This window comes from Megascapheus bottae, chromosome 18, assembly GCF_031878675.1.
Source record: "Megascapheus bottae isolate mThoBot1 chromosome 18, mThoBot2.hap1, whole genome shotgun sequence".
NCBI lineage: Eukaryota > Metazoa > Chordata > Mammalia > Rodentia > Geomyidae > Megascapheus > Megascapheus bottae.
Window position 1 is genome coordinate 25,717,836 of NC_143526.1, and position 70,477 is coordinate 25,788,312.

The 70,477-nt window shown below is 47.2% G+C and overlaps 2 protein-coding genes across 3 annotated transcripts; one reads left to right on the forward strand and one right to left on the reverse strand.

Moving 5' to 3' along the window:
* The first annotated feature begins 2,169 nt into the window (after positions 1-2,169).
* On the forward strand, positions 2,170-39,998 carry Rassf2 (Ras association domain family member 2). Of its 2 annotated transcripts, none has more exons than XM_090352037.1 (12): positions 2,170-2,216; positions 3,243-3,300; positions 21,325-21,415; positions 23,797-23,872; positions 26,817-26,968; positions 31,080-31,165; positions 32,503-32,663; positions 33,711-33,812; positions 34,749-34,800; positions 36,393-36,514; positions 38,025-38,122; positions 39,192-39,998. In XM_090352037.1, exons 3-12 carry the CDS (start codon positions 21,357-21,359, stop codon positions 39,259-39,261), a joined length of 978 nt encoding a protein of 325 aa, XP_090208163.1. In that variant the 5' UTR covers positions 2,170-2,216; positions 3,243-3,300; positions 21,325-21,356; the 3' UTR covers positions 39,262-39,998. The 2 variants fall into 2 exon arrangements, with proteins under 2 accessions (XP_090208163.1, XP_090208164.1); XM_090352038.1 differs by lacking the exon at positions 2,170-2,216 and adding an exon at positions 2,414-2,500.
* A 19,466-nt stretch (positions 39,999-59,464) lies between these two features.
* On the reverse strand, positions 59,465-63,576 carry Prnd (prion like protein doppel). Its single transcript, XM_090352792.1, has 2 exons — positions 63,516-63,576; positions 59,465-61,187 (listed from the first exon to the last, which is right to left on the reverse strand). Exon 2 carries the CDS (start codon positions 61,174-61,176, stop codon positions 60,640-60,642), a length of 537 nt encoding a protein of 178 aa, XP_090208918.1. The 5' UTR covers positions 61,177-61,187; positions 63,516-63,576; the 3' UTR covers positions 59,465-60,639.
* Positions 63,577-70,477: the final 6,901 nt, after the last annotated feature.

Here is a 70,477-nt window from a genome sequence, read left to right on the forward strand (position 1 = left end):
TGTCTGGAACACCTTGGGTATATGAATCTTCTTCAGCCAGGAACTTTAAAAAGTCTTAACTACAGTGGGAATACATTAAGTGATGATTAAACATGAGTTGAGCCATAATATAGATCTCGGCCATAATACAGGAACAGAATGTGAAACATCTCATTAATAATTCCTTTATGTTGATTACATGCTAAAATGATAATATTTTGGCACTACTGGGTTAAATAAAAATATTGAATTTAATTTCTGCTCTTTACTTTTTAACTGTTTTTTAATGATTCCTAGAAAGTTAAAAATTATATAGTGGTTCTTGCCTCCTCCTCCTCCTCCTCCTCCTCCTCCTCCTCCTCCTTCTCATCCTTCTCCTCCTCCTCCTCCTCCTTTTTCTGTGTATGTGGTTCTGAGGAATCAAACCCATGGCTTTGTGCATGCTAAGCAAGCACTTTACCAGTAGGCCATACTCCTAGCTTCCTGTGGTTTCTATATATGGAAATGGGTGAATAGAAATCCCAATATATTCAAGAGGCACAGCATTCAGAGGCAGGATTCTGAATCTTAGACCACAGTTACATAGCAACTTCCAAATCAGCTTGAGCTACACAGGAGACTCTGCCTCAAAAACAAAATCACCAAAAATGAATTTTTTTTCAGTGTCTTGAGTCAATCAGTCAAGACATTAATACCATCCATCCATGTATTCACCAGGATGTTGAAATATAAGAGACATGGGTTTGGTTTTAAACAGGGTCTAGGGTCAATGTTTCTGGGCATTCTAATGGACAATGGAGTCCATCCGTAGCTCCAATCTAGATGATTGGTCATAAGATGGTCATTTGACAAAAGATAAGCCAATGAACTGCTCTCCTGGAAGACTAGATAGAGACTGGGGGCCTCTTAGCAGTACCTTAGCACAATGGAGCATTGGGGATCAGAGTTGGGGGTCCTGGCCTCCTATTGTTGTGTGCCTGAAATGTGTGGAGAGTCAATGAGGCAGAGAAGAAACCCTTACGGAAAGCCTTTGGGAGTTGCCCAAACAAAGCCCTGTAGGCCCTAGATTTGCTTCTTACTGCGCTCTCCGTGCAGTACTGAGAGAGCCAGCACTAGATCTTCAGAATACGCTCACTCCTCTGAAGCTCCTCTAGTTTGCTACCTAAGGAGGAAAAACGTGTAATTGATACAGAACCGTGGCTAAGAAAGCAGAGATTGAGGAGAGAGGCCTGTGTTCCCCGCTCAAGGAGAAAGAAGCAGGCTTATTTATGTCCACGGAGGAGGCCACCACGGAGGAGGCCATCAGTGGCCTCCTTGTTCAGAGGGTGGCGGACAGCTCCCAGCACCACCCTGCAGCTGCAGTGTGCGTCCTGCAGACTTCTGTGGCCAGCCTGGGAAGCAGATCACCATGTATAACGTGGTTTCTAAGGGAGACGCATTCCAAGATCCAAACAATGGATTCAGGGAGGAATGCTTGGCGGATGGGATGAGCTGGTCTGGTGGTGTGTGTGTGTGGGGGGGGGGGGGTTGTATCTTCTCTTCAGCGTGGGGATCCGGTGCAGGGGGTGGGCGAGGGTGTCAGCGGATAAGTGTGCAGCAGCCAGGGTGCTCAAAGACCTCTCGTGCACAGGGGATGGGACGCGGTGGCGGGGGGGGGGGGGGTGAGATATGGACAAAGAAGCTTGGCCTCCTTCACATTGCCGTCACGTCTGGCAGCCCCAGGCCGCGCGCGAAGTCCAAGGGGCCGGCTTCGCCCCTGCCCAGCTCAAACCCATTTTAGGGAAGGAGCGAGGATGTTTCAAAACAAACCGCGCGAACCCCTGCGCTTTCTCCGCGCGGGGGGATCGGGGGCGCTCGAGGCGGGGCCCGTGGGGCCGTCGGGACGGCTCCCTGGGGGCGGCGGTCACTGAGCCTGGACAGCCCGGAGCTGGCCCCGGGTCTCCATCCCGGCCTGGGGCGAGGGGGAGCGAGCTCATCCTCCCCGCCCCGCACCCCGCGCCCGAGCCGAGCGCGGACGACGACGGCCTGGCGCACGCCGGGGACCCGCAGGCGGGGAAGGGGACGCGAGACCCAGCTTTGTCTAGGAGGGAGGGGAGAAGCTCCACCCCGTGGAGGGGAGGGGAGAGGGAGGGAGGGGGAGGAGGCGGGGGAGGAAGAAAGGCCAGGGAGAGGGCGGGGGCGGGTGGGTGTGAGATGGAGAGCGAGAGAAAGAGGAGGAGAGAGGACGGCCAGACTCGGTAGGGCTGATAAAGGCAGAGGGGCGGGAAGGAGGGCGAGGAGGGGCGGAGGGGGAAACCAGGAAGGCGGGGCGCCCGACCCCCCAGTCACGCCGCCGCTGGCCCTCCCAGCCAGGCGGGGTTGAACCCCAGTTGCGGAGAGCTGGCCCAGGCACCGGTGGAGCAGACTCCCCCCTCCACCCCGACCCCCACCCCCGCTCCATGAATCCCCGCAGCGGTGCCCCCCACTTCCAAACTACACAGTCCCTGTGGCGCACGCGGGATGCAGCCGGGCTCGGACGCAGGCAAGGCGCGGGGCGCGGGGCTCTAGGAGCCAGGCACTGGCGCCCGGTGCTGGGGGCGCAAGGTGCGGGGCGCGGGGCGGTCCCCCACCATCTCGTCTAAAGTTTCCCCGCGGCGGCCCTTGTCTGGTCCAGCTCAAGCTCTCAGGCTTCCCCGGCCACTGGGTGCCTTCCCCTCTGCCCGGCCACAGGGGCTCCTCCACGGGCTGCCTCCGCCCGCGGGCCTGCGGGCCCCAGAAAGTTGTGGCTCCGGGCAGACCCTCCGCTTCTGACCCCTCCCCTCCCCCTCCGGGGGTCCCCGCCTCGGGAGGGTGTCCCCAATCTAGACCGAGGGTCTCCGGGACTCCCTACCCAAGTGAGGCCGCGCGACAGGTGCGGGGATGGCAGGCCCGGACAGCCCCGGGGAGGGTCCGATTCCACTGCACCCCTTCCTCCCCGTGCGTGGACCGTCCCCGGGCCCTGTCTCCTTGGCGGGCTCTCGGTCGGTCTCCGGGGGACCTAGCAGTGAGTTCTGGGGCGCCCTGAGCAGGCGAGGCAGGTGCCTAGCGCTGCAGGGGCCACTTCTGCATTTCAAGGGCTTAGTTTGCATTCAGCTCGCAGGGAGGGGAGCCGCGTGGCTGTGGCCTGGCACGGATACCGGGGTTCTGTTTCACTTTGGGGGGTGTGTGTGTGTGCTACGTGGGCTCTGAGCCTCCGTGACAAGCGGAGCGCCAGGCCTCTCAACGCGTTGTGCACTTTCTCCCAGGTGTCTGCAATCCAGGGGTGTAGATCGCATTCTCCGGGAAGCAGAGGACCCGGCAATAGTAAGTATCTTCCTTGAGACGAGTGCATGTGTGAAGGAACGCTCTGGGAAATAGCAATTTGTCATGGGCCCCACTCGGTTCCTGCCACAGTTGGTGTCGGTACAATGGGAGGAAAGAATTTAAAAACAACAAAACGAAACACCAAAAACTATAGCGGGAGTCTGAGGCAGGAACCTTCCTTCAGAGGCATGTGAGGAGGAACTGAGGTTCACCCATCTTACTTTTCTGTTCACACTGGTTAAGTGAAACTTTTGCTGCAAGTGGGCTAACGGCTAAAGAAATCTCTTGTGGCTGAGATACGTTGGGTTTGAGAAGGGAGGCAGAGGAGGCATCAAATCATGGCTGAGCTGGCTGAGCTTGGAGAGTCTGTTTTTGCTTTTGCTGTTTGTTTGCTTTTGTGTGAATACTTGAGCTTGAACTCAGGGCCACCTGTTCTCACTTGGTTTCACTCAAGGCTAGTGTTCTACCACTTGAGCCTCAGCTATTTCCATTTCCTCCCTTTCTTCTTCCTCTTTCTTCCTCCTCTTCCTCCTCCTCCTCCTCCTCCTCCTCCTCCTCCTCCTCCTCCTTCTCCTCTGATTAGAGATAAGAATTTCATAACTTTTCTGCCCAGCTGACTCAAACCTTGAGCTGAGATCTGAAGTTCTCAGTCTCTTGAATGGCTGGGATTACAAGTTTGAGGCACCAGTACCAGGGATGGATAGTTTTGGAAGACAGGTGGAGACCCTTTCTGGGTCCCTAGGGGTATGGATTGATATTGGGTTTCCTGTGTTAAGGAACCTAGAAGACTATATACTCCCCCTTGCTTTAGCAAATGGGGGGGGGGCAGAGAAAGAATGTTAGGATGACACAGGATGAAGTCCTTTATGCTGTTGAAATCCCATGAGAATGATGAGGGAGAGACTTGGAGGAGCCTGTATGTTAAAAGGCAGAGGAATCTGGGGCTCCCAGCTGAGATCACTTGCAGAGAGGTTTTGGGGTGTGCAGGGTGGGCCAGCACATGTGCTGCATAGTGCATCCCCTATCTCCAGCCAATATTGTCCCCACGTTCCTGAGGATGGTCTCTCTTCGACAATGGGACTTTACAGTTCTCCTGAGCATTACTTTTGGGAAGCCCAGGCCTTCTTTCTAATTCTTGTTATTGAACCACGTGCCAGTGTCTCATGTCTATAATCCTAGCTATTCAAGAAGCTGATTTCTGAGGATTGCTGTTTGAAGCCAGCCAGTCTCTATGAAATTCTTACCTTGAATTAACCCCTCAAAAACCAGAAGTGGTGCTGCGGCTTAATTGGTAAAGAGCTAGCCTTGAGCACAGAGAGGCTCAGGGGCAGTACCCAGGCCTTGAGTTCAAGCCCCAACAATTGACAAAAAAGTGTTATTTTAAGAGTCAGTGGGGAATGAATCTTACCCCTTGTTGACTCTACCTTTACTTTTGGTCTCTTCTTTTTCCTGTCTGCCTGGGACATCTCACTAACCCCTGCGTTTCACTTGTACTTCTTGGACTACTTGGCATCCCAGCGGCAGGCTTCTTGTCTGCATTCTGTATGAGCTTCCTGAGACTGTCTGGGGAAGCTGGCTGGAGAGGCGCCCAGGGCCATGCATCTTGCCTCAAAGGGCTGGACGGTTGGGCTTGTTGGAAAGGCCTGATAACTTCTTTCAGTCTCTTTGGGTTATTTTGGCAAGAAGTGTCCTTACTGCCTGGGAAATAGTGGTGTAGAACTTGCCCCAGTCCTAAGGAGAGGCTGGGAGATGGACTGGGGAGACCCCAAGAACTGGTCCAAGGATTGGCTCTGCTCCCAGTCAAAACAAACAAACCTGGGCAGCTCTCAGTAGTGTCAGTAGTATGCTTGGAATGGAAGATTTGGGGTTTTGGGTGGTTGATTGTGGGGCTTGAACTCAGGTCCCGGGTATTGTCCCTGAGATTTCTTTGCTCAAGGCTACTTCTCTGCCATTCGGAGCCACAGATCCACTTCTACCTTTTTTGGGGGGGGAGGGGCAGTTTGGTCATGGGGCTTGGACTCTGGGCCTGGGTGCTGTTCCTGAGCGCTTCAGCTCAAGGCTACTGCCCTAGCCTTGAGCCACAGCACCACTTTCTGTTTTCTAGTGGTTAATTGGAGATAAGAGTCTCACGTTCTTTAGTGCCCAGGCTGACTTTGAACTGTGATCCTCAGATCTCAGCCTCCTGAGTAGCTAGGATTACTGGTGTGAACCACTTCACTACTTCCAGCTTTTAGGTGGTTAATAGGTGATAAGAGTCTCACGGACTTTTCTTCTCAGTCTGGCTTTGAACCATGATGCTCACATCTCAGCCTCCTTGGTATGAACTACTGATACCTGGCTTTAAGTAGAGCTGCTGAGAACTGTCCTAGCTGGGTTTCATCAAGCTGGGATGTAGGTAGCAGTCTCTTTTGTCATGTCCCATCCCTTCTGCCCATCTTCACAATCTTTTTTAAAACCCAATAATATAGTGTCCCATTTAAACATCCCTTTTAGGTGTGGTAAGCATTCACAGGCCCATGATTGCTGGTTTCATTTATTTGTCCTGCTTGTGGGTTCCTTGAGAGGAGGTAGCCTTGGAAAGTTGGGGGCTGGGCCGGAGATGCAGTAAACAGGGCATCCTGGCTGCCAGTGGGTCATTGATGACTATCTAGGGAGGATAAACTTCAGCCTTAATCACAGGTTGGTGAGCTATATGGATAATAGCTAGGGGCTAAAGAATTCCTGCCTGAGGCAGTGGTGGTCAAACCGCTGGAGAGGGAAAAAAATCTCTTGGAGAAGAGAGATGGGAAGAGCAAGTGGTTCATTCCAGTGAGCCAGACAAAGTGATGTGGAAAGGCTTTTGCTTACCATTTGTAATGGGAAGAGTTTGACTTGCATTCCATCATTTTCTAGCTGTAGACTATGGGGGTCTGCTTATATTCCCATGGCCTCAACCAGTGGTAGAGAAGGTATATGAATACCCCAACTTCCTCATCTCTGTTGGGATTACTTTAGGACATGCGTTCTGCTGGCTGAAGTTCTTTGCAGGACCAACTCCTCCTCCTGTGCACAGTAGTTGCTCCCTCCCTTCCCGGACCATCTTCTTTCCTGTCTCATTTCCCTGCTCCCCTTGTATCTGCCCTCCAATCTTTGTCACAGTGTCTACTTCTGGAGAAGCCAAACTAAGACAGGCTTTATTCTGTAGTTGAAAGCTGAAAGCTATAATAACTTTCTCACAGGATCCTATAAAGATCAAATGAACTATCTTCTGTAGTCAGGGGTGGAGCCTGGCACTCATGCATGCTGGAAAAATACTTGCTGGCTCCCTGGTTAATACAGAAGTGGGCTATGCTGAATTTGAGAGTGTAGGGTTGTAGAATCCTACATGAAGCCTTATAGTACATTGGAAAAATGAGGTTGTCTTTAGATTAAGTGAGGAAAGTGAGGTGATCTGCCAGGGATGGTCACACCCAGGCTGTATTCAGTTGTCCATGGGTGGAGGTTTAGCTACTGACTGACTCTCAGGAGGGGCGGGCTGGAGAACTTCATGGGGTTTGCCAATTTCTGTGGTATAAATATTCCCATCATGGCCAATTTCAAACTACCAACACAGAATCACTAAACAGGGAGTTGGCAAGAGTTGTTAAGCATGAGACCTTGAGAGCCAGCAGGAACTGGCTCCAGCACACAGCTGACTGTGACTGAATTGGAATGCAACCCCAGTGACCTCAATTGCCAATTGTATACACAAAGAAAGGGATGCTAAGAATTGTACCAGGTGTGCAAAACCTGGGGTGCATTTAAGGTCTGCCCTGAATCACTGTGGGAGACAGTTCTGGGGTTCATATAATGATTATTGAGATATTTGTGCTGTTTTTCTGGACCTAAGTTGGGGAAACTTAGCAATGGGGATTGCTAAGGTAAGGGCTTACATGGTCCTATACATCTGTGCTACCCCTAGAAAGAGCCCTTTGCATTTCCTTTTTGTGCAGCAAGGAACGAAATTCTTTCATATGTCCATATTTGTGGTGTGAACCATCAGTCACCCAATCTTGGTGCTCCTAGATTCTCCTGCTGGGCAAAGGAATTCTGTATACCAGGTTCTCTTCCTGGCATAGGCAAGATGCTGCCACCACTCAACATTCCCCAGAAGCCCTGAGAAGGAGTTAGGAAGATTTTGGTTTCTCCTGGAAAGGATGATCTCTCACGTTCTGACATGCTAGGCAACACCATAGAAATCCAAATGGAACCCAAGAAAGGATTATAATATAATATATTGTAAAGACTTACAATAAGGCAGAATCCAACATTCTGGAGTTGTTTCTCTCTTCCTGTTCTGTGGACACCCTTCCCCCACCCCCAGGGAGTTCCTGACTCAGCAATTCCACTAAGGACATAAATGGATGGGTGTATTGGGAGGTTCCTTGCACAATTATTTATAACAATCAACAACAACATTAAAAAAAGCGAAATACTCTGCCATTATAAATGAGTTAATTATGGTTGACCTGTATATTAGGATACCACATGGCTTCAAAAAAAGTTATAGATGTATAGTGATAAACACAGAGAAGTACAATATATTTCTATGAAGCAGGTAATAACAATGTGCCATTTTTTAAAATCTGTCATCTTTGGGATTTGTGTTTGGGATAATGGTGATGGGTTGGGTGGTGGAATTTTGGGAGATCTTAATTTTGATCTGTTTTCATAGGCAATAGTTTTATGTTTTATTATAGTAAAATGCATATCATAAAATTTACCCTTTTGCCAGGCACCAGTGGCTCATGCCTGTCATCCTAACTACTGGATCTGAGAATCAAGGTTCAAAGCTAGCCCAGGCACAAAAGTCCCTATGAGACTCTTATCTCCAATTAACCACCAGAAAACTGGAAGTGGTGCTGTGGCTCAAGAGGTAGGGTGGTAGCCTTGAGCTGAAAAGCTCAGAGATATAGCCCAGGCCCAAAGTTCAAGTCCCACGACCGATAAAAAAAAAATTATCCTTTTAACTTGTGTGTGTGTATCTCCCTGCTGAGTCTCAGTTTTTCTGTTTCAAGAGTATATTCTTTTTGTGATGGTACTGGGCCTTGAACTTAGGGTTTCAGCACTGTCCCTGAGGTTTCACATTCAAGGTTCTAGTACTTCAGTCCCATGCTATCTCTGACTTTTTGGTAGTTAAATGGAGATGAGTCTCATGGACTTTCTTGGGCTGTCTCAATCCTCATATCTCAGCCTCCTGAGTAGCTAGGATTATGGGCATGAACCACTGGCATCTGGCTTCAAGAATCTTTTGTGTGTCCTAAACCTGGTGGCTAAGCTAGAGTTGCTGAGAAGCCATCCTGACAGCTTTGGGGATGGCTGCTGGAGGACTTTGTTATAGCACAAGGTGTAGTGGCAGGGGGCACCTTTTAGTTGGTGGAGTCCTGAGGGGACTCCAGGGAGATGAGCAGTTGTAGTTGAGTAGTCTCAGATAATCAGCCCCTTCTTCCCAAAGCTCCATGTAGGATAAGATGTTTGGGGTGAGGTTTACTGTGCGTGGGAGCAGGTAATTGGGGCTCTGGTGCAGCGAGACAGGATTCAGTAAGATACATGAGCACTTTAGGCCATGTCTGAAGTCAAAGGAGGTCAGGAAACCATGGGACTCAGAACTAGGAAACCAGGTATTGTGGCTTTAAGCAAGGGTCACAAGAGTCAAGCAGCTTTTCTCTGGCCTTGTTTTCTAACTAAGTCTTTAAGTTCTTTAAGTGAGCTTAGGTTGGGCCGGCCAGCTCTCCAGCCTGCTGATCCCAGGGTGCAGGGCTGGGAGGAGGTCTCTAATCTGGCTGTCTTTTCTTTCTTTCTTTTCTTTCTTTTTGGTCAGTGGTGGGGCTTGGATTCTGGGCCTGGGTGCTGTCCTTGAACTCTTCAGCTCAAGGATACCACCCTACCCCTTGAGCCACAGCGCCACTTTCAGTTTTCTAGTGGTTAACTAGAGATAAGAGTCTCATGCACTTTAGTCCCAGGCTGGCTTTGAACTGCGTTCCTCAGATCTCAGCCTCCTGAGTAGCTAGAATGACAGGCATGAGCCACTGTGCCGGCTTTGGATGTCTTTTCATCCGTCCAGCTACCATTTTGATTTCAGGCAGTTAGGGAAGTATAAATAAGATTCTGTACAGTCACTGAGGACCTGTAGGAGAAGTACTGTCTTTCATAGTTTTGTTCTTCCTGTAGGGTTAATCAGCTAATCTCGGTCAGGCAGAGGATGAAGTTTATGTTGTAGAAGACTTCACTTTGGCCCAGGGTGAATGTTCTAGACACACCTAATATACTGAGTGTTTCTGGTACTTGGACCCAGCTGAGATCTGCTGGGTAACACATATCTCATTAGATATATTAATAATGTTAAAAAAAAAAGTAAGAAAACCACCCATAGTAGTTGGCACAGTGTATGTGAAATCCTTCCCTCTAAGTCAAGAACTGTGCTCATCTTTGGGGATGGAAGAGGCCAGCTCTGTGTGTGTGTGTGTGTGTGTGTGTGTGTGTGTGTACATGTGTGCACATGCCAATACTGGGACTTAGAGAGTGGGCACTGCCCCTTAGCTTTTTCTGTTTACCTCTATGTTATACTGCTTGAGCCATACTTCTACTTCCTGCTTTTTGGTGGTTAATTGGAGATAAGAGTCTTAGAGACTTTCCTGCTCCAATTGGCTTCAATCTATGATTCTCAGTCTTCTGAGTACCTAGGATTTTACAGGGGTAAGCTACTGGCATTGGACAAGACCAGTCATTCTTGCTTTTCATTTCCAACCTGACCTACAGTAACAACAAGAGGGAAAACCCAAGATCTCTGTACGCAAAGCTCAGTCTCAGCCAATAACACCAAAAAAGGAAGAAGTGCTGGGGTTCCCCTCAGGAAAGGGATGTGAGGTCAGAGGTGAGTCTCAGAGTGGTCTGTGACTTGGCAACCACTCAGTAAACAGGACATGGGCCCCTCACACAAAGTTATGCTTAGAGGAAACTAGGGATAGGAGCCAGCCCTCTCACCTGCTGGGATCAATCAGCATGTCTGCAGAGCTAGGAGACCCAGTTCACAGTGGAGTAGTAAGAGCTTGAGGGCTATGGGCCTTAGGCTCTGCTGTGGTTTGTCCTTCCTGGGAACCAGGGCTCCACTTGTTCTTTATTTTTCAATTTAATTTTTTTGTTAGCTGCAGGTCTTGAACTCAGGAACTGGGTGCTGCCCCTGAGCTCTTTTGCTCAAGTCTAGCACTCTACCACTTTGAACCACAGCGCCACTTCTAGTTTTCTGGTGGTTAATTGGAGATAAGAATCTTACAGGGACTTCTCTGCCCAGACTGGCTTTGAACTGTGATCTTCCAATCTCAGCCTCCTGAATGGCTAGCATTACAGGCATGAGAAACTGGTGCCAGGGCTTCATTTAAGTCGCCAATGACTAGACTGGAAGGAAGCTTAACTTGCCCTTTCCAGCTCAGATGTTAAAACTACCCTAATAAAATCATCCTTGATTTTGAGAAATGCAGGTCAGGAAGTTCTTCCTTGTATTGGCTTTACTGGATCATGGTCCCTTCTCCTCCGGGGCCAAGCCCTGGAGGATGAGGATGAGGATGGTTTATGGGGCCTATAACGGGGACAGGGCTATTTTACTACGGGTTTGGCTCTATAACTACCAGTGTCCAGATAGAGATCTAACCCTGGACCTTGGGGTCTGCCTTTTCTATAGTCTGTCCACTCAGCCAATCATGTCATCCCTCCTTTATCCTCCTGCAGCCCTAGGGCTCTGTGCCATTTGACTGGTAACTGCAGCTAGAGCCAACACTCAGCTGGGCTCTGTAGAAAGAGCACTGGGCTTCATGCCAGCTGTGTAACCTGGAACTGGTCACCTACCTTTTGGGACTTCTGTTTACTCATCAGTAAAATGATGAACATAAAGCTTTCTCTGGGGCTCCTGGAAGGATGAAGATGACACATCAGGAGCCTGTGAATGGCAGCACCAGCATCTCTAGAGCTTGTAAGGCCTCGATTCCCCACTCTACCTGTCACTGAATCAAAGCTGAGGACAGGCTTCTGGATTTCACACAGCCATCTCTGTAAGGGATTCTGAAACCCATCGTACCTGGAGGCCTGCTCCTCTAGGTGAGTGCTGGGTCAGCTGATTTTACATGGCAGCTCCCTCCCTGTCACCCCAAGGGAAGCTGTGCTGTACAGGAATTCTACTTTGTAGGTTGAGTGTGAGCCTCAGTTCTTTCCTGAATGCATTTTAGGGCCAGGTTTGTGGTTTCTTTGAAACCCAGTTTTTCTGCAAAATAAAAATAATAACCTCTCTTCTCTCCAGTCTTCTCTTCACCCCTCTTCTCTTGCTCTCCCTCCCCTCTTCTCTTTTTTCTCCTCTCCTTTCCCTTTTTCCCTCTCCTCCCCTTTTTCCTTATATTTTCTCCAGTTCTCCCCCATCTTTACCCTACCCTACCCTTCCTTTATCTTGTCTTAGGTTTGCTTTGCTTTCAGTCACCTGGGTTGGAGCCCAGGGACTCCTAAAGCTTGACCAACACAAGCACTGTTCCACTGAACTAGGCTTTACATTCCTCCTCCTCCTCCTCCTCCTCCTCCTCCTCCTCCTCCTTCTTCTCCTCCTCCTCTTCCTCTTCCTCCTTCTCCTCCTCCTCTTCCTCTTCCTCCTTCTCCTCTTTCTCCTCCTCCTTCTCCTCTTCCTCCTCCTCCTTCTCCTCCTCTTCCTCTTCCTCCTCCTCCTCCTCCTCTTCCTCTTCCTCCTTCTCCTCTTCCTCCTCCTCCTTCTCCTCTTCCTCCTCCTCCTCTTCCTCCTCCTCCTCTTCCTCCTCCTCCTTCTCCTCCTCCTCTTCCTCTTTCTCCTTCTCCTCTTCCTCCTCCTCCTTCTCCTCTTCCTCCTCCTTTTCCTCATCCTCCTCATCCTTCTTCTACTTCTTCTTCCTCTTCCTCTTCTTCTCTTGTGCCTGATCTGGGGCTTGAACTTAGGGTACTGTCCTTGAGCTTCTTTTGCTCAAGGCTAGTGTTTTATCACTTGAGCTACAGAGCCATTTGGGGGCTTTCTTTGGGAGTAGTTTATTGGGGATGAGTTTCATGGACTTTTCAGCCTGGGCTGGCTTCAAACTGTGATCCTCAGGTCTCAACCTCTTGAATAAATAGGATGGCAGGTGCCACTGGCACTGGGCTCCTACGTTTCTTTTTTAGAGGGGTTGTTGTGAGGGTTAAATGGTTTGGAGCAGGTCTTTGAGAACTCACAGTAAGATGGTAAACTGTTGTGTGTGGGGGTGTTGTCTGTTGGTCACATACACAGCTAATGTCTTATCAGCACATTAGCAAAGGCTCTCTAATCGTTCTGTTCCCTATTTATGGGAAACTAGATTTTGGGAACCTCTGAAACCATCGTAGTTCTTCTCGGCTGAGCTCTTTCAATGGGTTTCCTTAGTGCTCTTGCTTCTGGGGCCAGGCCAGGCAACCTCTTCTTTGATGATGCTTAACATTCTTTTGGTGCAGGGGAGGAGAGGGGCAAAAGCTTTTGTTCGCAGTCTGAAGCTGGTGAGCAGATTAAACCTCGTGCTTGACACCTGAGCTCCCTGTGATGGAGTGTGGAACTGGAAGCCTTTCCCAGCCAAGAGTGGGGGTATGGGGAGGAGGGGTGTGAGGAGGTCCTGGGGGCCTGGATAGGGAATGGAAGAGATTATGCCTAGAGGCTCCTGGGTGAACAGAACTGGGAGGAAGACGCAGCCTGGCCAGGAAGGGCCCTTCTCTTGACAGACATAGGCAGGTGGAAGACAGATTATTGGGCACCATGCCTAGGGCAGAACTCTTGCTATCTCTCCATCTCAGCAGGGCCTCAGCCCACTGCTCAAATCTCCTTCCTTGTGTTGCAATGGGGCTAGGGTTTCCTGTTTGCCAGGGGCACTTCCTGCCCTGATCTGAGGAGGCTGAAAGAAGGGCAGAGAGCTGAGCCCTGTTACAGAGCAAGTCTCTTAAGACCCCTAACCAACTCAGTCCTTAACACAATATTAGGAACCACTAGGTTATTTAACTTTGTCTTCCAACCTAGGGGATATAGATTGTTCCCAGAAGGAGAGTCAGGCTCAGAGAAGAGTTAGAGACAGGCCCCCAAAGGGGAAGTTGTGGGTTTCCAGCAAACATTTCCTGTGCATCAAGTCTAGAGTCCCAACTAACTTCCTGGCATTTGTGACTTGGTACCTTGGTGCACAGAGGCTCTTTGCACTCTGTCTGCATCTGCTGATCCTTGGCAAAACTCCACACTGTCTCTCCTTAGAAATATTGACAATGGGAGTGGGTGCTTAAGCCAACTCAGTTTGCTTCTACATGATCCTATTCCTTCCTTTCTTCCATGGCTGCCTTGAAGTACATTTGCTAGTGTTGTCTAGATCTACTCCCCTTGGACTTCAGGTGCTTCTGGCTACTGGCTGTACTGGGGCGTGATCTGGGAAGGCACTTGGTCTGAGTTGCAGCCTGGACCTCAAGATGTTAGACACAAACTCTCTCCCCACCCACTTCTCTGCCTCAACTGTGGACGGGAAAGGTCATGTGTCTTAAGGCCAGCTGTTTCCTCCTCCCATCCCCTATTCTTGGTTTAAGCCGGGCCTTTCCAATAGCCTGACCACCCTGGGAATTCCCTGTGGAAGCCATCCCTGCCCTAAGCCCATCTGTCCCTCCTCCTAGGTGTATGTTCTCTGAGAGCAGGGCTGCCTTGGTCCTCAACATTCATTATTGACCTTCCCCCACTGGTCAATGAGAGTTGAGGTTGAGGTGGGGGTAGAGGTAGGATTTGCTTCTGTTGTACAACCAGGAAAACAGCTTAAGATACAAGAAACAAAAGCATGACCAGACACTGATAGCTCATGCCTATAACTCTTAGCTATCCAGGAGGCTAAAATCTGAGGATCGTGGTTCAAAGCCAACCCAGGCACTAAAGTCCATGAGACTCTTTTTTTTTTTTTTTTGCCAGTCCTGGGCTTGAGCTCAGGGCCTGAGCACTGTCCTTGGACTTTCTCAAGGCTAGAGCTCTACCACTTGAGCCTCAGCACCACTTCTGGCTTTTTTTCTATGTATGTGGTACTGCGGAATTGAACCCGGGTCTTCGTGCATGCTAGGCAAGCACGCTACCACTAGGCCAAACTCCCGGCCCCTCCATGAGACTCTTATCTCCAAGTAACCACCAGAAAATCAAAAGTGGCACTGTGGCTCAAAGTGGTAGGGTGCTAGCTTTGAGCAAAAGAACTCAAGGACAGTGCCCAGGCCCTGAGTTCAAGTCCTGAAACGGACAAAAAACAAAACAACAAACAACAAAAACAACAACATAAAAAAAGAAAGAAAGAAGAAAAAGAAAAGAAAAGCAGTCAGGGAAGGAGGCTCCCCATCTGCCTCACTTTGGACTTTCCCATCATGGCCTGGGGCTTTCTGTTCTGCTTTTGCCCTCTTTCCTCTGGGACTTCTCAGACAGCAAGTAAGCTGAGAGAATCTTGAACTACAGTTTCTATCACAGTTGCAATGCCCTCTCTGACTACAGGGGGTGAGGGCATTAGCATTTGAAGCAACCAAGTTGCTAAACCCAAAGGGATTCTACTGCCTGTGGCAAGAACTCCAGGGTCTTCCCCACATCCTTGGGCTTTTTGAAGCTTGGCATTTGCTTTCCTCGCAGGAAGTTGAGCCTATGAATTTCTGAGGGTTGGACCCCAGTGGGAAGCCTCCAGGGGGGAAGTTCCACACACTCAAGGCTCCTTGGACTGATGGTGACACAGCGGCCCAGAGCTTGCCTGCCATCTCTACTGCCTGACTATGCCTAGGGCCAGGTGGGTCCTGAGTGGGTAGCTCCTTCGTCAACTTGGCCTGGGCAGGCTGTGCTCCACTTCCTGCATGGGGCTGCTGTGGTGGACGCTGCTGGTACACAACAGGTTCTCTTGTGGACTGTGTGCTGTGAGTGTTGGCTACCCTTTTTTCTTCGCTGCCTTTGTATCCTGAGACTAGCTCTTATAGGGACTGCCTGTGAGGTTCCCCCTCCTCCCAGGGGTGGCTCTCTACTCGTGATCCACTGGCACAGATACAGTGCCCCACAGCTGGACAATCCTGTGCCACTCTCTGCAACTCAGGGCAGGCTGTGGCTGGGCTCCAGCGGGACCCGTGCCCCTCTGAGCTCTGTTGCTTCTAGGCCCTGCTTTTCTCACTTCTAGGCTTCTCCTAAAGACACTTCAAGAGTGTCAGCTGCCGGTGGCTCACGCCTGTAATCCAAGCTACTCAGGAAGCTGAGATCTAAGGATGGCTGTTCCAAGCCAGCCCTGGCAGGATGATACTCTTTATTTCACAGGTTAGGAGTTGGGAGGCTCAGGAAAGAAGCTCCAGGCCCAGGTAAGTGCTGTGAGGAAAGGCCAGCTGAGCACTCACAAACACTGGCCAGGTCCCACAAACAGAAAGGGATGGGCAGGTGTAGTTAAAGTGATAGATAGAGCATCTTCTAAGAACGTACAAGGCCTGAGTTCCATCTGCAGTACTACTGAAATAATTTGTCAGCATAAATCTACTGTCTTTCTTGTTCCCTTCCTTGCAGTCTCCCTTCTGGACATAAGCTATACGAGGTGTTTAAGTCCTGTGCCTGAGGTCTGGTTGATGTGTTCTCTCTCCTCCCATTCTTTCCCATCACATTGTGGGACATGATGCTTGTAAATGATTCTTACAAGCATTTTTGATTACAAGCTCCATTGGTTCTAGATAATCACAGGGAGCATAGAAGAGCTATCATCATCTGCTGGCTGAGCGAGGCCCTCTCTCCAAGGCCACGGATGTTGGCAGCCACCCTTGGAGGAAGTCTCCAATTGAATCCACATTCCAACCCCATAAGCAATCTTCCTCTGACCCTTCCTTGTGTGAGGAACAATAAATCTGTTTAGGATATAACTCTAAGTTTCCGGCCCTTTGTTGCTACTGCTGCTGTTTGCCTTATAGTGTATATAAGTTTAGCTTTTTTTCTTTCCCTCTATATGGCCGAGAGTAGTCAGAGATTTATGGTGCTGGTTGGGAAGTTCACAAAGAGGTACAGATGTCCTTGGGACAGAGGTTGAGTTGGTTCTAGATTCATTTACTTCGCATTTCAGTCCAATATGACAGATGCATTTACATAATCTCCTAATACTCCTTTCCTAAGAAAATATAAAAGTGAGAGAAAAGGCATGGGGGTAGAGTCAGTCAGGCCAAGATCACATGATGGGGCAACATGAATTTGTTGGCTGGATTTATTGCTATCACTTTGGTAAGATCACCCAATAGCTAGAGGGTGATAGGGCTGTGATAGGTGATGGTTCGAGGCCAGCCCAGGCAGGAAAATCCATGAGATTCATATATCTTGGTAACAATCAAAAAGATGGAAGTGGGGCCAGGGGTGTGGCCTACTCATAGAGTGCTTGCCTAGCATGCATGAAGCTCTGGGTTCTATTCCTTGGTACCACATACCCAGAAAAGGCTGGAAGTAGTGTTTTGACTCAAGTGGTAAAGCCATAGGCTTGAGAAAGCTCAAGGATGCTGCCCAGGCCCTGATTTCAATCACAAGGACTGGCAAAAAGAAAAGTTGGAAGTAGAACTGTGATTCAAGTGGTAGAGCTGTAGACTTGAGCACAAAACCTCAGGGACGGTGCACAGGCCCTGAGTTCAAGTCTCAGGACTGTCACACACACACAGTCATGGAAGTAGAGCATATCTTCACAGATTTATTCAAAATTACTAGTGTGCTTTTGCTCATTTTTTTTCAAAATGGTATTCTTCATTCGTTCGTTTACTTAATTTATTGTGCAGATACTGGGGCTTTTGTTGCTCAAGGCTAGCTTCACTTCTGGTGTTTTGTGGTTAATTGGAGCTAAATGTCTCATGGATTTTCCTGCCTGGGCTTACTTAGAACTGAAATCCTCAGATCTCAGCTTCCTGAATAATAGGATTGCACGCACACACACACACACACACACACACACACACACACATTTATTTTTTTGTCCAGTCCAGTCCTGGGCTTGAGCTCAGGGCCTAAGCACTGTCCTTGGACTTTCTCAAGGTTAGAGCTCTACCATTTGAACCTCAGCACCAATTCCGGCTTTTTTCTATGTATGTGGTACCAAGGAATTGAATCTGGGTCTTTGTGCATGCTAGGCAAGCACTCTACCACTAGGCCAAACTCCCGGCCCTAGGATTATATTTATAAGCTACTAGCACTCAGTTCAACATTTAAAATGTTGATGCATGCATTATTTATTTTGCTGGAAGGAGTAGAGCGATTTCATGTCCCTCTCTTCCCCTTTCCAAAGGCCTGCCCATTTTCTAATGACTTTTATTTATTTATTTTTTGGTTACTGTATCTTTCCCTTACTAGTTAGAACTGTGGCTTACATTCTCTGTTCCCAGATATATTTGGGTCTGATCCCATATGCTGATATTGTTTCATTGATGTGTCTATTCTTTCTTCTAGTACCAAGTAGATTTAATAACTGTAGAGATGGCTTACATTCTCTAATTGGCATTCTCAGTAGACTTGAGAGGATATGATACCAAAAGGGTATTATCTTCAGAAAAGTGCAGATGTAAAGCAAAATTACCAAATTGTAGATTTTGGTGGAGGCAGTAAAGAAAGAGTCCTGTAAGAAGTTTAGCCAGTGACTGAATTAGAAGATTAGATGGAGGATTCTGGGAAAATAAGAGATGGAGAATACAAGTGAAAATGGTATGAGCCTTGGAAAGATAGCTGAGGGATAGATGAATGAATGAAGGTGTAGGTGGAGGATGTGTGAGTGGATGCATGTGTGGGTGAGTGGATGGATAGGATTAGACAAAAGGAATAGATGTTTCTGAAAGAAGAACGAAGAGTACAAGAGGAGATTCATAACCAAAACTTAAAAAGAACTAGAATAACCCGTTTCCTGGCTGAAGACAATCTCTTGTGGTCAGGGAGAGGAGGGTATCATTGGCCAGGTAAATTCATCAGAATTCATCTGATCCCATCTGAAGCCAGACCGTGGAATTGCCGGGCCGAGGTCCCATAATCTCCATGTGGTTGAAATCAGGCTCCAGGCTTCCCATCCTTGAGCTCCCACCACCAGCTCCTGGCTCCATTGACTGCAGCTTCCTCCAAGCATTCTGAGCTTCCAGAGATCATAGAACAAGGCTGTGCCTCTTATTTTCCTTCCTCCTACCAGATCTCCTCTTCTTCAACCCGTTGGGCTCCTCAGAGCCCTAACTTAGTTCCCTTTATTCTGTCCCTGGTGACCTTATCAAAACTCCTGACTTCCTAGGCTTGTTCACAGCTCCTTGTCTTGCACAAGTTGGGGTGTGTGTTTCTTGTGCTTAGACACATGACCCCTCACTTTAGCTAATGCCTCCTTATCTCTTGACTCTCACCTGGAAGGTCAGTTCTTCTAGAAAGCCTCGAGGACCCCTCTACCCAAGTCCAGAGTAGGAATTCTCCCCGTGTGCTGCCCTGAGAATTGTTCATTGAAACTTCAGAGAGACCCTCTGTGTGGGACTCCATGGGGTATGCATTTTCTCCACCCCCTCCCCTGGACACCCCTTCCTTAGGAGGCCTCTGTATTGTTTCCTGTGGTTGTCATAACAAATCACCAAAACCCAGGGGCTTAAAACAACATGGATTTATTGTCTTACAGTTCTGCAGGTTAGAGGTCTAATGTGGTTCCCATGGGGCTAAAATCAAGGTGTCAGAGAGGGCAGGTTCCTTCTGTTTCCAGGGCCACATGTTGAGCTCATTGCAGTGGTATCCATGTTGAAGTGTTTAGGGAAAGTGCCTTATGTTTGCTATTTAGTTTGAAATACTTCCAAAACAATATGGACTGGTAGCTGTAAAAAAGAATGGGTGGAAGGATAGACATGTGATAAAGTACGATATTAAAATATTAAGAATCGTATAGTCAGACTGGGAATGTGGTTTAGTGGTGGAGTGCTTGTCCAGCATGCATGGAGCCCTAGGTTTGATTCCTCAGCATCGCATAAGCAGAAAAAGCCAGAAGTAGTGCTATGGCTCAAGTGGTAGAGTGCTATCTTTAAGCAAAAGAAGCTCGGAGACAGTGAGTGCCCAGGCCCTGAGTTCAAGCCCCAGGACTGACAAAAAAAAAAAAGTAGTCGTGATATCAAGGCTATTCATGTCATGTTTCATTTTTATCTCCTCTTTTTCATCTATCTACTTATCTATCTGTGTCTATCAATTATCTATCTCTTTTCCATTCCAAAGAAAGAAATTGGGCCTTGTGTTTGCTAGGCAAACTCTTTACCACTTGATCTATTTTTTGTTGGTACTGGAGCTTGAACTCAGGACCTGGACACTGTTCCTTAGCTTTTCGCCACTTGAGTGAAATTCTGCTTTTGCCTGATTAATTGGAGATAAGAATCTCATGCTCTCTCTGTCCTGAATAACCAGGATTACTGGTGTGAGCCACTGGGGTCTGGCATGATCCTTTCTTTTCTTCTCTACCTCCCTCCCTCCCTTGCTTGCTTGCTTTCATTGTGGGGCATGAATTCTGGGCCTGGGCAATGTCCCTGAGCTCTTCAGCTCAAGGCTGCTACCCTACCCCTTGAGCTACAGCACTACTTCTGTTTTCTAGTAGTTCATTAGAGATAAGAGTCTCACCTTCGTTTTAGTGCCCGGGCTGGCTTTGAAACGTGATCCTCAGATCTCAGCCTCCTCAGTAACTAGGATTACAGGTGTGAGCCACTGCTCCCGGCTATGATTCTTTATATTTATGTTTGAAAATTCTCTCAACAAAATGAAAAAAATCCAATAATATCATTACCTTGATAAAGCCAGGTTTTTATTCATTGGTATGTATCTATGTAGGTGCTAGTGATACCCAACTGGAGGGGACATTTATAATTAACTGAAGGTGTTTTTGATTGTTCTAACTAGGGTGATAGTACTGGCATCTAATGGGTAGTGGCCAGAGAAGTTGCTAAACACCTTTCAATGCCCAGGACAGTGCCAAGGTTGAGAACCCTGGACACATACATATCTGAATGTGTATATTCATGCACATGAATATGCATATATGCATCTTTTACTTTTACATATTATTTATGCCAGTCCTAGGCTTGAGCTCAAGGCCTGAGCACTGTCCTTGGACTTTCTCAAGGCTAGAACTCTACTACTTGAGCCTCAGCACCATTTCTGGCTTTTTTCTATGTATGTGGTACCGAGTAATCGAACCCAGGCCTTTGTACATGCTAGGCAAGCACTCTACCACACTAGGCCAAACTCCCAGGTCAGTTTACATATATTTTAATAAGCTAAGACTCATAGTTTCTTATCTGCATTTTCCAGAATGCATTGTTATGTTCCTAAATAATACAATTCATAGTGTCCCCTTTTTTTTCCTGTGCTGGTCCTGGGCTTGAATTCAGGGCTTTGGCTCTGTCCCTGAGCTTTTGTCCTCAAGGCTAGCACTCTACCACTGGAGCCACAGCTCTACTTCTGGATTTCTGGTGATTAATTATAAATAAGAGTCTCATGAACTTTTCTTCCCAGGCTGGCTTTGAACGATGATCCTCGGATCTCAGCTTCCTGCATAGCTAGGATTAAAGGTGTGAGTCCCTAGTGCTGGGCTACAGGGTTCTAGCTGTGGTGTACTGTGCCAGCTCAGTGTGGGTGTGCTGGGTGGTTCCCCAATCCTTGTAGAGTCTGAGTGTTCTTACCAGCTGAGTTTCTGTTTTGTGATGTGAAGTTCCCCCTGGAAGGAGACTCACAGATTTCCCTTGGGGAAAACTTGGGTGTCAGCATTCTCTGGGGCTGAGACATTTGTTCTCGGAATGGCCAAGGGTTGGCATCTTTCTTGGCAGTGTTTTTTCTAAAAGCCTGCAGCTACCAGCAGCAGCAGCCAGGAGTGCGGCATCTTACCAGCCCTGGCCCAACATTGGGCAGCCCAGGCTGTGGGTCTTGAGGTCTGGTTTTCGTTCTCCCCTTACCACCTGCTGTCCAAATTCTTCCAACTTTCCAGAAACACACTATGTCTGAACTCTGTCTTCTGATTTCAATCACAGACCTTTCCTGCTGAGGAAAAGAGAAAGAAAGGATGGACTACAGTCACCAAACTTCGCTAGTCCCATGTGGACAAGACAAATACATTTCCAAGTAAGATTTTTGTATGTGGGGGTTGATATTGGGGCTTGAACTTAGGGCCTGGGTACTGTCCCTTAGCATTTTTGCTCAAGACTAGTGCTGCTATACCATTTGAGCCTCAACTCAACTTGCAGCTTTTTGGTGGTTAATTGGGGATAAGAGTCTCGGGGACCTTCCTGCTCAAGTTGACTTTGAATCATGATACTCAAATCTCAGCCTTCTGAGTTAGGATTATTGGCATAAGCTACCAGGGCCTGGCTTGGAGTAAGGGTTTTGTGGATTGTTGTTTTCTGCTGTAGTGTTGAGTCTCCAGCAGTACACTCAAGATAGAACTGTATAAGTGGGTGTGAACCACTGAAGAGGAGTGTCCCTCATGTATTAGAGAGGATGTGAGAAGGATCAAAGCAGCTTAACTTGGACCAGGTCAACAGCAAGGGTGCAGCTGTAGATAAAAACAAGCCCTTAAGCCTTGCCTGGGAAGGAAGCAAGGGAAAGCAGGGTAATAGTACCTTTTAAGGCCTCAAAAGAAGTGAATGTTGGACAGTTTCCAGGAAGAAGAGTTAACTGATGGCTACTTGATAAAACCTAAATGTTCCTGTCCCTTCAATATACATATGTTGAAATCAGCTCTCAAGGTGATGGTCTTAAGAGGCTGGGCTTTGGGAGGTGATTAGATCATGGAGAAGGAGCTGTTACCTGTGAGGTTAGTCCCCTGAGCAGAGAGGCCTGAGGGAGCTGTTGGAGGGATGCAGGATGAAGGGACTGAGGTATTTGTCCTCATCAGACACAGGGTCCAAAACAACTTGATCTGGCACTTCGCAGACTCTAGAACTGTGAGAAGTGACTTCTGATTGTTTATAAACTCATCAGTCTATAGTGGTTTTGTTTTTGGTCCCCCCCCCCCCACAGCCTGACACTGTAAAGGGAGGGTGTCTTGGCTTCAGGAGTGTGTCCTAGGACTGGTTCTTGCTAAAATTGGGCACGCATGCCCTCAGAATGGAAGGGACAGGTTCATTGTTTTCTGTGCATTAATGTCTCTTCAACTCAGAACTTTGTTTTTTGTTTTGTGAATGGGACGGAAGTGAGCCAAAATTGATTCCCCCCACACCCCCAACCTCCACCTGCCATATTAGAAAGCCAGGGCCTCCCAAGATGCTAGGCAAGCACCCTACCTGTGAGCTGCACCCCCCAATCCCCAACACCCTAATCGAGTTTTTTCCATTGCAAGTTTGAGAATATATTTTATGTCCAGCACAGGAATCTACATGTTGGCAGTTCTCCATCTTAAACAAACAACAACAAAAACTCCACAAAAACAAACAACCCCCCGGGATGTTTCCTTTATCTGAGACTAAATTGTTTTAGACACACCTGGATACACATTGGGGTTGGTATGAGATTCAGCACACCCTTAACCTTTCATCCTTCCCGAGGGACTTCTACCAGCCAGTACTTTCACATCCTGGTTTCTGCAGAATGTTCATCTTCAGTTTGCAGTCACATTCTTCACTAATGCATTCCAGCTGTGCACAATGACTCCTTCATGTAGGTTTAGCTTGTCAGGCATTTCTGGGAAATTCCAGTGGAGTTTTGACTTCTTGTGTGGTTCAAGCATCCCTCCATTGGATGGCTAGGTGAAGGACTGAACTCCCATCACCTCCTACCTACCTGGGGCTGGGCAAAAGCACATAGCTGGCAGTATCTTCAGACTCCCTCATCCTCCAAGGGCCCAAGCCTTCTGCTTACTTCTCCATAGATGACCCATTTTCTAAATCCTTGTGCCCATTGCCAAGTTTATATAAATGGCATTGAACAGTATGGTCTCTTCAATGTCTAGCTCTTTTTTACTAGGGATTAAACTCAGAGCCTTGCACTTGCTGGACAGGCATTCTACCAGCCCTACCTGTGTGTGTGTGCCTGTGTGTGTGTGTGTGTGTGTGTGTGTGTGTGTGCGTGCGTGTGCATGTGTGTGCATGTGTGTGCATGTGTGCGCGCAGCAGTCCTTGGGGCTTGAACTTAGGGCTTAGGCACTGTCCCTTAGCTTTTTCCATTCAAAGCTGGCCCTCTACCAACGGAACCACAGCTCCACTTCTGTCATTTTGACAGAGATAAGACTCTCACAAACTTTTCTGCTCGGTCTGGCTTTGCACTGTGATCCTCAGAGCTCTGTGTCTTGAGTAGCAAAGATTACAGGTGTGAGCTGCTGGTGTACACAGCTGGTGCTCACTCTGAACGTTGATCTGGAGGGAAGCTGATGGAGGGGGTGTCTTGAAGGAACTCTGTGTGTACACACGTCTCGTGTGTGTGTGTGTGTACAGGATGCCTGAGGGCAGGCTGCTGGTGAGAAACGGGGAATAGTGACAGATGTGACTTCTGTGACTTCTTCCTGACAGGAATGAACTTCTCCTGCATCTGAAGACCTACAATTTGTACTACGAAGGCCAGAACCTGCAGCTTCGACACCGAGAGGTGCTGTGACCCGCCTCTGCCCCCCCCCCAAGATCAGGCTGTCCCCAAAGGGTGGGAGCTTCCCCGTTGTTATGTCTTAGGTTCCCCGAGTCTCTCCCCCTCTTGCCACCACCACAAGTAGCCTCACTTAAGATGTCGCTGGGAGTTCCTGGGTGTGGGCCCTGTTTTGTTCTGGGAAGGATGAGTGTTCTGTTGTTTGCTGTGGGAATGCACAGGGTTGTGCCGGGGGGGGGGGGGGGGTGGAGGTGGGAGAGAGGGGCCGTTGTCCATGAAGTGACTCTCTTAGTGCCCAAGCAGCTGTCCTCTAGTTGGGCAGTGACTCTAATTTATACTCATCGGGATCCAAGTTTTGTCACTGTAGCCATTTCTTTACACAAACTCAGTGATAACACAAAGTTTTTCTCCCTAAGTCTGGCCTTGACTGATTTTCTCAAAACACTCCCTACCGTCCCTCTGACTTTGCCCTGTTCCTATCCTGACATGGAGCTTAGGCATCTCGTATCTGTTTCTGGCAAGCCCGTTGATCAGCTAGATAATGGTGGAGTAATTTATATCCAAGTGTTCTTGACTGATAAGAAGGCCCCTGGAACACCCCCTCAAACCCATTTTCAGGTTATCAATTTCCGTGGCAATTGAATCCACAGGAAGAGATAGCAGATGGTGAAATTTCAGCTGCAGAGGCAGACTGTTTGGAGATGGTAGAGGGGGTACAGTGAGTTTGGCTGTGTTCCTCAAAACAGAAGCTGTCCACTTAGGCAAAGTCCCATTGTGGGTTAAGTCTACCCTGCAATCACACAATGTACACTGATGCCAGGCCTTGGCCTCTGGAAGGCTGTATAAATAGCCTGTCTTTATACAAAGCCTTTCTTTCCAGGATCCCCAAATGCCCTTCCATTCTTCTGCCTCCTTTTACTCCCTACCCCCAGGGACGTGCCTCTGGTCCAGGGGGAGTGCTCTTTGGGGAAGATGTCATTTCACCTTGGGGAGGCTTGTCCTGAAAAAATGACTACAGCCAGGTCTACTACCTCTGCTGCCTATTCATAAAAATGAGTCCAGAGAACTGGAGGAAAGAAATCTGGCCCTGTAAGACTTTGTCCTCAATGCTTGTAATAGTGGCTGGGAATGAACAAGACTATGGTCTATAAAACAGCTTTCCTGAGTGTATCTGTGGAATCCTCAGAATGTTCCACTGCGGAAGGGTCTGATGTCAAAAGTGACATCCACGTCCCTACTTCAGAATGTAGCGATGTCCTAAGGTGAGCTTCACGTTTCATTCAGTTCTTGTTAATCAACAACCTTTGAGTATAAATGTGGGAATCCGACAGGATTTAGGCTCCTCGAAGTCCTAATACAGCATATCCACTGCTTACAGGCGCTGGGATGTTCTGCTAAGAAATTTGGTTAGCACAGCTTCTTCCAGCTCATAGCCACTTGACATCCTTTTAAGGGAACAATTCATCTGCTCGAGGAGGTAGTGTTCTACAAATAAACCCACGGAAATATTGCTTTAAATTCCCTTCATCCAGTGCAGCTCATGACATATTATTTTCCAGGATTCAATTCTTGATTCATTAGTCTGGTTAGTAAGGTATTCTGGATGATGATGATGATGATGATGATGATGATATGATAACAGGACTGAGATTCTGAACTCGGAGCCTTATACAAGGTGAGGGCTTTGCTATTTGAGCCATACTCCAGTCCTTTTTGTTTTAGTTTTATCATTTTATTTTTCAGATAGGGTCTCAATGCCCTCTGACCCAGGGCTGGCATGGATTGTGCCATCTCATTAATGCTTATTTATGCTTCCCACATAGCTGGGGTGACAGGTGGGTATCCCCACACCCAATATTTTTTTGGTTGAAATGGGTGTCAGGTGAACTTTTTGCCTGGACTGGCCTCACATCACAGTCCTCCAAATCTCTACCTTCCTGGAGTACTTAGGGTTATAGGTATAAGCCACGGCCCTGCTCATACTGGGTGAGCATTGCTACCACTGAGCTATACTCCCAGATTCATCATAGCTGCTTTTGGGAGGGGCAGTCCTGGGTAGGACTTGAACTCAGGACCAGGGCACTGTCTCTGAGCTTCTTTTACTCAAGGCTAGCACTCTACCATTTGAGCCACCGTACTACTTCTAGCTTTTCCTGTGTATGTGGTACTGAGGAATTGAACCCAGGGCTTCATACATGCTAGGCAAGCCACATTCCCTGCCCTTGTGTTGACTTTTGAAATTAACTTCTGGGTATCAGGGAACTTTTTTTTTGGGGGGGGGGGGCAATTGTGGGGCTTGAATTCAAAGGCCTGGATGCTGTCCCTGAGCGTTCTCGCTAACACTCAAAACTAACACTCCACTTTGAGCCACAGTGCCAGTTCAGGTTTTCTGGTGATTGAATGTCATGGACTTAACTGCTTGGGTTGGCTTCAAACCAGGATCATCAGATCTCAACCTTCAGAGTACTAGGATTACAGGCAGTACCTGGTGTCAAGGAATGTTTCAGCAGAGTATGCCTCAGGGCCGGGGCACGTGTGAATGCCATTTGCACCCTGTGACTACAATCCCTGCACTTTCAGTTTGAGCACATGGAGGATGTCATTTCTCTGTGTGTATGTGTGTGCGTGCGTGCGTGCACATGTGTGTGCATGCACTCACTGTCCTGGGGCTTGAACTTTGACTTGAGCCTGGGCACTGTACCTGAGCTATTTTGCTCCAAGTTAGCAAAGTTAGCAAGTTGGAGCTCCGCTTCCAACTTTTTTGGTGGTGACTTGAATTTCCCTACTCAGGCTGGCTTTAAACTGTGATCCTCAGATCTCAACCTCCTGAATAGCTTGGATTACAGGCATGAGCCACCAGTGCCCAGCTGAGGATGTCATCTTTTATATCCAGCATGCTGCTGGCTTTGGCGGGGCCTTTCTGGGTTCATCAGGTAGATTGCTTCAACAGGAAGAAGATGAGTTCATTGTGGAGGGGCTGCTGAACATCTCCTGGGGGCTGCGCCGGCCCATCCGTCTACAAATGCAGGATGACAACGAACGCATCCGCCCCCCTCCATCCTCCTCCTCCTGGCACTCTGGCTGCAACCTAGGGGCTCAAGGGTGAGTTAGGAGAATGGGGTGGGCGGGGGCCTAAGTCTCTGGGGCTTTTGTGTGTTCTTTTTTTTTTTTTTAAACCATATTTATTTTTTATTTTTTTATTTTTTTTTTTGCCAGTCCTGGGCTTGAGCTCAGGGCCTGAGCACTGTTCTTGGACTTTCTCAAGGCTAGAGCTCTACCACTTGAGCCTCAGCACCACTTCCGGCTTTTTTGTATGTATGTGGTGCCGAGGAATCGAACCCGGGTCTTCATGCATGCTAGGCAAGCACTTTAACCACTAGGCCAAACTCCCGGCCCCTTTTGTGTGTTCTTAAGCAGGTAACGGTTATGTGCTTCCTGCCAGCTTGATTCTGACTCCTGTGCCCACCTGCTTTGCCTTGGGGTGAGGAGCAAAGGGCCAGCGCTGGGTCTTAACCTCTTTCCACAACTATGGAAGAAGGGAGGGAGGAAAGAGTGGGGAGGGGAAGTGCCGAGCTTGGGGGGAGGGGTTAAGGACAATAGTGGGTCCTCCCTTATGGAAAATTCTAGTCTCTGGGGATGTTGCAAGTGGCTTGTTAGGCCAAGCCTGCAGACTTATGGAGATGTAGGCTACCCCTATCTCCCCTAAGTACCACACTGCATTGGTACTCTCAGTGCTCCAGAGGCACTGACCGCTGGAGTCTTCTGACTATCGGAACCTAGGAGAGGTCAAAGGAGCATTTGTCGTCATCTAAGAGACCCCTTAGAGGTCAGCCAGGGTCTGCTGTACACCTGCAGTCTGGGAGGTCCCTCCTTCCCTTCCTCTGGTTTCCACTGGGAGGTAGGAGGAGATAGTGTCTGCTCCTTCTCCTTCTCCTGGCTACATTGGTAAGGAAAACCTGCCATTGTCAGAACTAGCTCAACCCTGCTGTGACCAGAATTAGCACAACTTAATCTTGCCAGAACCAGCTTACAAGTTGATTCTGAGATGCTGTCACTGTTGGGATAAACCAAAACTCACAACATCCATGCTCCAGTTGATAAGAGGATTGTACTCCTGAGAGTCAAGCTTGTTGGCATAAATAAAACCAAGTTCTACTTCTTCAAGGGACACTTTGTTTCTCATCAGTGTGCTTTTTGTTTGTTTGTTTTTTGTTGGTTGTGGGGCTTGAACTCTGGGCCTAAGCATTGTCCCTGAGCTCTTTAGCTCAAGTCTACCGCTCTACCCTACCACTTGAGCCACAGCACTACTTCTGGTTTTCTGGTGGTTAATTGGAGATGAGTCTCACAGACTTTTGTGCCTGGGCTGGCTTTGAACCATGATCCTCAGATCTCAGCCTCTTGAGTAGCTAGTATTACAGGCATGAGCCACTAGCACCTGGCATCAGTATAATTTTGTGTTGTTGTTGGTGGTGGTGGTGTGTGTATGATGTTTTAAGGGACTTAGGGTTATTGTTTCTTCTTGTTTTTGTTTTTCTTAAATTCAGGGCTATTTACTTTCTAGACAGATATTCCACCACTTGAGCCATGACTCCAGCTCCTGTCCCTTTTTTGGTGCCAGAACTAGGGCTTGAACTCAGGGCCTGGATTCTTTCTCTTTGCTTTTTTTGTTCAAGGCTAGTGCTCTACCACTTAAGCCACGTGGGGCTCCACTTGCAGCTTTTGGGTAGTTAATTAGACATAAGAGGCTAGTCGACTTTTCTGCCTGGGTTGGCTTCCAGCCATGACTTTCAGATTTCAGCCTTCTGAGTAGCCAGGATTACGTAGGTATGAGTCATGGGTGCTTGGCTTTCCCGCCTCTCTTTGTGTTGGTTATTTTCAAGATAGTATTTTGCTTTGTGCCTGGGCCAACTGGACTGGGATCCTCTTCCTTCTGCTTCCCTGTGTCACTGGGGATAACTCAAGTGCACCACTACACCCAGCCACTGTGCATCCTGGAGCTGGGAAAACAGGTGCATGCTACAGCACGCAGCCATTGGTTGAGATGGATCTCACACATTTTCTACCTAAACTAACCTGGAAAAGGAATACCCTGATCTTCTCCTCCTACGCAGCTAATATTACAGGCTTGAGTTACCACACCCGCCTGAACTTGGATTTTTAGGATCAAGTAACTGGCTTTGTTCCCTTACAAAACTTGCTAATGTTGGCTGCATTTAGGCCCCAATCTGGGTGGAGTGTGCCTGCTTCTGCTCAGCCAAAACCACAGTGATGTGTTCTGTTGGCTACAAGGAACATTTTGTTAAACTCTGTTGTCAAATCTATCTTTCCTTATGTTTTGAGAGATTGACCCTGGGGCTTGTCTGTGTTTCGCCAAATAGAATTTATGATGGGCTGGGCAGTGGTAGCTCACGCCTGTAATCCTAGCCACTCAGGAGGCTGAGATCTAAGGATCATAGTTCAAAGCTACCACAAGCAGGAAAGTCCATAAGACCTTGATCTCTACTTAATTACCAGAAAATTGGAAGCTTTCGTTATCATACTGACTGCTGAAAAGGAGTGTCCAATTGTCCAATTCCAGGGGAAGAAGAAGCTGAAAAGATAGCTTGAGAAGAAGAGCAGTTATTTGTGTGTGTGTGTGTGTGTGTGTGTGTGTGTGTGTGTGTGTGTGTGTGTATGTGTGTGTAGCTCAAAGTAGTAGAGTGCTAACCTTCAGCAAAAGAGCTTAGGGATAGTGCCTGAGACCTGAGTTCAAGCCTACAACTGACAACAAAAGAAAAAAAGAAAAAGAATTTATGGAGGAAAGTCATGCCTATCTCATTGGGCAACACTTTTGGCCAACTGTTATTCTTGTAGCTTTAACACTTCCACTACGCTTGATTTCCAATGTGCCAGACCCTGCTTGACTCTGAATCCTCCATTGTTACATTCTATTTCCTAAGTGAGAGGACTTCAGAAATTCCGTTTGGGCTGGGCAGCTGAGGGGCTCTTCACTCTGAGCATTTGCTTATTCCCCTCTGTGCCATCAAGCTGGTCTTGATTGGCTCTTGAAGCCTAAAAATATGTCGAGAGTTTTCAGGAATGTGTCCTGGATGCCAGGGAAACCTAAGTGATTGCTTGGGTCACTGCGTTCAGAAGGATGCTGATGCCAGAGGGCACGGGACGGAGGAGTGGAATATGATTGCCCCCAGTGCTGAGAAGTTATCACAGACCCTGAGAAGATCCATTCTGGGGTTCTGAACAGAAATTCTGGCTGGCATCAATGGCTCAGGCCTATCATCCTAGCCACATAGGAGCCTAAAATCTGAGCTTTGTAGTTTAAAGCCAATGCAGGTGGAAAAACCTGGGAGACGTATGTCCAATTAACCACTCAAATATGACAAGTGGAGGTGTAACTCAATTTGTAGAGCAATAGCCTTCAACAAGGAAGCTAAGGGACAGTGCCTAGGCCCTGAGTTCAAACCCTAATACTGGCACACACACAAGCACAGATTAAGATTTCCAATTTTGTCTTCCCTAAACACCATCATCTCTGGATTACAAGGCCTGTCATGAAGCCCAAACTTCTTCCATTGTCCTTTCTGGCTTGGGGCAATTGTTTTCCAGTTACGTGAGCAAACCCATGTCTCAAGTCACAGTGGCCCTTTCTCCAGTTTGGCTGGGGCCTCCATTCATGCAATACTGGGGTCCCTGCCAGCAGCAACTGGGCCAGGGTTTCCTGGATGCTCAGAGCAGCCAATCGATTTAGCCTTCATTTCTTGTACATGCCAGAAGCAATTTCTAATGTATTCCTCTCACAGAAATGAATCCAGATTGGAATCCTCTTCTAAGAAACAAATGGCTGTTAATCGGGGTCTTTGAATAAGCCACAAACCCTACAACATGCTTCGAAATTCAGTGTGGGTAATATACATGCTTAGTTCTGAGGGGTTCTCCTCGCTAGGCTTATGATCTAGGTGTTTGCACAGCTCCAGATGCTAAGAAAGAAGATCTTTTTTCTTCAGAACCCCCTGCTCTTCAGCCAGTGCGCAGCCTGGGAGCAGGGCCAGCGTTCTGAGATGCTCACTAGCCTGCCTGCATCCTTCATGACCGACTTGATGTGTGCTGCTGCCTGGCCTGGCACTGACAAAACTTCCTCTTGTAGGCTGCAGGGGGTGGTAAAGGTCTCCTCGCAGAGGCTAACCTAGTCTTCCCTTTGCTTGTGTTCTGCCTACAGCACCATTCTGAAGCCCCTCACCATGCCAAACATTCAGATTTCAGAGGTGGATGCACCTGAGAGTGACCAGACACCAAGTCCCACAGGTACAGGAGAATCGGGCTGTGCGTCGCTGGGGCCACCTGCTGTGACATATGCTAGAAACATGGTTTACATGGGAATACCTCAAACTCTTTTGGTTCAGGATTGGGAAGGTATTGAAAAGAGACCATTCAAATCTCTTACTGGGCACTGGTGGCTCATGCCTATAAATCCTAGCTTCTCAGCAGGCTGAGATCTGAGGATGGAAGTTGAAAGCCAGCCTGGGGAGGAAAGCCCATGAGACTTTTATCTCTAATTAACCACCATAAAACCAGAAGTGGTGCTGTGGCTCAGAGTGGTAGAGCACTAGCATTGGGCAAAAAGAGCTCAGGGACAGTGCCTAGGCCCTGAGTTCAAGCCCTACAACCATGTATGTATGTATGTATGTATATACATATATATGTATATAATCTCTCCATTTACCCACCGGTTGAACTTGCCTTTCTAGAAGCCAGCAGATCACATCCCTCCCCAGTCTGTGCAAATATGAACAACACTCACTCACATTTCCTTTGAAGCTGTATACAATTTCTTCTTTTCTGCGTGTACAAGCGACCACTGTGATATTTTAGCAACATATCCTGGTATTACATAAATCCATCAAAAACTTCCTCTTTGTGTGTGTGTGTGTGTGTGTGTATGTGTGTGTGTGTGTGTGTGTGTGTGTGTTTGTGTGCCAGTACTGGGGCTTGAACTCAAAGACCTGAACCTAAGGAACACTCAAGTATTCCTAACTTTTTTCTTTTTCACTACTACTTGAGCCATACCTCCACTTCTGGCTTTTTGGTAATTAATGGGAGATAGTTTTACAGACTTTCCTGCCCAGGCTGTCTTTGAACTGTAGCCCACAGATCTCAGCCTTCTTGTTTTGGAGCGTGTAGTTCAGTGGCATTGAATACATCATAAAATTGTGCAATCATAACCACTTCCAAAACTTGTTTCGTCTTATAAAACTGAAATGAAGGGCTGTAGCTTACTGATAGAACACGAGAACAAGACCTTGGATTCAATCCTCAGCACTGCAATATTGTGTGCGTGTTGTGTGTGTGTGTGTGTGTGTGTGCGTGCACATGCGTGTGTGCATGTGTAGGTGTAGCTCAAGTAATAGAGCACCATCCTTGAGTGGTAAAAGCTGTGAATCTGAATCTCTCCTAAGAATGGAATCACACCGTCCTTGTCCATTAGGGGACTGGCTCATTTCACTCAGCATTAGCTCCTCAAGCTCACCCATGATCTAGCATGTGTGGGTTTGGGGTATCTCAAGGTCCTTAGCTCATGTGCTGTGCACTGCTCTGCATTCTGTAGCTGTAGTAACCCTTCCAAACCTTCACTATGCCTCCAGACTCTAGGGGCCTGAAGCCTGTGCAGGAAGACACACCTCAGCTGATGCGCACGCGCAGTGATGTCGGTGTGCGTCGCCGTGGCAACGTGAGGACGCCCAGTGACCAGAGACGAATCAGACGCCACCGCTTTTCCATCAATGGCCACTACTATAACCACAAGGTAGAGTGGGATGGAAAGGAAAGGGAAGGGGAAAGCCTGCGGGGGGGGGGGGGAGGGAGTGACACACCTCGCTGGGCATCTTGTGGGATACTTAGGAAGCCATTTGCTGTTCAGTGACTGAACTGTGGGTGGGTTATAGGTTCTTCTTGCCTTCTGAAGATAAGAAATCTCAGGTCATTGGGCTGGGAGTTTGGCCTAGTGGTAGAGTGCTTACCTAATATGCATGAAGACCTGGGTTCGATTCTTCAGTACCACATATGTAGAAAAAAAAAGTCGGAAGTGGTGCAGTGGCTCAAGTGGTAGAGCTCTAGCCTTGAGGAAAGCTCAAGGACAGTGCACAGGCCCTGAGTTCAAGCCTCAGGACTGGCAAAAAAAAAAAAAAAAAAAAAAGGAAGGAAGGAAAGGACTCTATCTCAGGTCAGGAAGACTCCCCTTCCCAAGGTAGTAGATGGCGTCTGTGGGGTACAAAGCAGCACCCCACTATAACTGTGAAAGCCCCATAAACATATGGTCAATAAATACCCCACTCTGTATAGCATTGTCTCTCCCTGACCCTGTTCCTTTCACAGTCAGAATTGGTACCCATTTGAACTGTCCCTGGTTAAGCAGTGCCTGTCTCAGATCAACCAGCTGCCCACCCCACCCCAAGCTAGGCATCCCCTCTTTTCTTCTGGCTTCTTGGTTCAAATGCCACCAGTACATGCAAGTGGAGCATGGCTAGAAACCTTCTGCCCGAGTCCCAGGGAAGCAGCATTATGGGCAGTTTGCTTAGAGAGGAGGTCTGATTATCTGGAATTCCTTCTCCCAACCCTGCCCTGAACAGTCCCGAGGCCCCCCGCCCCCGCCCATGCCCACCCAGAAGGGTTTGGGGGACTGACTTAGGTGGCCTGGCCTCCAGAGATGATTTGAAGACAGGCAGAGACTCTCCAGGTTGCCATGGAGCTTGTAGGGAGTGCATTTTGCTGCACAACGGTCACTGTGCCCTGTACCACCGGGGTTTTAGTGCTCTCCCCTCCTCCTGTCCTGAGCACCCCCCTCTATTGACAGACTTCAGTGTTCACGCCAGCCTATGGCTCCATCACCAATGTCCGCATCAACAGCACCATGACCACCCCGCAGGTTCTGAAGCTGCTGCTCAACAAATTTAAGGCAAGTGTCCTAGCTGTCTGCCCACCTTAGGGACCACAGTGGGAAATGAGAATCTTTGGAGCAGGTGTGGGGGGTACAGAAGATTGGCTTCTTTAGAGTCTTGCTATCAAGGCCAGGTCTCCTGGCTCATTCTAGAGCTTCTTAGAAAAGCAGATTCTTGCTGGATGCAGGTGGCTGGTGTGTTTCTATAATCCTAGCTACTTAGGAGGCTGAGATATGAGGATCATGGGTAGGAAAGTCTATGAGAAGTCTATAAGACCCAGATTGGATTCCTCATTACCACATATGTAGAAAAAGCCAGAAATGGTGCTATGGCTCAATTGATAGAGCTCTAGTCTTGAGAAAGCCAAAAGACAGTTTTCAGGCCCTGAGTTCAAGCCCTGGGACTGCCAAAAAAAAAAAAAATAGTCTAGGAGATCTTATCTCCAATTAACCACCAGAAAACCAGAAGTGGAAGCCAGGCGAGGTAGCTCACGCCTGTAATCCTAACTACTCAGGAGGCTGAGATCTGAGGATCAAAGTTCAAAGCCAGCCTGGGCACAAAAGGACCTGAGACTCTTGTCTCCAATTAGCCCTCTAGAAAATGGGAAGTGGGCTTGGCTCAAGGGTAGGGTGTTAGCCTTGAGTTGAAGAGCTCAGGGACAGCGTCCAGGCCGAGTTCAAGCCTCATGACCCCCCAAAAAAAGAAAACAACAGAAGTGGAGCTGTGGCTCAAAGTAGGGAGCACTAGCCTTAAGGAAAGAAGTTCAGGGATAGCCCCAGGCCCAGAGTTCAAATCTCATGACCAAAACAACAACAATGACAACAACAAAAAAACAAAACAAAACAAAACAACAACAAAAACAACCCTCAGAGAAGCCTAAACTGTGGCTTTCTGTGTTGAGGAGAGAGTGTCGGGCAGCTAGGATGATTAACTTGTCTCTTCTCCTGATTCAGATTGAGAATTCTGCAGAGGAGTTTGCGTTGTATGTGGTCCACACCAGTGGTGGTAAGTAAGAGGCACACATGGACCTCAGAAGTTTTAATTAATCTGAAATAGCAAGCTGAAAAAAAAATACCTCAGTCTCATCCTGCTGTTGTTTGGGTTTTGGAGCCTTCCAAACATTGTTTGCTTCCAAGCTTAGTGAGCTTTCTGGGAACAAGGTGCTGGGAAGCGACACAGATGGGAAGTAAACTAGACTTCATGTTTCTTTCTTTCTTTCTTTCTTTCTTTCTTTCTTTCTTTCTTTCTTTCTTTCTTTTTTTTTTGCCAGTCCTGGGCTTGAGCTCAGGGCCTGAGCACTGTCCTTGGGTTTTCTCAAGGCTTGAGGTCTACCATTTGAGCCTCAGTATCACTTCTGGCTTTTTTCTATGTATGTGGTACCAAGAAATTGAATCCAGGTCTTCATGCATGCTAGGCAAGCACTCTACCACTAGGCCAAACTCCCAGCCCCATTTTTTTTTTCTTTTTGTCAGTCATGGGTCTTGAACTCAGGGCCTGAGTGCTGTCCCCAAACTCTCTCATTCAATGCTCTACCACTTTGAACCACAGCATCACTTCTGGTTTTCTGTCTGCTTGTTGGAAATAAGAGTCTCAAGGAAACATTCCTGCCTGGGCTGGCCTTGAACCCCAATTCTGATTCTCAGTTCTCAGCCTTCTGAGTAGCTAGGATTATAGGCATGAACCACTAGTGCCTTGCTTTTTTTAAAAAAAGTTATTATAAAGGTGATGTACAGAGGGGTTGCAGTTCCATTAGTCAGGGAAAGAGTACAATTCTTTTTGAACAATGTCACCCCTTCGTTAGCTCTGTCCTAGTTTTTCCCTCTAATTTTTTTTAGGGACTAGAGGTGCCTCATACAGGTACCTCACACCTGTAATCCTAGCTAGCTACTCAGGAGGCTGAGACCTGAGGATCAAAGTTGGAAGCTAACCAGGGTAGGAAACCCAGGAAACTCTTTATCTCTAATCAACCACGCAAAAAAAAAAAAAAAAAAGCCAGGAGCAGAGCTGTAGTTCAAATGGTAGATTGCTAGCCTTGAGTAAAAAAGCTCCAGGACAGTGTCCGGGCCCTGAGTTCAAGTCCCAATATGGGTGAGGAAAAAAAAAAGGAATAGAGGATGATAATCCCTATGCTTTTTTTTTTGGTCATGGGGCCTGAACTCTTAGCCTGGGCACCATTCCTGAGCTTTTCAGCTCAAGGCTACTACCCTACCCCTTGAGCCCCAGTGCCACTTCTGGTTTTCTAGTGCCTGGGCTGGCTTTAAACTGAGATCCTTAGATCTGAGCCTCCTGAGTAGCTAGGATTACAGGTGTGAGCCACCAGCCCAGTGAAAGTTTATTATTCTTATCTCCAATTAATCAGAAAAAAAAGAGGAACTGGAGATTTGGCTCAATTAAGAGAGTGTTAGCCTTGAGTGAACAAAGTCTAGCAAGACCCTGAGTTTCAACCATCCCTCTCCCCACAAAAAAATAAAGTCTCCTGACATGCATGGCCACATCTTCTAAGATGCGTGGTGCGTTTAGACTCCCTGAGTCGACCACTACTCTTGGCAAGAAAAGCCTCCGGCCAAATTCAGGCCTACTTATGCTTGTGATTCCAGAGAAACAGAAGCTGAAGAACACTGATTACCCGCTGATTGCCCGAATCCTCCAGGGCCCCTGTGAGCAAGTGTCTAAAGTGTTCCTGATGGAGAAGGACCAGGTAGAGGAAGTCACTTATGACGTGAGTTTCCTGTGATTGGACGGTCTGTTTTCGGGTGGGTGAGGATTTGGTTGGAGTGTGGCATGAGTTTTTAAACAAGGATTATGTCCCCTCTGACTGCCATTCTTCCATATCAGCTTTCTTTCTTTTCCTTTCCTTTTTTTTTTTTTTTTTGCCAGTCCTGGGACTTGAACTCAGGGCCTAGCACTGTCCTTGAACTTTGCTTAAGGCTAGCACTCTACCACTTGAGCCACACAACCCCACTTCCGGCTTTTTCCTATGTATGTGGTACTGAGGAATTGAACCCCAGGTCTTCGTGCATGCTAGGCAAGCACTCTACCACTAGGCTAAGCTCCCAGCCCCTGATATCAGCTTTTCGTGGAGTCAGTTGAGGATATTCCCACAGGGCTGTGGGAATTGTTAAAGGGATTATCCAGAGTGGGAGTGAGGAGTGATTTTCCCTGAAGAAATGAATTTTTGTAATCATTTCTGAGGAACTTTAGGGGTTTGAACAGTTTTTTGGTTTTTTTGCACTCCCTTAGGAGCATCAAGAAGCCAGCAGTGATTTTTTTTTAACCTCACTGTATGTTTTAGCCTTTGCTGTAGTAACAGACTTCCTCCAAATTTCCATAGCTTTGTGCTCTGCGTGTGACTCTGCCAGCTGTGAAGCAGCAACTCTGCTTTGGGCTGAGCTGAGCTCACGTCTTCATCCTGTATCTCATTCAGAGAGCCAACATGAGGGAACAATGGCTTTGTGGGGTATGTTTACAGATGATGGCTAGAGCTTCGGAAACCTAGGTGAATCACACAAGCTCATTTAAGATGTCTTTTAAGATTTAATGTCCATCATATCTACACACATTGCAATGACTAAAGCAAGTCACACAGCCAAGCGCAGCATTAATAGGGTGGAGAAATGTCCTTGTCTCATCAAGGAGAGTTGATACACAGTCAGGTAAGGAGTCTGATGGGAGAGGAGAAGCTTTCCCCTAACTAACTTACTTGGGAGCTTCTCACAGCCATTCAGAAGCAAGCTTCCACCTGAATGCTTGCTTGAGACTTAAATTGTCACTCGGAACCATACTGATTCCTCAAATTCTCTTAGGGGAGAATAATGAGTTATACACACTTTTTTTTTTTTTTTTCAGTGCCAGGAAATGAGTCCCGGGCTTCATGTATGCTAGACAAGCACTCTACCTCTGAGCTAACCTCAGCCCTAGAGGATTTATCACATAAGTTCAATTTTTTTCTCTGTGACACTGTATCAAGAGAGAATGCTTTTCCATATTGGACATCATCCAAATCTTGGCTTAGATGCACAAGATGGAAAGTGAGACATTGTGACGTGGTGTCCTGTAAATCCTGCACGCTCATTGAGAAAGCCTGGCTCTTTAAGGACTTTGCCTTAACCAATCCTGGGTTTGTGGGAAAACAGATGTCTCAAGGCTGTACACCTTACAGAAGAGGAATACAAAAGCCAATGCTGGGAGTGGGTGTGCATCCCAGACTAACTTTATGTCACCTTTCTCAGGTAGCCCAGTACATTAAGTTTGAGATGCCTGTTCTTAAAAGCTTCATTCAGAAACTTCAGGAGGAGGAAGATCGGGAGGTGAAGAAGCTGATGCGAAAGTAAGTATGGTGCTGGTTTGGTTTCTCCTTGGTCTTCAGTGAGATAGGCCTCTGTCTGTGTGCCCTGCAGAGCTAATACTGGCCTGCTGGCCTGTTGTGTGTGACTGGATTTTTCCCAGGGGTTACTGCTCATAAGTATGATCTCAGATGAGGTATGAACTCTAAGTGTTTTTGGTTTCTGTACTTTTTTTTTTTGCCAGTTCTGGGGCTTGAACTCAGGGCCTGGGCACTGGCCTTGGGCATTTTTGCTCAAGGCAGCATTCTGCCACTTGAGCCACAGTGCCACTTCTGGCCTTTTCTGTCTATGTGGTACTAGGGCTTCATGTATGCTAAGCGAGCACTCTACCACTAGGCTATGCTCCCAGACCCCGGTTTCTGTATTTCTTGTGTCAGTTATCTCTCTGTCTCTGTCTCTGTCTCTGTCTCTCTCTGTCTCTGTCTCTATCTCTGTCTGTCTCTATCTCTGTCTCTCTCTGTCTCTCTCTCTCTCTCTCTCTTTTTTTTTTTTTGCCAGTCCTGGCCTTAGGCTCAGGGCCTGAGCACTGTCCTTGGATTTTTCTCAAGGCTAGAACTCTACCACTTGAGCCTCAGCACCACTTTGGCTTTTTTTTCTATGTATATAGTACTGAGGAATCGAACCCGGGTCTTTGTGCATACTAGGCAAGCACTCTACCACTAGGCCAAACTCCCGACCCCTTCGCTCTCTTTCTCTCATGAACTTTCCTGCCCAAGGTGGCTTCAAACCCTGACCCTTAGATCTCAGTCCCCTAAGTAACTAGAATTACAGCATATGCCAGCATTTGGCAATTATTTTGAACTCAGGACCTTGTGACTGCTAGACATGCACTCTACCATGTCTTCCCTTCCTTTGCCAAGCCTTTCTAATCATCATAAAATAATCGAATTAGGATTTGGCCTCATTATTCCTGCTGTGAAAATGAATGAACACAAGCAAGGAAATGGCTAGACTATGGCAGAAGCAAAGGGACAGTTACGTGGGTGCTGGGAAGGCCCTGAGGAAGGGCTGTGTTCCCCACTGCCCTCTACCAGAGCTGGTTCTCACCCCCAGGTACACTGTGCTCCGGTTAATGATTCGGCAAAGGCTGGAGGAGATAGCCGAGGCCCCAGCAGCAATCTGAGCCATGGGAACCAGGGGATCCAGACACCCTCGGGGTTGTCATGGGCCAGAGAATACCCACTGGAAGCTGGGCGCTTTCCTTCCATGGAAATGTTTAATTGCGACGTCCCCCAGCTCTGTCATTTGCTCCATGGAACAGGATGGAGAAGCCAGAAGACAACTCCGAACCCCAGATCCCTGGTTCCGTCTTTTTCACTTGTAAGGACTTTTATTTCTATCTGGAGGACCAAAACTATGTACATGCATGTTGTGTACATGTACACATGCACAATGCAAATCTTACGTGCCTCACTGTGATTTACACACGCGGTTGATTCCAAGCAACAACCTCGAGTGCCATAAGGTTGGCAGAGTCGCCACCCTCGGCAGAAGAGACAGATGAACACTGATCTGAGGGGCTTTGGCTAAAGAAAATATTTCTTCCCTTCAGTGTCAGGGCAGTCACACCAAACTGGTCCATGTGTGGAAGGAAAGAAGATTCCACCAGCTCACCATTTGAGGACTTAAAAGTTCAAAGAAATTCTTCTGTTGGGCGCTGGTTTCTCATGCATGGAACCTTAGCTATTCAGGAGGCTGAGAGCTGAGGATCCCTGTCTGAAGCCAGCATGGGCAGAAACATACATGTGACTCTTACCTCTAGTTCACCAGCAAAAAAGACATAAGTGGAGCTGTGGCTCAAACCAGAAGTGGTACTGTGGGCAGCGCAGCACCCAGGCCCTGAGCTTAAGCTCCAGTATTGGCACACTCACACATACAAAGAAATTCTCCCTGTAGGTCTAGAATGATGGGTGACCGTACGATTCTTGGAAACGAACAAAATGATACCCCCACACTCTTGGGGCAAATTTGATGGTGAGGAAAAGATGGCAAGACAGAAGCAATGAACTGACAAGTTTTTACACTGGAAATGTTTGTTGATGGCTTTCAGTAAGAGGAATGGATTCAGCCTCTGTCCCCACTCCACCACTACTGTGAGAGTCAGCAGAGCCTGTCCCTTCCACCAAGCTGCCAACACATTTCCCTGGTGTCTCCTGGGGGTAAAGAAAGTCTCAGGAGACAAAGGAGACTGTTGGGCACGTGGGCCTGACTGGCTCGTGCTCAGGACCTGACTTGATCTGGTTTGGTGGATAGGAAGCTTCCAAGCTCCTTCCTTCATGAAAGGGAAGAGTAAAGGCCACTTGTTAGGAAGGGCAGGTGCCTGGGAACAGACCAACCTCCCACCAGCAAGAGAGCTTGCACTGAGAGCTGGGGCGAGGTGTATGAAGTCGTGAAGTTTTACTTCCCCAGCCTCTGGATTCTTATAGCTTCCCTCGCCTTGTGCATGGAGGTGCAATCCAAGAATGAGGACTCTCTGAGGAAGGTTTGCATAGTTAGGCAGCTGAGAGAAGGAAGGAAAGTCTCTGGCCAGTACCCTGAAGGAAGGTAAATGTTTGGGACAGAGTACTCTCCTCACCCCCCAGACATGCCTGTGTTTTTGGCCTCCTCCAATGCCTCATTAAAGGTCTCACAGTTGTAGTTTCTCTGTGAATTTTCAGAAAGATGGCATGCTGCCAGTAGGCACATTGCCAAAGAGCTCTTAACAAGCTTCCTCCTCGGGGGCAGCACCCCTATTCCCCCAACCCCAAGGAGTTGAAAGCCAGAGGGGCTGTGTATCAAGCAGACACTTCAGTAGATTTCAGCAAAATGCACAAACTTGGGGTGGGGGCAGGGATTGGGGGCCCAAGCAAGGCTTCCTTTGTCAACCCATGAGAAAGAGCAGTTTTGTGTGCAGACCTATTCCCAGATTTGCATTAGAAAAAAAAAAAAAAAAGAAAACTGGTCTGAGATTTTTTTTTTCTCTTCCAGTTGTTTTTATCTAGAATGTTCAAAGTCTTCATCACTCCAGTAATTCTCCTTTGGGTGGGGGGGCAGGGAGGAAGAATATCAAGAATATCCACAAAGCAAATTTCTAACTCTTATTGGACAGCTATTTCTGGTTTATAGAAGTTCTCTTTAATTTGCACTAGCTCTCCGATCTGATCCTATTAAATATGGAAATGTCACAGAATGCCAGGTTGCTAGGTCACTTTCTAAGAACATGAGACCAAAGAAGCCTTGGCTTTTAAAAAGTGGGGTTCAGAGTGGGAGTGAAAGAAAGCACATTAACTTACCCTACATTTATACTAGTGTAGGCCACGGTAGACATCATTTTCTCACACCCTAATGATCTGGTCAAGGATTTTGGAAACAGCTGGGCACTGGGGCTCAGGCCTATATCCTAGCTACTCAGGGGCAGGGACTGAGATCTGCATATCCCAATTCAAAACTAGCCAGGGCAGGAAGGTCTATGAGACTCTTTTGTGCAGTTAGCCAGCAAAACATCAGAAGTAGAGGTGTGGCTCAGGTTATAGAATGCCAGCCTTGAAAGAAAAAGCTAAGGGACAAGGCCCAGTCCCTGAGTTCAAGCCCCAGTGCCAGCATATACACACACAAAAACTCAGCTAAGGGCACAGCTCAGTGATAGATTCTATGTTTAGCAGTGCATAGGGCCTTGGTTTTGACCCCTGGCACATTGGAAACAGCAGAGGTTGGAATACAGATACTACATAGCAAGGACCAGCTTTTCTCAGTATATTCCATAGCCATAGCTTTGAACTTCTCAGCTGATTTGGGTGGGTCATGTGTTATATAATTGTGTGCAATGAACCTGAAATTGTGTAAAAAATACAACCCCCCAAAACAACAAAAGAAGAGCGTATAGGTGTTGTGTTTTGTTTTGTTTCCCAACTTATGAAAAGCAGTTCAGTTGCTTCTGGCTTTTTTTTTCCACCGAAGGTTCAAGTTACTAGAAGATCAAATGGAGGAAAAGGCCCAAGTCCTTTGGCTGGGTGGGGGTGGAGAGGAATTAAGCACAAGGTCACATTCTCTGTAACCTACAGGGGCAGAAGGGCTGCTACTTGGGGAGCAGATGAGAAGCACAAATATTAGATTGCCAAGGTGTTGGTAAAGAGTGTATACCCTCACTGGGCACTCGTGGCACATGCCTATAACCCTGGCTACTCAGGAGGCTAAGATCAGAGGATCCCAGTTCAAAGCCAGCCCAGGCCAAAAAAAAAAAAAAAAAAAAAAAAGTCCATGAAACACTTCCCTCCAGAGCAAGCAGGAAGTAGAGCTGTGGCTCAATTGGTAAAGCATCAGTCTTGAGTTAGAAAGCTCAGAGATACACACAAACACAAATATCCTGGTTTCCAAGCTGTTTGAACTTCAACTTGGAGTTGAGGATGAATATGCAGGAAAACCAGCTCTCCTTGATAAATAGGCTAAAGGCCAAGTTCTAAGATATATCTTAAATTCTAAGTCACATCAAGAGAAAATGGTTGTACTATTCTCTCCTTCCTATCAAGAAAACAAGGGCCGGGAGTTTGGCCTAGTGGTAGAGTGCTTGGCTAGCATGCACGAAGACTGGCTTCGATTCCTCAGCACCCCATATATAGAAAAAAGCCAGAAGTGGTGCTATGGCTCCAGTGGTAGAGCCCTCGCCTTGAGAAAACCCAAGGACAGGGCTCAGGCCCTGAGTTTAACCCCCAGTACTGTCAAAAAAGAAAAAAAAAAACAAACAATACCCTGTCCTAGAAACTTCTAGATGAAGATATTCTGTCATTATGCTCGTGACTATAATACTCCTCCAAATCTGTTATGCCAGTCCTGGGGCTTGAACTTAGGGCCTGGGCCCTTTTCCTGAGCTTTTATGTGCTCAAGGCTTGCCCTACCACTTGAGCCCAGCTCCACTTCTGGTTTTTTGGAGATAAGAGAGAGATGAATCTCATGGACTTTCCTACACAGCTGACTTTGAACTACAATTCTCAGATCTTAGCCTCCTGAGCTAGAATAATAGGCCTGAAATGAGAAGGTCTCTTTAAATCAAAACCAGCCATCCAGCTAATCAATCATTCAGTCAATCAAATCAGCCAACCAAACAAAATGAAACAACACACATTTTGTTACCATGTTCTTGTAACCTAATTTGGTATTAAGAATACATCTCCAAGAAAGAAAGAAATCTGTATGTAACCAAGGGAATTTCAGTGTCTCACAGTGACCGAACCATGAATTGAGGGTTGAAATAAAGATGGTGGAGGTCACTGGAGTCTCTTGGCCACACAGATCTTTCAAGTTGTGCTTAAATTGTTTTTCAGAAGTCTTGCTTGAGTCAGAGGAGATGGATCATCCTAGAGTGGTAAAAACAAGCACAAATGTTTGTTTTGGACATATGTTTACTCTGTCCTGGGATATTAAAATTCCCCTTTCCCTTCCCAGGCTGTTTCTAAGCTGAGCACAGAGACGCACAAACTGTGAAGGGAAGCCTCAGTTTCCCCCTGGAGTTTTCCTGGCAGACCGCAGGCCTTTATCCAGGCTGATGATTTCTGGTGTGTGTAGTTGTTAGTATTTCTTAAAAGGTCTCCCCTCTTGTTTTAGTTTTGTGAACTATGCTTTTCCTGTTGTCATATGTTGGCTTTCAGGGATGGTACATGACTGACTGGATTCAGTGTTTGGATCTGAAGTGATAAACGGGACACATTTAGACATCTTCATGTAATTTGACGAGGCCTCGCTAGGGAGTCATATAGTTCTGTAACGCTTTGCTCTGTGTTAATGCACCTGACTTGCCTCCTTGAATAAAGCACTTTTCAAAGCGAAGTCTCCCTGTGGATTTGGTCTGTGTGTTCTCCTGGGGACGGGGTTGTATGAAGTTGATTTTCTTTCCACAGAGTTTGTTAGACCAGGCCCAGAACTAGCTGTCATGTGGCTTTTGTTCATTTTCTGTGCTTATAAGAAAGTGCTGGAGACTGGAGAGTTTAGCATGAACAGAGAGTTTAGCTTGGCATCTGGGAGCTGTCTGGCCGACGGCATAATAACACAGTAGGCATCACGTCTCCCCAGAGCAAAATGTACCTGAGAGCTATTTCATTTCATTGTGTGCTGTGGTGAAATTGAACCTAAGGCATTATGCAACAAATCTTCTTCCTGAGTAGCTATGATTATAGGCATGAGCTAGCTTGGATTGAGTTTGAATGACATCAACATCATAAGCAGCAGATGCCAAAGTAAACAAGTGGCTCCACAGCAACCACAAATGCAACAGCCAGCCACGTGAGCTGGTGGCTCACACCTGTCATCCTAGCTATTCAGGAGGCTGAGATCTGAGGATCACAACTCAGAGCCAGCCTGGGCTGGGAAGTGTGTAGGACTCTTATCTCCAAGTAATCAGCAAAAAGCAGGAAGTAGATATGTGGTTCAAGTAGTAGAACAGCCTTGAGTGGAAAAGCTAAGGAATAGTGCCTAGGCCCAAGAGTTCAAGCCCAAAGACCATCACATACAAAGGAAAAAGAAACAAAGAAAGAAAGAAAGAAAGAGGGGGGGAGGGACGGGGAGGGAGAGAGAGAAAAAGGAAGAAAGAAAGAAAGAAAGAAAGAAAGAAAGAAGGAAGGAAGGAAGGAAGGAGAAAAGGAAGGAAGGAGAAAGAAAGGAAGGAAGGGGAAGGAAAGAAAAATTTTAAGCTGTATAGCTGAGCCAGGTGCCAGTCTTTCATGTCTGTAAACCCTAGCTACTCAGGAAGTTGAGATCTGAGGATCTTGGTTCAAAGCCAGCCTGAGCAGGAAAGTCCGTGAGACTCTTATCTCCAATTAACCCATCAGAAAATTGGAAGTGGTGCTGTGGCTCAAGTGGTAGAGCGCTAGCCTTGAGCTGAAGAGCTCAGGGACAGCACCCAGGTCCAGAGTTCAAGCCCAATATCAACAACAACAAAAAGCTATACAGGCAACAACGACCAGCAAAGCAATCAAACAAAAAACTTAGATTCCCTACCAGGTGAGGGGTTAATAATAAATGCTACTGGATAACTCATGGCTTTGAATGTCCTCTGCTGGTCACTTAATCCCTTGAAGATGCCCTGATGCCACCTGCCCACACCACCTGGGGCCAGTAGCATTCAGATCCTCCATTAAGAGAACCTCTGGCCTCTGGGAGGCAGCTGGTAGCAACTGGAGGCAGAAGAAACCTGTTAGCAGCTTCAATATCCTTGAAGGACTCAGCTATCGTCAACCTTACCAGGCAGCAGAGCAAACACTTGGCCAATGACCTGCGCTGAGTAATGACTCCCCCCCAATGACTGAACACACCCCATCTCCCAAAGAGCTAGGCCTTGTCTACACATTGACCTGACCTCTGTGCTGGATCTGTCTATCTGAACTGGAAGTCCCAAGTAGCAATTCACGCTTAGGTGACCCCAAATGACCCGAGACTGATGCTCTGCTAAAATGGAAGACTCCATTAGAGCACACAGGACTGTCAGCTCTGGAAAGAAAAATGGAGCAGAGCCACATATACACAAACCAGAACCCTAACCCTACATCCTTCCTCTCAATGCCAGGTACACACCCCAGTGATTTTAATGACAGCCTTAGGGATACCCAGACACTATGACCTAAGTCCTATTGAGCTTAATCTTAATCCCTAGCCTAGAGTATTACTCAAGCAGTATTTTTTTTTTAAATTGTAAAGGTGATGTACAGAGGGGTTAGTTACATAAGTCAGGTAATGAATACATTTCTTTCTGAACAGGGTAATCCCCTCCCTCCCTTCTCCTAGGTTTTCTTTTTGTTGTTGTTGTTGGTTGTGGTGCTTGAACTCTGGGCCTGGGCGCTGTCCCTGAGCTCTTCTGCTCAAGGCTACCACCCTACCCTTTGAGCCATAGTCCCACTTCCCATTTTCTTGAGGTTAATTGGAGATAGAAGTCTGTCGTGAGCAGGTGAAGTAATTCACCAATAGGCAGAAAATATGATGCAACATAGTTTATTGATTTAACATAGCTTAGCAGAGTGGACACTATATTCTAGTTCCTATCTTCTAGTCCTAACTTGTCTAATCCTAATCTGCCTATCCAGCACACCCCTGGACTCACCTCTCTGACATCTCTTAGTCCTGAAATTGAACAGGGCCTGCCCGTCAGATGTTAGACACAGCTCCCCAGTCCTGCCGCGGTGTGAGCTCCAGGGCCACCGGTAAGGAGCAGCTTCTGCATGGCCAAAGATCCTCAAACTACAGTCTTGGTTAAGGCCAGCAGATGTGCTGCTGCTCGTTCTGGTTCCTTGGTTTATATTGAACCTTGGCTGCTCCTCTCCAGCCCAAACTCCTTCATGCTTGATTTGGATCAGTTGTGTCTTGGTCCTTGCTTGGTCTGGATTGGTTATGCCTTTTGGTCAGTGGTGCCCAGAGATGTGCTGGTTACTTGCTCTATCCATTCTGCACAGGTGTCTGGGCTCCTATGATACTTCCTCTTGTAAGCCAGGCTCCTGACCATTCCTATGGTTACAGTCATACATACATACGTGTCCTTACATCATAGTTTGTCTCCCATGTCCATAAGCCTTTAGGTACAAGTTTGTATTGGCAATCTATTTCTTAGTTTCATTTCATTACTGTATTTCATTTAATTACTCTTCTCATATTATTTTATCACTATTCTATATCATATTTATTTAGCATTCCACAATATGTTCATCATATACCATTTTCATATTATATTTATTATATCCATCATGCTAATATTTTCACCCTATTAAATGCTCACAACAGAGTCTCTTGGATTTTAGTGGACTTTAGTGCCGTGGCTGGCTTTGAATCCTCATATCTCAGCCTCCTGAGTAGTTAGGATTACAGGCGTGAGTCACTGTGCCTGGCTTCTCTCAGGTTTTCTGTTTGTTTTGTGTTTGTTTGCCAGGCCTCAGGCCTGTTCACTGTTCCTGAACCTCTCTGTACTCAAGGCTAGTGCTCTACCATTTGAGCTACAGTACCACTTCCATTTTTTTTTTCTGCGTATATGGTACTGAGGAATTGAACCCAGGGCTTCATGCATGCTAGGCAAGCAATCTAACACTAAGCTACATTCCCAGTCCCTCTCCCAGTTTTTGCTCAAGCAGAATTGACAGTCCACACTCTGATACCCTTCACGGAGACCTAACACTTTATCCAGTCCCCCCACCCCCACCCACGTGGGGGACTGTTACCCAAGAAGATGAAGTAAACACTTTTTCTAAATCCATTCCTCTTTGAACAGGGATCCAAAAAAACAACATCCACCCAAGGATTATAAACTGCATTTTTCTCACTTTAGTCATTGACATTTGTGCTCAATTGAGATGAAAATAATGCTGAGTACAGGCTTTTTGAGACTACATTTAAGCCGTCTTACAGTCATGAAGTTGCTCTTCAAGACTGTGAACCCGACTGACACTTTGCAGCTCAGAGGAGAAGAGAGATCCCAGGAGAAGCTACTCAAAGGACAAACCAACCCCAAGAATTCATGCAGAGTATTGTAAAAGGATCCTGCAGAGCAATAATGACTCCTACGGCTCTGCCCCATAGGAAAGATGCTACAAAATGCATCCTTCAGACAATTTAAGCACCATAACACTATGTTTCTTAGGGAACATATTGAGAGAGAATATTTTCATTTCTGCATACTTCATAAATGAGATTCAAGCCTTGGTAATAAAGACTGGCTGCACAGTGGGTAATAATTCCTTTATGCAGAACTTATATTAAAGTCTACGGACCCAACACAAAATCAATTCCGCTAGTAGAAAGCAGAAGCCATGATCTAATGCTCAGTGACATGCCAAGTACAATGGCACAGAAATGCTTGGAAAAACACTGATAGGCTCTATCTACTAACTAAAATTCCTTTCATTTCATTTTTCTTCCTTCTTTTCTTTTTCTTTTCTTCTTTCTGTTCTTAGTCAATCCTAGGGCTTGAATTCAAGACCTGGGCACTGTCCTTGAACTCTTTTGCTCAAGGCTAGTGCTTTGCCACTTTGAGCCACACTCCACTCCTGTTTTTTGAATGGTTAATTGGAGACAAGAGCCTCGAGGAAGACTTTTCTGCCTGGGCTTACTTTGAACCATGATCCTCAAATCTCAACCCTCCTGAGTAGCTATGATTACAGGCATAAACCACTGGTATCCAGCTTCTTTTTCCTTTAATTTTGGTCCAGTATTGGGGTTTAAACTCAGGACCTTGAGCTTGCACGCGCTCGCTCTCTCTCTCTCTCTCTCTCTCTCTCTCTCTCTCTCTCTCTCTCTCTCTCTCTCTCTCTCTCTCTCTCTTTCTCTCTCTCTCTCTTAACTTTTTCTACTCAAGGCTGGAGCTCTACCACTTGAGCTACAGTTCCACTTCCGGCTTTTTGATGGTTAATAGGAGATGATAGTTTCAGACTTTGCTGTTTGGGCTGGCTTCAAACCTCGATCCTCAGATCTCAGCCTCCTGAGTAGCTAGGATTATAGGCGTGAGCCACTGGCTTCCAACTCCCAACTGAGGCCATGATTTTCTCTTTTTTTTTTCCCAACATTTTAGCAGGAAGCGGCACTACATATTGACACAGTGGACTTTCTGTAGCTCACTCTTACTTTTCAGGGATCAGCACAATTGTTCCTTTGGCAATAAAAAGGCCTTCCACATTATCTTGGTTAACGTCTCCTTTTCCTAAATAGTCATTTCAGTACTTTTATTTTTTATTGCGTCAGTACTGGGTCTTGAACTCAAGGTCTAGGCACGGTCCTTTAGCTTTTTTGCTCAAGGTTGGTGCTCTACTACTTGAGCCACAGCTCTACTTCACCTTTTTTTTTTTTGATCATTTATTGGAGATAAAAGTCTCAGGGACTTTCTAGCCAGGGCTGGCTTCAAACCACAAGCCTCACATCTCAAACTTCTGAGTAGGTCGAGTTACATGTGTGAACAATGGCAGTCAGTTTTTCTATTATTTAAAAATATGCCAATTGAGCTATTTGAACCAGGAACCGGTGGCTCATACCTGCAAACCTAGCTACTCAGGAGGCTTAGATCCAAGGATTTCAGTTCTAAGCCAGCCTGAAGAAGAAAGTTCTCGAGACTCATCTCCAATGAGCTAGCTACAAACAAACAAGAACAACAAAATGCTGGAAGTGGAGCTGTGGTTCAAGTGAGAGAGTATTAGTTTTGAGTAAAAGAAACTCAGGGATGGTGCCAAGGCCCTGAATTCAAGCCCCAGGCATGACATGCACACACATGTGCTCTCTCTCTCTCTCTCTCTCTCTCTCTCTCTCTCTCTCACACACACACACACACACACACACACACACACACACACACACAAACACACACGGTGCTAATTGAGATGAAATTTACATATAGCAAATGTATTGTCTCAACTGTCCAGCATGCAGAATTTCTCTGCAGCAATACATGGTCGAGAGACTCCTTCCCTTAGCCCTTTCTTACCACATCGCCTTGTCTCCTTGACTTGGCTCAGCTCTGTAGGACTTGGCTTCTTTGTTGGTTGTTTGGTTTTCTGCAAAAGAAGCTTCCAGAAAATATAGGTCTCGTTCAGGGTTGAATTCCTCAAGACAGAGACTGTACCCCCCACCCCACCCCCCTTCCTCCCTCCCTCTTTTGGCTGTCTGATAGGAATGAAGATCTTTTTTTTTTTTTTTTGAACACTTGAATGAGACTATGGCTTCCAAAGAGGCAAAACTGGCTGGTGGGAACAAGTTCAGGCAGCAGCTACCCTTTGGGGCTAAGGCCCAGGAAGCCCCAGGCCTCTGCAGGCAAATGTCAGGACTCTCCTCTGCCTGGTAGAGGCCGAGACAGCGCCCCTGGCGGCACTTTCTGTCTCTGCAGTTCTCTGACAGTTTCAGGATCCTTGTCCGCCCTAGTACAGCCCGCGGGAGGGGCTGGGGTCACGACAGGCTTTATTTAACGTGGGTGCGGGATGGCGAAGGCGAAGGCAGAAAACCCAGCCTCCTCCCTGGCGGGGAAGGCAGGCGTGAGAGCGGCTTGGAAGGTTGGGCCTGGGCCCTGTAGAATGGGCGGTGCTGGGGCGCCCCCTGGTGGTAGAGAGGCGCATAAGCCCCTACTCCCCACAAGGGACAACTTGGACCTTGAGGCAGCTGATATTTGAATAATTAACCTTCCTGTCCTTACTTGAAACGTGCATTCACGCCATAACACGTTGCACAGAGAGAGGGGAGTATGTGGCGGCGTCACACCTTGGGGAGAGATGCCTTTCTGGCTTCAGTGGCTTGGGATGTTGTTTCTGACACACACTCAGCGTGCTTGGGCCTTTTCTGAGACAGGCTTCTCGGGTTGGAATCCTGGTTCCTGTCACATGAGATAATGGTTCCCATTCTCTCCACCCTGTTTTCTCCATCTTCAGAATAGGTATAGATACTGTAGCCTCTCAAGCAGATTTTTAGAGTGAATGATTTAAGAACACTTAGAAAGTGAAGGGCAGGGAGGGGAAAAAAACTGGGAGAAAATGAGGGAAGGGGTGTCACTGTTCAAGAAATGTACTCACTAACCGATTTATGTAACAGTAAACCCTCTGTACATCCAGGCACCTTTACAATGAAAAATTTTAAATTAAAAAAAAACAATTACTAGCAATGAGGATGATTATATATTTTAGTTATACCAAAACGTTCACAAAAATCCTAAGAGGCTTAAGGACTATTGTGAAAATACAGATCAAGATAACACAAAGAATAATAATGATATTTGAAAGTATATGTGTATATCATGCCTCTAATTCTAGCTGCCTCTAGGGAGGCAGCTGTCAGGGAAATATCTGCCCAGCTAAATAGTTAACAAGACTCCATTGCAAACAAGCCAGGTGGTGTGTGCCTGTAATCAAAGCTGTGTGGGATTCATGATGGGAAAATTGTGGCCAGAGGTCAGTCTAGACCAGCTGTAGCCCAAGAGTGGGAGACAGGAAAGAGGAAGAGGAGGAGGAGGAGGAGGAGGAGGAGGAGGAGGAGGAGAGGGAGAAGACTCCTAAAAGAAAAAGTGGGGGGGCAGTGGGGGGGAGGGTAAAGGGTACCAAGACTTGTGAAAGGGTATCAATCTATGTGAATTAATGCACCTTCTATATGGCAAATATCATGTAACCCTTTTATTAATTACAATAAAAATATATTTAAAAAAAGAAGAAAAAGTGGCTGGGTGTGTAATTCAACTGGTAGAATGCTTGTAGTCAAGGTTACGGCCCTGAGTTCAAACCCAGTACAGCTAAAAAATGCATATACTTCATAAGTAAGTTTTAGCACCTATAAAAAATGCTACCTGAGCTTGGATATCCAATATAAAACATTTGGGACCAGTGTTGTTATTATGGTTGTTGTTATTTCTGCCGTAACCATTCTTTTAAAAATTAATTGTTATTCAAAAGGTGATGGACAGAGGACTGCCTTATGTCCTTTCCCACAGGGCAGTAGTGTTGAGCCCCGACCCGTAGAAGCATGGCTTTCACCCCGATCTCTCAGTGCCAGCCGAGGAGCTCTGGTGCCCTTTCTGGGTGTGTTGGTCATTAGTACCACCCTAGTACTTTACAACCCAGGCTGGTCTCGAACTTGTGATCCTCCTCTGCCTTGCCCTCCTTTCCAATGCTGGAGCTACAGGTCTGCACCACCACACCCAGCCCTAAGCAAACGTTTGCAGTTTTAAATCCTCTCTACAGATGCTGGGGGGAGGGTCGGGTTACAGGTGCCTGGCTTGGGGACCGACTTAGGGGGGCGGCTCTTTGCTTAAGCTTGAGTATATTCCCAGGCAATGACTTGTTCCCATAAGGGGTGTCCTCCCCCCTCCTTACAGTGAGCCCCCAGCTGTCACTTCTCTCCAGGGGACCTCGGACTTTCCCCTGTCTCTTTGTTCAGTGGGTTTCCTTTCCATTCCAAGCCAGCAGGAAACAATGACAAAACCCGGGGCCCAGTGCCTGGTCCTGGCCCCACACGTGCCTTTGAGCTGGGAGCTCTGGAGAACAATGGGCGCTGCCCCCAGCCTGCTTCCTCCAGAGTCTTCGCCCTCATCTTCCTTCACTGCTTTGAGGAAAGGTGTGGGGTGGACTTTGTGCCTTGGGGGGCTGCTGGGGGTGCTGGCCAGAGCAGCGCGGCCTCCGGGCTCCTCAGGGCTGCTGCTTTCTTTTCTGGAGTTCTTCTTTTCCTTCCACAGAAGCATGGGGGAGATTTTAGGGTCCCCAGGCTCCCAGCCCTGCCCTGGGGCCACTGCACACCCCTCCCCACCTCTCTGGCTCTACTTCTCAGGCCCATGACCATGTTAGCCTGCCAGGCAGGCTCCATAGTGGGTTCAAGGCCCGGCTCCCTCACAGCAGCAAAGCCGGATTTTATTTTTGTTTTTGTTTTTCTGGTCGGTTGTGGGGTTCCAGCCCAGGGCTTGGGCAGTGTTCCTGAGCTGCTTCTGCTCAAGGCTAGCACTCTACAACTTAAGCCACTGTGCCACTGTTGGCTTTTTCTGCAATGTGGTTCTGAGGAATCAAACCCAGGGCTTCATGCATGCTAGGCCACATTCCCAGCCCAGGATGTTTGTTTCATTTGTTTGTTTGCTTTTTAATGGGCTTGTTTATCTCTTTCTCATTGGTTATGGAAGCTTTTTTTGTTTTTGTTTCTGTGATGCTGGGGATGGGACTCAGAGCGCTCACACGTGCTAAGCACGTGCTCGTTCGCTGAGCTGCGCCCCGTCCAGTTGCGGAAGTTATTATTGTTTAGGCAGTAGTGGAGTTCGATCTCCGGGTCTCATGCTTGCTTGTGAAGCTGGCACTGTTACTCAAGTCACAAAGTCACACTTCCAGTGTTGATTAATTTTCTTTTTTTGGTCAGTTGTGGGGCTTGAACTCAGGGCCTGGGCACTATCCTTGATCCACAGCACCACTTTCAGGTTGTTTGTGGTTTTGTTTTAGTAAATTGGAAATGTCTCACAGACTTTCCTGCCGGGCTGGCTTTGAACTGTGATCCTCAGATCACAGCTTTCTGAGTAGCTCGGGTTACAGGACTTAGCCACCAGCACCTCGCTGCTGATTACGTTTTGAGATAGATCTCGCTTCCCACCCTGGGCCATGGTCAGACTGCACCCATTTTTGGCTTCCTGTGGTTAGTTACTGACAGCTGTGCACTGCCACGCCCATCTCCCTTCTTCTGCTATGGGAAGCTCAGACTCCTGTGTAGCCTGGATGACAGGCGTGCACCACTGCACTCTTATCGCTGCTTGCATTATTTTTTGTTAGTCCCGGGGCTTGAACTCAGGGCCTGAGCACTGTCCTTGGGCTTTCTCAAGGCTAGAGCTCTACCACTTGAGCCACAGCATCACTTCCAGCTCTTTTCTATGTATGTAGTACCGAGAAATCGAACCTGGCTCTTCGTGTATGCTAGCCAAGCACTCTACCACTTAGGTCAGACTCCTGGCCCGCTGCTTGCATTTTTATTTATTTTTTTAAGTTTCTGAGAACAGTGTTCCATCTACAGGCACACTGAGAAGTACGAAGAGTTCCCATTGCCTCTCCCCAGGACCTGTACTTGTCAGTCCTTCACATGACTGTGACACATTTGTTTCAACTCTTGAGCCAATAGGGCCACCTTATCTTGTGCTCATGCCTCCTTGGACTTCTCTGGGCTGGGATGAATCTCCCACTGCAGGGTGTCCTTGGCAGTTGTAAGGAGCTCGGGTCATGGGTTTTCACAATGTCCTTTTGATTTATCCAATGCTTTCTGCAAGATTAGACTGGGCTTAGGAGTTTTATGGGAGGCAAACCACACAGTAAGGTTTATATACGATCCATAGAACCAGTCAGTCATCTGGCTGTGGCTTTACCAGTGGTCTAACCGCTTCTGTGTCCCTTGGAAGGAAGTTGCCATGCTCCCTCCACACGCCCCCTGCAGGGGAGAGTGTCCACATCAGCCATTGGAGAATTCCTCTGCCTGGGAATTGCCGTCCCGTTGGGAACTTGTTCAAGCATCTGTTTCTATTCGCATGAACTTGTGGGTATGGGCTTTATACTTTGTATTTCAGTCCATCAGTACCTAATTTTGTTGCTCAAATTGTTCTACTTTTGGTCATTGGGAGCTCTTTCAGTGTAGTCTCTTTGACAGAGCCCTGTTAATATGGGTGTGTTGTCAGATTTCAGCTACTGTAGCAGTAACAACCCAAACCCCAAACAACAAGACCATCAGTTTGTAAGAGAAGGGTTATTTTGGTTCACAGTATGGAAGGTTTTAGTCTATGGCTGCTTGCCGAGTTTTGTTTGGACCTGTTGTAATGAAACAGCGCAGCTCCCTGTTGTTGTTTGTTTGTTTGTTGTTTTCTTTTGGGGCCTGGGCTCTGTCCCTGAGCTTTTGTACTCTATCACGTGACTACAACTCTACTTCCAGCTTTTTGGTAGTTAACTGGAGATAAGAGTGTCACAGGCTTTCCTCCCCAGGCTAGCTTCAAACCTTGATCTTCAGATCTCAGCCTCCCGAGATGCTAGGATTACAGGCGTGAGCAACTGGTGTCTGGCCCTGAGGTTGTTTTTGATCGTTGAGTCAAAACAGCCTTTAAACTGAACACGACAGTGCAAGCCTACAGTCCTATCAAACTAAACAACGAAACTCAACCTGTTGAAGCGCATTCGAAAGTTTTTAATCACAAGTTTGAAAACATTGCAGAAAGACCCTAGTCTCTGCCTCGAGCCTTGAAAAGCCCTCTCCTTGGTGCTGAACTGGTCTCCTTGGGGAGGGAGGAGGAGAGTGGGCAGGGAGCCTGATGTGCTCACCTCACCTCCCGTGGTACAGCACGCAAGTCTACCCCCAACAGCTATGGCTTCCTTTCCTGCACCCCGTCCGCCTTTCCCCAGCCCTCCCTCCCTCCTGGGAGGCCAGCTGTATGTGTCTCTCCACCCCTGGCCTGCCATTTCCAGCTTCCTCTAGCTCCTCTGGGGCTTCCCGTGTATTTCCTTCCACAGTTCATAGCCCAAGTCTGTTGGAGTTCAAACAATCTATATTGTTTAAGGAAGGTCAGGCTTTTCCATAAAAGGAGTAGCTTTAAGGAGATCTGGGAATCCCCACATGGGCAGGGTGAGAGGGGCAGGGGAGGGTCTGGGGGAGGCTGGGAAGCACTCAGCAATGTCTTGACCAGGAGTGTCTCATTAGATGGGGTGGTCATACAAACTGTTTCTAAGAAAGAAGAAAAGAGTTAGGGGGCTGGAAGCATGGCCCAATGGTAGAGTGCTTGCCTAAGCATGCACAAAGCTATGGGTTCAATTCCCTGGGAACACATACACCCTGGACAAGCCAGAAGTGGTGCTGTGGCTCAAGTGGTGAGCATTAGCCTTGAGAAAAGCCCAAGGACATTTCCCAGGCCCTGAGTTCAGGCCCCAGGACTGGCAAATAAATAAACAATAAAAATATATAAATGAGTGAGGAAGAAGGAGGTGGGGGAGACAGAGATGACATTTCTATATTTGTCAGTGTTTGTTCTTGCCCAGAAATGAAGTCCAAGTCAAGAGAAGGCTTCCACTCACTAATGGAATAGCTGAGTGGGTTTTTTTTTGGGGGGGGGTGGGTAGGACAGGCTTTGAATAATCTAGAATGGCCTTAGAGATGTCTCAGAAGCACACTATGTGCCCCACATCTTCCACCTACACAGGCTTGCATTTCTGGGGTGCAGAAGGCTGATGCCCTGGCTTTCTAGCAAGAGAGCTTGATGCCCAACTGAAATGGGTCTTCTGTCAGCCAGGAGGGTAAGAGAAGAAGGAAACCCTGTTCATGTCCCTGGCTTGTAGCCTTTGGGCAGGGAGGTTAAACAGCAGCCGCTGGCCCCAAGGACCTTGTTTAGAATGGGACTCAATAACTATTTTAAGATACTCAGCTGGTCCTGAGGTTAAGGCTCAGCTTAGACTCAGGAGGTTTTAGGTGTGTCTTTTGCAAAGGAGAGAAGATCCACATGCAGCATTTGTAGTAAAGGTTGCTTCTCATGCTTAAATGATGTGGACTCTGTCAAGCTCATATCATTCTCAGCTTTGATACTTCAGTAAAATGCTACTTTAGGGCTGGCTGGTTGGAGTTTTATTCCCAAGTGCTGGCAAGACTGGAAATCACTCCAGCTGGAAGGAAAGCTACAATAACCTAGCAGGCTTAGCTGCCAAATTGTTTTTGTTTTTGGAAAAATGCTTAACCTGCTGGACCACCTGTGTATGGATGGATACAACCACCTGCGTGTGGTTTCATCCTTGTGGTTATTGACTGTGGGCATCTTAAGGTGACATCATAAGGTCACACCACCTGTGTGTGGTGTTTATCTTAAAAGCTCAGCTCCAGTGAAGCTCGAGGCTGCTCTCTGTCAGCCTGAAGGTGGAGAGTAGCCACTGCGCTGCTATGAAAATGGCTCCTGGCTCAGTTCACTGAGTGCTGGTGACTCAATTGCTGAGGGATTCAGGGACCCCCCCCCCAAATGGCTGGGATATTACAAAGAAAACTGGTTCATAACTATGAAAGTCTGAATTACACACCTACTTGCTCTCAGAAATCCTGCACATGTGAATCTATTCTGAAGAAATGAAAGAGACAAATGGTCAGGTTAGATATATGAGAATTCAAGTTGTTTGCAGTGGCAGAAAAGGGAACAATCTGAAGATCCACCCACAAGGAATTGGTGGCATCAACTCCATTGCATTTGTACAGAATATTACAGGATATGTTAACTAATTTGCTGTTGGCCCAGAGAGTTTCAAGGTGAATGTTAAATGAAGAAATTAAATGGAAGGGCCTGGAGTTTGGCCTAGTGGTAGAGTGCTTGCCTAGCATGCACAGAGACCCGGGTTCAATTCCTTGGTACCACATATATAGAAAAAAAAAGCTGGAAGTGGTGCTGAGGCCCAAGTGGTAGAACTCTAGCCTTGAGAAAGTCCAAGGACAGTGCTCAGGCCCTGAGCTTAAGCCCAGGACTGACAAAAAAAAGAAATTAAATGGAAGGAGATGTAAATATTATTTATATACCTCAATATAGTATACTGAAGTGAAAAAAATCTTGCTTTTATATCTGAACACAATAAAAGGGTAGAAGTTACACCTCCAAGTGGAAAAATAAGGGTGAAGAAAAGGAAAATGAGAGAAAATGAACAAAAACATTCAATAAAATTAAGTACAAGTTTGAATATTAAAGCTCACCTATTTTATCATGGCAAATATGCACAATTGCATATGCAAATTAAGGCATGGGAGATAAAATCATTGAAATCATTGATATAATCAGATGCTGGTGATTTTGGGGGGGATTTGATTTATATATTAATCTTTTTTTTTTTTTTTTTTTTTTTTGCCAGTCCTGGGCTTGAGCTCAGGGCCTGAGCACTGTCCTTGGACTTTCTCAAGGCTAGAGCTCTACCACTTGAGCCTCAGCACCACTTCCGGCTTTTTTCTATGTATGTGGTACCGAGGAATCGAACCCTGGTCTTCATGCATGCTAGGCAAGCACTTTAACCACTAGGCCAAACTCCCGGCCCATATATTAATCTTGATGCCACCTCTTCCTCTCTCTTTTTTTTTTTTATCAGTCCTGGGCTTTGAACTCAGGGCCTGGGCACTGTCCCTTGTCCCTGAGCCTCTGTATGCTCAAAGTTAGAGCTCTACCACTTGAGCCACAGTGCCACTTCTGGCTTTTTCTATTTTTTGTTTGTTTGTTTGTTTGTTTGTTTTTGCCAGTCCTGGGCTTAGGCTCAGGGACTGAGCACTGTCCTTGGATTTTTCTCAAGGATAGAACTCTACCACTTGAGCCTCAGCACCACTTCTGGCTTTTTCTAAGTATGTGGTACCATGGGCTTGAACCCGGGTCTTCGTGCATGCTAGGCAAGCACTCTACCACTAGGCCAAACTCCCAGCCCCTGGCTTTTTCTGTTTATGTGGTACTGAGGAATCAAACCCAGAGCTTCATGAATGCTAGACAAACATTCTACCACTAAGCCACATTCTCAGCTCTTGATGTTACTTTTCTAACAAGCCAAACTTCAGAGAGAGGGGAAAAAAGCAAGGCTTGATGAAATTATTTATGCTGTAGAGTGATGATTATCAAAAATAATTCAGAGGTGACATGTAAGACATCCAATAACTCTTGGCTAACATTAAAATCCAGTTTCAAAACAGTTTACCTCATGATTTATAAACACAAATAAGGCTGTTCAGGGGCATGGAGGTTCAGTTAAAGACTCCATAAACAGCTGGTGCCAGTTGCTCAGAGCTGTAATCTTAGTTACAATAGGCTGAGTCTCAGAAGCATAGTTCTAAGCCAGCCAAGGCAGGAAAGTCCTTGAGACTCTTATTTCCAACTAACAGGGGAGGGAGGGGAAGCCAAAAGTAGAGGTATGGCTCAAGTGGTAGAGCTCCAGCCTTGAGCAGAAAACAAACAAAAAAACAAAAACCAAAACCAATGGAGAGACAGCTCCTGGCCCTGAGTTTGAGTCCCAGACTGGGACCAAACCCAAAAACCTCCACAAACAAACCATGTATCCCAATCACTGGGTGAAAATCCACCTTCCTATGGCTTCTCACTCCATCTACACTAAGTCTGAAGGGCTACATGAGGGAGGGAGAGCCCACAGCAGCTCGGGACCATGGAGACCTGAGTGGTTGCTTTTACTGCCCTTTCCACTCTGCTCACGAGGGTGTGTGTGTGCCCTCCCAATTAAAACTAGAGCCAGGACAGGAGGCTAACATGGCTCTCTGAGTCTTTTTGTTCTTTATTATCATTGTTACTATTTTCCCCCCAGTGGCATGTAAGGAGTCATCTATGCCTGCTCTGTGCTTTTTTTTTATCTCCTTTGAGTTTCTCGGCTGTTGTGGGGGTGCTGAGAGCCCTGTCAGCGGTTATCCCCAGGCCTGGTCCCCACCCTTCCCGCCCCAAGTCCTTCCCTTGTGGCTTTCTTTGGTGACCTTGAGGAGAAGGACTGATAGCGTGGAATGGTATCAGCACGAATGGTACCGCTATTAACAACATTCATGTTCTGAACTATTTGAAATACACTGTAGGGCAATACATACTCATTTTCCTCATATAGATAGGAGATTTGATAGCCTGTGTTGTGGTTCATGTCTGGAATCTCACCACTAGGGAGGTTGAGGCAGGAGGATCCTGAGTTGAAAATGGAACCAGAGGGGAGGAGGGAACATGGAGAAAGGGGTATGTGAAAGTGAAGTGAAAACTATTAGAAGGAGGAAGAGAAAGGGAGAGAGAGAGAGAGAGAGAGAGAGAGAGAGGGAGAGAGAGAGAGAGAGGGAGTATTCACCAACTTCTGGGGTCTTGGAAGATCCAGTGAGACTGTGAGAACATCTTACAACATTGGATTCATTCTTTATTTTATTTAGAAAATATACAGATTTTCACTTGTAAGGTGGTGTATGCGCGTTTACTTAGTACACAGGTGGGTTCTCAGTTGGGTTTTCTAAAGCTGCTCTTCGTTACTCTGTATCATTGTGGGGGGGGGGGTTACAGAAATGACCTTTCTTGTCAAGTTGGACTCAAGAGCCACAGAGGTCATGCAGGCACCGTAAAGAATGCTGCAGTTAGACGCAGGCACACGGGGCTAGGAGGATATGCTAGCAGCAGACATGGCACTTCCAGTTTAGTTTTTCTTAAATATTCAGACTATTAATAGCAATCAGGCTATTTGAAGACACACTATGCCCCCCGTTAAATGCATTATTCAAGACAATTGCAGGGACAGGAAGAGTGATTGCTTAACTTTCTTGTGGAAAAGAATCTTGGCACCCTCGACACATCTTGCTGTAAATCCGGTCTCTAAACATTAGCTTTTCCACTTCCTTACAATCTGACTCTGGGCTTCTGTCTAACTTTATTTCAATTTTCCTTTCCTTCATTCCTTCTGCTTTAATTGAATGACACAGATTTAAAGTAAACCTCCACCTGGCAAAGTATCAAAGCACTCAGCTGTTGGCTCCATTCTTTTTATTTATTTCTCGGAGTGGGCTGGGCATGGTTTCAGGAGGGATGGATGTGCCTAGGTTAGCTTTTGAGCCCTACAGGGAGCTCTAGGCAGCTCTGGGGGCGAACAGCACAGCAAACCTGAGCTTTGATGGGCCATGGTTGGCTCTCAGGTCTGCCACTTCTTGGCTGTGGGACTCCAGTCAGCAACCACAGCTCTCGGAGCCTCAGTTTCCCCATCTGCACAGTGGGAATAACCTCCAACTGGAGGAATTAGTTGGGAATAGCGAAGTGCTTGGCACAGTTCCCGGTGTGTGTGTGTGTGTGTGTGTGTGTGTGTGTGTGTGTGTGTGTGTGTGTGTGTGTGTTAAACCAATTCACCTGACAAATACTGTGTCATGTGGTGTGCCAGGCACCCTCCAAGGCCAATGGCCTCCAGACAGGACACTCTCTTATTCAATACAAACGCCTGGGAGGGTGAACACGGACCGTGGCCCCTGGAGAGCTGGCCATCACGGCTCTCTGGGACGGTCAGGACACGGGTGGGTGTGGGGAGGAGGAGGGGGAGAAGGTGGGGGTGGTGGTGACCTCTCTCCACACTGGCCAGTCTTAGGTCAGGATGAACCAAACGCAAAGCATGAGACCGAGCGTGGCAGGCTGGTTCACGGCCATCCCCTGGCCGCCCTGGCCTCTCTCCGACCAGAAATCGCAGTGCTTGAGGGAGCAGAGCTCCTTGATGAGCCGCCACAGGACGCGCTGGTAGAGCTTGTCCTGCTTCTCCCGGGCAAACTCGGCCTGGTTGGCGGCCTGCGTGGCGTTGACGCAGCGGGCCACGAACACCTCCCTGGTGACGTTGGCGTCGGAGCAGCCCTCGTAGTGGATGCCGTCGGGGAACTGCCAGTAGTTGGCTTCGTAGTACCGGTTGCCCTCGGCTCCGAAGTCGATGTCGAGCTTGCGGCCTTGCTTGATGAAGGTGCCCGGGCGGTTCTCGGCGACGCGGGCTTCGGTGATGTGGACGGAGTTGGGCAGGGGCTTCCGGTTCCACTTGAACCGGTGTTTCACGCCCCTCGCCTTGGCCAGGGAGAGCTGGCTGAAGAGCAGCACGCAGGCAATGGCCAGGCACCAGACCCCCAGATGCTTCCTCATGGTGGCAGAATCTGCAAGAGCGAGAGCGGCCCATGGGGGCCCCAAGAAGTGTAGCGGGGCTCAAGCCAAGGGCCTTCCACACCTTCCCACGAATGCATGGGGATGGGGGGGGGCGAGCTGGGAATGTCAGATACCAAGTCCCCCCCAGGGTCCATCTCAGCTTCCTCAGGCACATCACAGGCTGCCACTAACAATTATGAGGTCTCTGAATGATATGCCTGCTATCGTGGGATATGCACAGTGCGTTTGCATAGACCTGATAGCTTGGAGAAAGGAGTCAGGATTTCAAGCACAAGGATATTCTCTGGGATTCCCAAGTCTTTCAAGTCAAAAGGGAATCAAATATCATTCTGTTCCTTTTGTCCTCTTTTATTTTATTCCCTCCCTCCCTCCCTCCCTCCCCCCCCTCTCTCCCTCTCCCTCTCCCTCTCCCTCCCTCCCAGTACATGGCTTGAACTCAGGGCCTTGAGCATCTTCCACTCAAGGCCAGCACTCTGTCACTTGAGCCACATCTCCACCTCCCCTCTGTATGCTCTAAGCTTGCTTGCCTCAGCTACAGCCTGCCATCCACCCTAACAAACTGGCTGTGGCTTCTCAAGGCTCTACGGCAATAAGGAAGAGTGGCGGTGGGAAAAAAAAGAGGGAGGGAAACATGACTAAGGTATCCCAGTAAAACTTGGGGATCCCAGCAGAGCCGAGGCCCTCCTTGTGTCAAGAGTTCAACGTGGGCTATGGGAATTGCAGAATCTCACCCCGAGGGCAGGAGCTCTCCCCCTGCTCACCCTATTTTTATTATATGCTTTAATTGTGTGCTTACTACATGCCAGCTACTGTGTTGAGTCCTGGGTGTCACCCAACTTCATTCTCACAAATCAGGTACATTATTGTTTATATCTTACAATATGTCTGAGATACAGAGCCTTGCTCCAAGCTGCTCAGTCGGAGATGGTAAATCTGCAATCAGCTCAGCCTGACACTGACTTCTTAGCCACCAGCATTGCTGACTGGCCAACCTGGATGCTGCTCACATTCTCTGCTGCCCTGAGGCTGGGCCAAGAGCAAGGCTTTGAAAGATCTCAGGAGAGTAATACAAGAAACCAGAGGTTAGCAGAACTAGGGGATTCCTGAAACAAGGCCACCTCAGGGTAGAGACAGGGCTGCGGTTGACATCATAGAGGACCTCCCTCCTTCCCCTGTCTCAGTTCTGGTAGCCTCTCCTGTCTAGCTTCTAAAATGACAATAGCCATTGTAGACAGCCACCTCCCATGGCTGGCTAGGCATCAGGACATTTTTGTACCTGAATTTCTTTTTGTGGGGGTCAGGGTTGAAAGAAGTTCTTGTAGCTGGGGCTGTCTCCTGGATGGAGACTTATGAGCTCAGGAAGTACCAGAGCTGGATACAGCTGAGTGGCAGCATGCTTAGTCCTGACATGGCTCTGCCATCCCTGCACCATCATCGCCCAAGGGCTCTGCTACCACACAGGTTCTTATGTTTAGAAACAAAATGGCCAAACCTAGCCTGAGGGCACCCTGGTTGTCTCTAGAAGGAACTCGGAGGCTTCCCTGGCCTGTCCTGGTGGTGGACACTGGGCCTTCTCCACCCCCAGTAGACAGAGCTGCCAGTGTCTACTGCTATTTCTTTTGCCCCTAATCATAGTGAATTCAGACCAGCCTTCTCCAGAGACCCGGGCACAAGGCAAGCCTTCATTATTCCCTTAAATCAGGGGCCACATTCCATGTTACCAGCACAGACCTTTGGGTAAGAGAATAATAACAATAAATTCTTGTGGATGACTTAAATTTACAAAATAAAAGCATAGAGTTCTTGCTTTTTGTAGCCAAGGACTTCAAAGCAGCATAAAATCACAATCATTAGTACTAAAAGCATTGAATTGTAGCCTTGGAAACCCAAGGTCAGATGGGTGCGAGTGGCTTATGCCTGTAATCCTAGCTACTCAGGAGGTTTGGAGCCACCCGGGGACAGAAAACTCCATGAAATGCTGATCTCCCATAAAATACTCAGAAAAGCCAAAATTGGAGCTGTGGTTCAAGTGGCACTGTGGTTCAAGTGATAAAGTGTTCATCTTGAGCAAAAAGAAGCTCAGGGATAGTGTTGAGGTCCAGAGTTCAAACCCCAGTCCCAGCAAAAAAAAAAAAAAAAAAAAAAAAGCAAAATAAAACAAAAAAGCAAGGTCAGTGATACATTGCACATTCTCACAAATTATTCCCCCCACCCTACCCCGGCTGAGGCTCCATCCTGAGAGGGTGGAGAAGGGTGGAGGTAAAGGAGGGACTGCATGTTTAGGTTGGGGCAGACACCTGTTTAGAAATGCCACATACCTGGGCTCTGTGCTGGGAGGGTGTCTCTGGAGCCAGGAGCCTAGCGTTCCCGAGGTCCTCTAGCACATCTCCCGCACTCTGACCCACCCAGCTATATAGGCTCTGCTGGGGGGAAGGGGCCTTCCTGCTTTCCTCCAAATATGGCAGCTTTGGGCAGACCAGAAGCTCGGAGGCCACTCCTTCATCCTGGGAAGGATGTGCTTTCCCATTCTTCTCCACTGATTAAAAAAAACAACAACAACCCAAAACCCAACAAAAAAATACAACCATGTGAAAATCTTGGAGTTCAGCAAGGACTGCAGCGGCGCCTTGAGAACTGGAATTAGAAAGATGCTTTCAATATGTCCAGCAGCTGGGGTTTAAGCTAGTGTTGCTGGCTATGTCTACTGTCCTGCCCCTAGGGCATCTTCCAGGCAGCTTCTGTGAGAAGGGACAAGTGGGAGGACTTGCCCATTCCCCTGGGAATGCTTGACTTTGTTCCAAAGCCAACAAGATACAATTCTATGGAAACCCAGAAAGTAGAGACAAGTGATGGTGAATGGAACCAAGGTGGCGCACATGCGTGCAAGTATGTGCTAGAGGGTGGAAATGGGAGCTTCATTGGATGGCTTTATCCTGGCTTATACATGTCTGTGGAGTTCGTAGTGACTGGGCAACCATCCTAGAAGAGAAGACTGACTGAGGGGTCCTAGCTGTGAGCACCACAGAATGAAAAGTGACTTCAGGGGCCAGGAGTTTGGCCTAGTAGTAGAGCGCTTGCCTAGCATTCACGAAATCCTGGGTTCGTTTCCTTGGTACCATATACACAGGAAAAGCCAGAAGTGGTGCTGTGGCCCAAATGGTAGAGCTCTAGAATTGAGAAAGCCCAAGGTCAGGGCTCAGGCCCTGAGTTCATGCATCAGGATTGGGGGGGAAAAAGTGACTTCAGGAAGTGAGAACGGGGTTAACTTTGCCTTTAAATTTGCAAACTTTATTCAGAATGTGACCCTGGTGGCATTTACCAAGAATCCCTTAAGGGCTCTTTTGCAAACCAAATTAAACAGTCATTTATGAAGATGGCCAGAAGATGGTGCCAGAGGTCTTACAAAGACTTCCCCTCCTCTCCTCCTCCTCCTCCTCCTCCTCCTCCTCCTCCTCCTCCTCCTCCTCCTCCTCCTCCTCCTCCTCCTCCTCCTCCTCTCCTCCTCCAGTCCTGGGGCTTGAACTCAGGGCCTAGGTGCTCTCCTTGAGCTTCTTTTGCTCAATGGTAGCAGTCTACCACTTGAGCCACAGTGTCACTTCTGGCCTTTTCTGTTTATATTGTACTGAAAAATTGAACCCAGGGCTTCATGCATGGTAAGCAAGCACTGTACCACTGAGCCACATTTCCAGCCCCAGCGTCTTTTATTCTTCAAAATCAATGTGGTTTTCCTTTAAAAAATGTTGCTGGTAGCACACTCCTATAATCCTAGCTACTGAGGAGGCCAACAACTGAGGATGGAAGTTCAAAATCAGCTCTGAGAAGGAAAGTCTGTGAGACTTTTATCTCCAATTAACCATCAAAAAGCCAGAAGCAGAGTTGTGGCTCAAGTGGAAGAATGTCAGCCTTGAGCAGAAAAGCTAGGGGATAGCAGTCAGGTTCTGAGTCCAAATCCTAGTACTAGCACCAAAATAAAGTAAAATAAATGCATTCCTTTTTTTTTTTTTGTCAGGTGTGGGGCTTCAACTCATGGCTGTGCGCTCGCTGTCCCTGAGCTCTTTTCTCAAGACTCACTTGAGCCACAGCTCCACTTCTGGCTTTCTCTTGGTTACTTGGAGATAAGAGTCTCATGGACTTTTCTGCCTGGGATGGTTTTGAACTGTGATCCTCAGCTCTCAGCGTCCTGGGTAGCTAGGATTACAGGCATGAGCCACTGGTACCCAGTGCTCCAATATTTTTTTAAGATTCCAACATTTTGTATTTGTAACTATGCAGAACACAAACACAAATTAGTTGTAGATTATTTGCAACATGCAAAGGAAAAGGAAAAAAAAAACTCTCATCATTTTCTGTTAGTGACAAATGAGTCAGTACAATTTTATTGAACATATGGACCTTAGGGTCATAATTAACCATAAAATTTCCAACTTTGTGTGTTCAGAGCTACATATGACCCTGAATCCTGTAGTTCAGCTCTTTTGAAGTCACAAGCCCACTGAGGCTGAAGGTCACGAAGCCAGGTGGGCAGTAGCATGCGGAGAACCCATTGCTCCATTTCGAACTCTGTGTACCATCCACCCAGCTCTACTGGATGTGTTATCTCGGGTCCCCTTGCCCCCTGATTTCTCTTCCCCTTCTGCCCAGGGGTTGGTGGGAGGCTGGGTTCGTGCTGACGAGGTTGCAGATTGCTGGTGAGAGAACAAAGGCGGCTCTCAGAAGCACAGAGGACTGTAGGAGACAGAAAAACAGGCAAGAAATCTGGGAAGCAGCTGCAGAGAAAGCAGAGCCGCTCCAGCCCCGCCTTGCAGCCAGTCTAGTTAAGAATAAACAGAACAATCTAGGAGACCATGTGTAGGGAGACAGGCCAAGGGCTTTCCTGTATCTTCCTGCACGACAGATAAGTCAGAGTGAAATAGTAGCTAGATCATCTTTGGGAAAGCAGGAAGGATGAGACTTGATACCCAGGATTGGGGTATGACCTAGTTCTCTTGAGTATTAGAAGCTTATGCATGTGGACAATGAAGCAACAGAGAAAGCTGAATTCTAAAGTGCATGGATGAGTCATTATTTTATTAATTCTTTGGTTTGATGAACTCTTCCTGGTGCTGGGCTTGAACTTTGTACCTGGGCATGTTCCTCTGTTGTTGTTGGTTTTTTTTTTTCACCCAAAGCTAGCACTTTACCATTTGAGCCACTTAGCGTTCCAGGTGTGATCCACCAGCATCTGGGATAGACCAGGTGTGACAACACTTATTAATCAATATGGTGAGTGACCTTCACTGTATTGATTTACTTTCCCTATCTTCACAAACTGTACCCTGAGAGGTTTTCTTAGGGAAATATTTCTCACCAGGTTTTTTTTTCTTTTTTTGCTAAGGAAGAAAGAGAATGAGCAATGAGTCATATTGCTCAAGTATGTCCTGGTCTAATAGTAGAGAAGCAGTAAAAATCTGAATTGGAAAGTATTTATCAGGTACCTGTCTAGCTGTGGGAGCAGCTGCCGTGGGCTGAAAGTGTGTCTCTCCCTGGTGTCAACCCCCAGGGGCTGGTATTAGGAGGAGAATTAAGGTGTAAGGGTGTAGCCGTCAGGATTGGAATTCATGCTCTCCTAAAAGGCCTCGGAGTTCTGTTGTCCCTTCCCTCATGTGAGTGTGCACGTGCATGCTGACCGAGCGGTGCCTTCCTTGGAGAATACATGCCAAGGATAGATGGACCCCTGAGGAACATGGCAGAATGTTCAGGAAATTCTACCTCACAGGAATGCATAAATCATCTGTGGGGTAGTCTCACAATGAAATGAGCTGTCCACAGCAGCAGGTGAGAACATGCCTCCATCAGCTTTTCTGTTCCTATGGTTGTGATGATTGCTTTGCACACTGTGTGTGCATGCACGCATGCATGCATGCGTGTGTGTGTATGTGTGTGCATGTGCACACTTATCTGTCCTGAAGCTTGAATTTGGGGTATGTGTGCTGTTCCTTAACTTTTTTTTTTTTTTTGCCAGTCCTGGGGCTTGAACTCAGGGCATGAGTGCTGTCTTTAGGCTTTTTCCTCAAGGCTAGTGCTCTACCATTTGAGCCACAGCATCACTTCCACCTTTTCTATGTATGTGACACTGAGGAATTGAACCTGGGTCTTTATGCATGCCAGGCAAGCACTAAACCACTAGGCCAAACTCCTATCCCCTGTTCCTTAACTTTTTTGGTTAAGATTATCACTCTACCACTTGAACTATAGCTTCACTTCTGGATTTTTGCTGGTTATTTGGAGATAAGAGGCTCTCAAATTTTTCTGCCTGAGCTGGCTTTGAACCATGATCCTTAGATCTCAGCCTCCTGAGTAGCTAGGGTGGCAGATGTGAGCCACTAGTTCCCAGCTTGGCAGTGTTTTTGACACCTGTGTAAGAGGTATCCTGCCTCTTCCCCTTGCCACAGCTACCAGATGAAAGCTTTATCCCATGGTGCTTGGTTGGCACTGGTAGGGTTGCTGATTCTACACAAATACTCCCCCTACCACCAGAATGAGTGAAAGCTGCACTCTAAAAGCTGCTTTGAACACCCAGGCCTGTATTAACACGCTAGCTCCTGGCTGGCTGGGAACTCGAGCTCTAATGAGGCATTTATGATTGTGGAGACAGCTGGCAAGGCATGCAGAAGTGGGCCCAGAGCTGGAGCAGTGACAGCCTTTGGTTAGGAAAAAGATCAGCCAGGCACCCCCCCACCCCCACCCCACGGCAACTGGCATGGTTCATGGAGGTCACTTCTTGTTGATTAGTGGTAGCTGCAGACACTGGAACTTGCAAAGGACAGGACTTAGGGACAGCGCATTTTTAATGCTCTTAAGTATTATGTAAATGTGAGAAGTGCACATATTGTAGGCTCAACATTCAGTACGTGGTCACAATGTAAGACTCCTATGTAGCCAGTCAGTGGTGGCTCAACCTGTAATTCTAGCTACTCAGGAGGCTGAGATCTGAGAACTGAGATTCAAAGCCAGAGAAGCCTGATTCTTTCTTTTAGTTAACCAGCAAAAGGTCAGAAGTAGAGCTCTGGTTCAACTGGTAGAATACTAGATTTGACTGAAAAGGCCAAATGAGAATGCAAAGCCCTGTGTGCAAGCTTCTGGGCTACTTTCATCTATTTTTGCCTATTTCATACAAGTGAAATAATTTGCTGTGGCATTTTTTGTAGCCATTATCTTTGTTTCAACATTATGTTCGTATATTTGCCAGTATCATTGCATAGAGGTACAATGTGCGTGCTTGTGTGTGTGTGCACACATGTACGTTCTGGTACTGGGGCTTGAATTCAGAGCCCCTTTAGGCACTGCTGCTTAGCTTTTCCACTCAAGGCTGGGTGCTTTACCACTTAAGCCATTGCTCCACTTTAAGCTTTTTGTCAATTCCTTGGAGATATGTTTCACAGACTTTTCTGCCCAGGTAAGCTTTGAATCTTGATCCTCAGATCTCAGCCTCCTGAGTAGCTAGGATTATTGGAGTCCAGGTTCCAGATATGAGTTTTCAGTTCCCATTGCTGTGTAGTAGCTAGTTGTCTAACTCAGCCATAACCTACTTCTCTTTTCACCCTGTGAGGGCCATTCTTTGCACATCTCCTGTTGATCAAAAGCTCTCCTTTCTATTGGAGACTGGAAGTGCCTGCCAGAGGAGAGGGTGTGTTCAGCCTCCCCAGAAACTTCCTAAAGTTTTCATGTCGTTCAACCAGGGTTATCTCCCTGTGGGAGGGAGCCACAGGCAGGCTCTCCTGCACAGATTAAAAAAATTAATTCCCATGACCTTTCCTAGACAGACGGTCAGTGGAGAACTTGACCTGTATTGTTTCCACAAATGGCAATAGTTTGGTAAGCTGGACACAGGAGAGGAGACAGACCTAACCTGGCCCACCTGTTTTAGGTTCTTAACTTGATAACCAATGACGTGATGGCAGAGTTGAGGCCTACTAGGTAGTTTGTTTTTTTTTTTTTCCTACTAGGTAGTTCTTAGTGAGCTTTTGGATATTTAATTATTTTTATTTTTTGGTTGGTTATGGGGCTTGAACTCTGGTCCTGGGTGCTGTCCCTGAGCTCTTCAGCTCAAGGATACAGCTCTACCATTTGAGCCACAGTGCCACTTCTGTTGTTCTGGTGGTTAATTGGAGATAAGAGTTTCTCAGACTTTTGTGCCTGGGCTGGCTTTGAACCGCAATCCTCAGATCTCAGCCTCCTGTAATAGCTAGGATTACAGACATAAGCCACTGGTACCTGGCTTGGATACTTAAATTCAATGAATGTTAGGATATTTGAGTGACTAAGTTTTAGCTTAATTTCTTTTGTTAACTTTGTGTTTTATTTTAAAACACACCCTAATTTTAAAAACACATCCTATTTAAAAAAAAAAAACCACATCCTAAATATCCTAAATCAAGATGCATAGATCTCACTTCGTTTGACAGGGAAGTCCAAGGTAGGGATAGATATTTAAGTTGGGTCTTGATATATAACATAAAGTTTTCCAGCTAGGGATGGAAGCAGATCAAGGCAACATTCAAGAAACACACACACACACACACATAAAGAATGGAAGTCTCTTAGGTGACTGGTATGGTTTAACTACTGGTTCCCTTCAAAACTCTTATTTACTTGCCATTTTAGCTATAATGAGAGTAGGTGGCCCTATTGCACTGTTGGTGGGAATGTACACTAGTACAACCACTCTGGAAAGCAGCCCGGATGCCTTATAGATGAGTGAATCCAATACAATGTGGTACCTATACACAATGGAATGTTTCACAGCCATTAGAAAAAAAATAATATTCTGTCATTTGCAGGAAAATGGATGGACCTAGAACAAATCATGTTAAGTGAGGTAAGACAGCTCGAGAGACACATGACACATATGCAGAAGCTATATCTAAAATATACTGGCTGTGATAAATTATACAGGACTAGAGGCATTCATACATAATGAGACCAAAGGAAGTTCCTCTGAGGAGAGGATCACAAAGGCACAATTCTTACATGCCTCATGTAAGAGGGGTGAGTGTTCCAGGAAAGAAATGTGGGCACCAGGAAGCCTGGTGTTCACACTGTCAGGGCTTGTCACAGCAGCTGCGTGTGACGAAGGCGTGTGACTCAACTACATAACTTCCTCATGAGACAGAAAGGGGATGACTGGACAGACAGAGAGAAGTAGAGAGGAAAAGGGTGAGTTTCTACCAGGTGGATGCAAGATGGTGAAATAGTCTATGTGACATAATCTGCAGGTCCCATACATTATTCATTCATTCAT

Coding starts and splice junctions, on each gene's coding strand:
- Rassf2 (XM_090352037.1), top strand. CDS start 21,357: ATGGACTACAGTCACCAAACTTCGCTAGTCCCATGTGGACAAGACAAA. Junction 21,416..23,796: donor CAAGACAAATACATTTCCAA/GTAAGATTTTTG, acceptor TCTTCCTGACAG/GAATGAACTTCTCCTGCATC. Junction 31,166..32,502: donor CCAGACACCAAGTCCCACAG/GTACAGGAGAAT, acceptor CTATGCCTCCAG/ACTCTAGGGGCCTGAAGCCT.
- Prnd (XM_090352792.1), bottom strand. CDS start 61,176: ATGAGGAAGCATCTGGGGGTCTGGTGCCTGGCCATTGCCTGCGTGCTG.